The following is a 69,285-nucleotide window of genomic DNA, read 5'->3' as shown; positions in this document are numbered from 1 at the left end:
TTGAATCCTTGGCAGGGGGGGGGTTACCATCTATTGATTGGTAGAATAACCTGGGAATGATGTGTAGAAGAAATTGGCCGTGACTAAGCCATTGTTGGTGGAAGAACACAGAGTTAAGTTACTTCCCCTGTGCCTCTCTCAAGACTTGGGTGCTAAATAAGCTTTTGTTTCTCTTTCTGCTATAATTGCTAGTAAAGCTTCAAGTAAACAATGACTCTGCATGTGTCTTCTCTGAATTGCTAAAAAGTCTTGGAAGGATTCCAAAGTATGAATCTATGGAGTTTAATTTGTTTAGGTTTTCCAAATCCCTGTTACAGTGTGACATGTTCGTTAAAGATTTAGAGCAGCACTTGAACCCAGAAGGTATCAACAAAGCTGACATTGAATGCCAGGTCTCCTACTCTGAAATGGCTCATCGGTTTTCAACCTGTCAACTCAATCTCAAGATCAGTTTCCAGATTGGCTGCCACCCACAGACCAGTTGGGAGGGATTTACTCTATGAAGCCACTGTGCAGTTTGCTCAAACCCAGGATCACCCCATGAAGTAGATCCGGTTAAGAAGGCCATGCCATCTAGGTCAAGACTACAATTATTGTCACAGCTTTAGGAACAGAACATTACAGGTCTAAATGAATTTTCGGTCTTGTGTGAACTTTGGAGGGACTTGTCTGATGTTTTCCCCTGTTAGTTTCTTGGCCTGGGCTCAATCCCTGCTTATCTAACTATTGCCTTGGTAAACGGTTCTTCCTCTTGCCTTCAAAGCCTTTCCTTCCCCCCCCCCCCATTCAGTTGTGATCCTCTGTAAACTACGATTTGTAGTTTAACCTGTTTGGATACATCATAGGTGACTAAGTGAACAGATGACAGTTAAGCAAATAAGGATTAATACAAAGTCTGAAGCCAGTTGGTGAGTCCAATTCAGGCATAGCCAAGCATTTTATAGACTTCAGCGCAATGGATAGATAATAGTCCTTGTGACCCGTAAAGCTCACAAACTTGAAAGCAAGAGTTTGGTCCTACAATTATGGCCTAATGATCTGGGATTGAGTAAATTACTTCCTCTGAGATCAGTGTTTCAATTGAGAGACCATGCTGTGCACTTTTGAGGATAAATCCTTCCCAAGAGGACATATAAGAAGCGATCAATCAACCGCTGTCAACAGTTATCAAACCATGGTACCAAAATTAATAGTGAGCATTTGGCAATGCATTTAACAACACAAGGCGATAAAAATGTAACCACCAAGGATGAAACCACTTGTACGGTGAAGAATAAATGCAACTATGCCACACATACATTGACACAAGCTTCTTCTTACATATTAAAAGAACGTGTGAGAGCATGCCAGTCATATGGTTCTCTCTGAGACCCCGCCAAAGAAATGGGGGATGGATCTATATCCAACCATTCCAACCATTTTGGATGGGCAAAAATCATCTCTCTGCAGATAGATTCATGACCCTTGAGAAGCTGCAGCCAGAGGGGTCCATAGGAGGCCCTTTCCCCAAAAGGAGCTTTTGATGTATGCATCTGTTGATGAGCACCAGAAAACTGAGGGCTTCTGGGACCCAAGTCTTTCCTTTAAGTGGAGCCAACTCAAGCAAAAGTATCTGAGATTCTGCCACACCAAAAAACACAATCAAGCTATCTCCTGCTTCTCCTGGGCTGCTAGCAAAAACATCACTAAATTCATTCGTTCCTCTGTTTAGATTGGAGCAAGAATGCAGAGCTTCTGATGTGGCTGTCCAGATTAAGTGATCTTTCTTGGGGCAGAAGAACCACCATTGGAAGGAAGGAAGGAAGGAAGGAAGGAAGGAAGGAAGGAAGGAAGGAAGGAAGGAAGGAAGGAAGGAGAGAGAGAGAAGAAAGAAAGAAAGAAAGAAAGAAAGAAAGAAAGAAAGAAAGAAAGAAAGAAAGAAAGAAAGAAAGAAAGAAAGAAAGAAAGAAAGAGCCAGTGTGGTTAGGCCAGATGATTTTTCAGAAGAATTTCCCCCCCACCACCAAGTCCTCTGATGTTTACCAAAGGGCTACATTTCCATATTGGGCAGTGTCCAGCACAGTCTGGATTACACATTAAACAATGTCGGAATAGTTCCTGGGTTGCCTGAAGGTTCAAGTGTATTTCTCTGGAAATTTGAAAGAGTCAAGGGGACAGCTGCACAGAACACACATACCCCAGGATGGGCAAGGAGGAGCTCCTGCTTTGGGGAATGACTAAGGCAAACCAGGGTTTCCTCCACTCCACACCCTGAAATTGCCAAGAAAACCTTCCTTTGCTGCCAAGGAAGTCCATTTGCAATCTCAGGATCTTAAAAGGGCGGGGAAGTCCCTAGCAGGAAGGTTTAAAAAGTGAAGAGGATGCCACACTCACACAGTCCTCCTAAGAAAGAGGCAGGGCATCCTTGGGGTGACTTTACAAGCTTATTTGACTCTACACACACACACACACACACACACACACACACACACACACACACACACACGCACACACATAGAGTGGGGGGGGGAGAGTTGGGTGGCCTTGTACCCTGAGCTCATCCAGAGAGAGATGGATGAGCTCAGAGTGCAATTAGAAAGATTAAAAAGTTGTGTGGTTCTCCTCAGCAAATCTTTGCTTCTCCGCCAACCATTTCTCCGAATTGGACTAGAAGATCTCCTAGGTCCCTCCCAACCTGAGGATTTTATGGTTCAATCATGCCTGAACCAAGCCCGAATTCTGACTGGTGACAGGCAGGACCAGACCTGTTTTGTAGGGCACCAAAGGAAGGATTGCAGTGTGTCTGACGCTCCCTTCCAGCTGCTGTTGACCGGGGGGGGGGGAGTTTGGAGAACATTCCTGGTCATGACAGGCTCTTGACTTGCACCTGGAATGCTCTTCTTGGAACCACTTGGGAGTGAGGGGCTTCATTTGTACCAGGGGGCTTGCATCACGTAGAGAATTAAATATCTGCATTCAATTTTCCTTGTAGATACAATGAAAGGAATACCCTGAAGAGGTCAGAAAAGCTTCCTGGGGATGGATGGATGGATTGAAGAATGAATAGATAGATAGATAGATAGATAGATAGATAGATAGATAGATAGATAGATAGATAGATAGATAGATAGATTTCCTTGCTGGCTGGGGAATTCTGGGAGTTAAAACCCACATATCTTAAAGTTGCCAAGGTTGAGGAACACTTCTGTGGATGGATAGATGGATGGATGAATGGATGGATGGATGGATAAATAGCTCTTTCTACTCCTTTTAGAGATACAAACTAGGGCCTCCCAGAGAAGTTAAGGATCGGAAGACTGAAAGCTGATAAATGCAAGGTTGTTTTTTTTCATACCACATCTTATTAAACTGGCATTTGCTGCCACCAACTTTGGAACACCACTTAGAGAGGCAAATTTAGGGTGAGGCAATGATTGCATTTCTTGAAGGAAGTTCAGTAATACATGTATTAGAAGCAAAGATTATGCAGCAGAATTATCCACTGGCCAGAAGCCAGAGGAGAAGGCTTTCTGTCCTTCCCATCGGTTGAGGTGCATCACTTATCTCCAGCCTTCTCTTCTTCCAACCTCTCATTTTTTATGACCGAGGGCACCAAACTTCAAAGAGGAAGCCCAAAGGAAGTAGCCTGACCAGCTGCCTTTATTAAGCTCTCCTCCCTGGCTTAAAAAAAAAGGGGGGGGGGAATGATGATGACTAATGAAAGCAATTCATAAGACTACTGCACCTTGTTTGCATAGCTATGATATATGATCTGCTGATGCCCAGTTTGTTGAGATAAGGTGGGCACTCTCTCCTCCCTCGTTCTGGTCTTTCTTCCTCTTCTTTTATATCAACTCAAACAAAGTCCAGGTGCTTCACAATTTCTCACCAAGTGTAGCAGTCTGTGGCTTGCCCTGGCTCTGGGATGACATTGCTCTGGATCGAAAGGAAAACCATTTATCTAATGTTGATAGTCCAGACCAGTGGTTCTCAACCTGTGGGTCGGGACCCCATTTGGGGTCGAATGACCATTTCACGGGGGTCGCCAAACCATGCTGTCCGCCATTTTTTTTCCCTTTTCCCTAGCTGTCCTACTCCCTCTTATTGGTGGCCACACCCACTTGGGGGTCACCACAACATGGGGAACTGTATTATGGGGTCACGGCATTAGAAAGGTTGAGAATCACTGGTCCAGACACTTCAGTGGTGAAGTGGAAGAGATTCACTTTATGTGAGCCCTTTGTCTACCGGTTCCTTCGGGATTCCTTGGGCATCCCCATAAATGTTTTAGATAAATAAGTGAAGAAATTGCTTGTCCTGTTGAACTGGGCTTGCTTGCAGGTAAATTGCATCCACAGGGGAAAAGGACAAAGGTGAGTGGGTCAAACCAGAGTCCACCTGACTTCTAGGTTTAAGGGTCAAGACAAAGCTTTGGAATTTATGGACAAAAATAGACCTGGATTGAGGTTGAAAAAAATGAGGAGTGATGTTCCTTGGGAACAGAGGACACGTTTGGGTGAAGCTCTTCTTTGTCCCCAATTTTTTAAGTTAATTTAGTTTACTCAGGACTATCGGGCTAGGGCTGTGTCCCCCGGCCTTGGCCAGTTTAAGAGGGGTGGACTTCAACTCCCTTTGCTGGCTGGGCTCCAATCTGGAAGTTGAAGTCCATCCCTCTGAAAATGGGTAAAAAGGTTCGGATACATCAGGGCTATGATCTCATTTTTGAAATTCCCATTTTGAAATTCCCAATTCCCAGGACAAGAGGAAGAATAGGGCACCAACATTTGATCCTCTTTGGTCGAATAAATGCCCACTCTCTGTTCTCCATCTAGAAGCCTCAAGAGATAAGTAAAAGTGGGGCTGCAGGGTTCACAATTCTTTTACATTTTTTTAATGCATTGGAATTTGGCACGTTGCAAAACAAAGTTAACCGGTTTTCCAAAATTCAAAACATTCCATTGGTCCAAAACTGGTCCTTGACATTTGGAGAGACCAGTTCATCCCTTTCAATGAGCTACAGCTGATGCCACCAAGTTAATTTTTACCCACAGGGGTGGAGAGACGGGTGCTCTGCTGTCCCTCGTCATTTCAGCCCAGAAGGGACGCAGCCCTGATAAGAATACAGAATAACAAAGTTGGAAGGCACCTTAGGGGTCTTCTAGTCCAGCCCCTTACTCAAGCAGGAAACCCTATGCCATTTCAGTGCAACCTCTTTTTAAAAACCTCCAGTGATGGAACATCCACAACTTCTGGAGGCAGATTGTGCCACTGTAATTGTTCTCATTGTCAGGAAATTTCTCCTTGGTTAGTTTCCATCCGTTGCTTCTTGTCCTGCCTTCTGGTGCTTTGGAGAATAGCTTGACTCTCTCTTCTTTGGGGCAGCCCCTGAGATACTGGAAAACTGCTATCATGTCACGCCTCGTCCTTCTTTTCCTTAAACTAGACATACCCAATTCCAGCAACCGTTCTTTGTAGGTTTTAGCCTCCAGTCCCTTAATCATTTTGTTGCTCTTCCCTGCACTCTTTCTAGAGTCTCAACATCTTTTTTTTTACATTATTGGCAACCAAAACTGGTTGCAAAGTTGTGTTTCCCCTGGGGCTAATCTAGCTTATATTCCACCCAGAGAACAGAGGGCATCTGATACCCTCGTTCCCAACTTTAACAATAAATCTCCACTGGCTGAGTTGTTTGTTCTTCCCAGGCAAGGCTCGGCTCCATCTTTGAGGACCACAATTGTGCAGCTTAAGGAGAGACTTGGGCTGGTTCTCAGCTTGCGAACAAAAAGAGTTTGAACATCCAATCCCAGCAATTCTTCTTAAATATCCTTGTATTCACACACACACACACACAAACACACACAAACATTTAAAAATTTGTTTTCTTCCTTTTCCAAAGGTTATCGCCTTTCTAACTGCCATGGATTAGTTCTTTTTTTTTTTTTAATGTTGTGAGTCAGAAGTGCCCACAGGGTGTGGTCCAAAATGTTATATGGGGAGGCAGGGTGGTGCAATTGAAGCTGTGTCTGCTTTTTGTGTGTGTGCCTTGCCCGTGACTCAGATTGTGTACTTCTGCTTTTCCTTCTGTAATGTGAATCAAAACCAGGTAAAGTATTAGTACCACTTTATAAAGCCTTGGTAAGGCCACACCTGGAATCCCGCATCCAGTTTTGGTCACCGCATTAAAAAAAAAAAAGATGTTGAGACTTTGGAAAAAGTACAGAGAAGAGCAACTAAGACAATCAAAGGCCTGGAGACAAAAACATATGAAGAATGGCTGTAGGACTTGGGAATGGCCAGCCTAGAGAAAAGAAGCATTTGGGGGGGGGGAGGGATATGACAGCAGTGTTCCAGTATTTGAGGGCTGCCACAGAGAAGAGGGGGTCAAATTATTCTCAAAGCCCCAGAAGGCAGGACAAGAACCAACAGATGGAAACTAATCAAGGAGAGAAGCAACCTGGAATTAAGGAGAAACTTCCTAACAGAGAGAACAATTAACCATTGGGACAACTTGCCTCCAGAAGTTGTGGATGCTTCATCACTGGAGATTTTTAAGAAGCGACTGGACAGCTGCCTGTCTGGAATGGTATAGGGTCTCCTGCTTGAGCAGGGAGTTGGACTAGAAGACCTTCAAGGTCCCTTCCAATTCTATTCTAATTGATTGAATGTCTTGTTTTTCCACTGAATGGGGTGCTGGACGCCCCATTCTGAAGGCATCATTGCAAGCGAAATCCATCCTGTTAGTGGAAGCAAACTGGAGCTGCACAAATAGTCAAAGATCACCGTGCTCAGCTCAGGTTTATGGAGAAACCTCTGAAAAAGTCAAGTTGGCAAACCCCAAAGGCCAGGTAGTTTTGAATTATGACCTCAATTGAGCCCAAAATGTCCATTGCTAAGTGAGACATCTATTAACTGAATTTTGCCCCATTTTACAACTTTTCTTGCCACCGTTGTTGAATTGCTGTAGTTGTTAAATTAGCCGCACAGTTGTTAAGTGAACCTGGCTTCCCCATTGACTTTGCTTGTCAGAAGGTCGCCAAAGGGGATCACGTGACACACACACACCCCAGGATGCTGCAACTGTCATAAACGAGAGTCAGTTGCCAAGCATCTGAATTTTTATCACGGTCATAAGTGTGAAAAATGGTCATAAGAATTGCCACTAAAGGAACTGTTGCAAGGCACGGGCTGCCTTTACCCATTTCCTGTTATTTGACAAGAGGGAACCCCCTCCACCTTCAGATCAGAGCCTCTAGGGAGGGTGTGTATGAGTGTGTGTTTGTGTTTGTGTGTGTGTGTACAGATACAACTACTCAGTCAAGGCTCTACAGGCTCATCCTGTCTTTGCACAGGTGTGGGCCTACACCAGGTTTTGCGCTGCCCCTTCTGGATGGGGCTGTTGTTCACAAATTGCTGGGATGCTGATAAGGAACCACAAATGGCCTCTTAACTCGGCGTGTTAGTCCTGCCTTTCTTGAGTTCAGTCAATATTTGATCCTTTTGAAGGGTGGGTGGATGACCCCACCCTGCCCTTTCCTGGGAGCTGGGCTTTAATCGGCCCCTCAGCTCAGGAATAAAAGAGCCGACGACTCTCATTTCCCTATGCAAACTCACCTTTGGCAAAGCGAAATACTAGCTGCGCAGCCGGAGAACCAGCCAGGACTTTCCTTGTTCAATGTCTGAGCATCGTTGTTCACCAGAGGAAACTCCAATTAGTCCAGAACTGGAGATAAGCAGAGTTGGGGTGTGTGTGGAGTACATAAATGTCAGTTCTCAATGTGTAGAGCAGGGGTGTTCAACCCTGGTAAGTTTATGACTTGTGGACTTCAACGCCCAGAATTCCCCACACTGGCTGGGGAAATCTGGGTGTTGAAGTCCACAACTCTTAAAATTGCCAAGGTTGGACACTCCTAGTGAAGCCTTTCCCAAATCTGCCAACACTTACTCTTTGCAAATCCAGCAGATTGCAGGAAGAAGGTGCCCCACCTGTCCAACCAGATCCTGCATCCGGAGGTCTGTTGCCCCTCTTTGTGGTCCTTTGATGTTTCTCCAAGTCCCAACAGTGTGTGCTTTGATCTTAGAAGAGTAAGATGTTTGATCTGGGTCTTGAGCCCAAAAGGCAGTCTTGCGCCATCAGAAATATGTTTTGGATTCAAATCAGGAGAAACCGGATGGGTGACACAATAGCCGGTCCTGGCAAAGACATCAGGGGATTTGAAGCTCCAAGCACCAAGATGACCTTGCATGGTGCAGGATCAGATCTGGCTCTGGCCTAACGCAAGGACTTCTCCAGAGGAGGGGAGTCAAAAAAGTTAACGGCTGCAATCAAATCCTTGTTATTATTATTATTATTTTTACATTACATATATGTACAGGAAGTCCTCAACTTATGAACACAACTGAGCCCCAAATTTCTGTTCTTCAGTGAGACATTTGTTAAGTGAGCTTTGCCCCATTTTACAACCTTTCTTGCCACGGCTGTTAAGTGAACCACTGCAATGGATAAGTTAGTAACCCGATTGTTAAGTGGATCCAGTTTCTCCATTGGCTTTGATTGTCAGAAGGTGGCAGAAGGGGGTCACGTGACCTGGCACACAGCAACCGTCGTAAGTATGAATCAATTGCCAAATGTATGAATTTTGATCCCTTGGTTTGACTTTTTTGCCCACCAAGGAGCCCCCCCCCTTGTTTTCAGGAAACTTCACCCACATCTCTTTACCAGCCAGGATGCTTGGCAGAGTGCAGCTGCCCAAACGGGCATGGTGGCAGTGTTTGATGACACACAAATACACACTCACACAAAAACACATATAAAGAGAGAGAAAGACACCCCTTTGCATGCCCAGCCTTCCTTGGGACTGAATTCTCTTGGCTGTGAAGAGAACAAAAAGTAGCCAAATCCATTTCTCCCCGTGCCAATTTATTAAGCTTTAACAACCTTATTTTTTTTAACAACAACAACAACACAAAAAGACAAATAGCAGATGTCCCAATTATTTAGTACTGGGGCCTCTTGCACAGCCCTTAAATCAACAAAGCTCTGGCACCCTCCCACAAGTCTTATGCAGACAGTTTTACAGGTGGTGCCGGCAGCAGACAATGGCTGACTCACTCCCCTCCGGACTCAGCCCTTTGCTGCCATCTGCATGACCTCAGGGGACGCACGTCCTCCTCCTTCTCCTCCTCCTCCTCCTCCTCCTCCTCCTGGCTACATTTCAAGTGCCAGTGTTGCAAAAGGGGGTTTCTGCAAAAGAGCCCTGGGGGTGCAGGGGTTAGAATGCAGCATTGCAGACTAATTCTGCCCACTGTCAGCAGCTCAATTCTCACTGGCTCAAGGTTGACTCAGCCTTCCGAGGTTGGTAAAATGAGGATTCAGATTGTTGGGGGCAACAGGCTGACTGTGTAAACCATTTAGAGAGGGCTGTAAAGTGCTATGAAGTGGTATATAAGTCTAAGTTCTATTGCTATTCTGTGGCTCTTGAGGGCCATCTGATGGTGGTCTGGATTTCTGCACCCACATTGGGCAGACTTACAGAACGGAGCAAGCTTTCAATCCTTGCATTATTCTCTTCCCTTCATAATTTCCTGAGTAGGGAAAGTTCAGTGCAAAAAGGAGGGGTTGCCCAGCAACAGCCTTAGAGAAAGAGAAAAGGCTCTTTGCGGAATTTCCTATGAAGGATGGGTCGCTTTTCCAGGAAAAAAATTGCTGCCTCTCATCTTTTTGCTTATTTGTATCCTGCCTTTATTATTATTATAAATAATTCAAGGCAGTGAACATATCCAACACACCTTCCTCCTCCTATTTTCCCCACAACCACAACCCTGTGAGGTGGGTTGGGCTGAGAGAGAGTCACTGGCCCAAAGTAAGGCAGCCAGCTTTCACCTCTAAATATGACTAGAACTCCCAGCCTCCTGATGACTGGTCATCCAGCTGCCTTTCATGCCTAAGTCAGGATTAGAACTCACCATCTCCTGGTGATTGGCCCAAAACACATAGCTGGCTTTCATAGCTAAGGTGGGGCTAGAATTCACTGTGTTCTGGTGATTGGCCCAAAGTCACACAGCTGGCTTTCGTGGCTAAGGCGGGACCAGAACTCGCGGTCTCCTGGTGATTGGCCCAAAGTCACCCAGCCGGCTTTTGTGTCTAAACTCGCCATCTTCTGGTTTCTAGCCTGGTGCCTTCTCCCCTAGACCAAACTGGCCCCCAATAAGCAGCTAACTGCCGAGAACTGGTCCTAAAAGACCACAGACTCGTTCATTTATTTTTATTTATATCCCACCTTTCCTACAGAGGCGGAAGATGACCGAAAACCCACAGCATCCATATTCCTCAGCCAGCTTCTTTCTAGATCCTAATCCAGCTTGATCATTTTTGGCTTCCAAGATCAGAGAAGATCAGGCTCTTTCAGAACAGTTAGCCCTAATTTCCTAAGCGTGGCAAAGACCCTCTTTCATTTTCTTCCCAATTTGCTCCGCACCCCTTGTCATAGGAGCTTGCCCTTCCAACTCCAGAAAGCCCCTCAACCAAACTGTTGAGATTAAATGTTCACCCTTTCCCACGAATTATACAGTATTGGAGAGGAGATGCAGCCTTGCTCCCAAATGTGCAGAGGGTATAACATTACAGTCCTTTTGGTGAGAACCAAAATAGTGAAACCTAACCCTAGATTATCAGCCTTTGTTCCCAAGCCTTTCTGTTTGTCCAACCAAAAGGCATACACTATTTTTAGTGAATTTGAGGCTAATTTATAGGCTTGTTCCGCCTTCTCCAATAGCTGCAAGTTTGTTTAATGGTTTTGTCAACTCACAGGAATCTCAGCTACTACACCTTTGAAGAAGAGATGAAACAGGAAGAGAGTAAGAGGGATTCATTATTCCTGGAGGTGCATGGGCTTAAATGTTCAGCAAACACAATGCACCTGAATTCATGGACATTAATAACACGCCCGACATGTGGTTTAGACTCAAATGAGGGTTAGTGAGCCAAATCATCATCAAGGATGATTTTTCATTCTTGTCACCCCCACAAAATAGCCTTTCTGGCTTCAGATATATTACAAACTAGAATCTGTTTGAGTTTAATATGAAATGAGGGAGTTGGGTTTGCAAAGACAAGGGGCTAAAAAGTGACAGGCCTGTAGGTTCATGTAGTGAGCAAACTCATTATTCGTTTACGCTCCACCCTGTTGTGTGAATCTAAATAGGTAGGTCATTTCATAAACCATCCTTCCTTCAAGCTGGTCTTATCTTTGTGAACTTTTTGAAAATGTCTTTTTGACATCTGTAAAAAGTTCCTGAAAATTCTTACAACATCTCATTAAGTTGACTAGCAAATAAGGAGATATGAACAAGAAATGTTGAGGAAGTTTATAGAATGCCTGAAGAATCCTTCGCAGTGTATCTATGGAGGAGCGGGAGGGGGAGGAGAAGGAGAAGGAGAAGAAGGAATGCTTGTAAGTCAGCTTTTTTCAGTGCCATTCTAACTTTGAATGATCAGTAAACAAATGGTTGTAAGTCAAACACTACCTATAAAAAGAAAAGAGGCATCTCCTGGGGGATTATAGGCTGGAAAAGTTGTGACTGTCATTAGATGGGGGAGACAGGAGAGAGTGACTGTCACCAATAATAGTTTTGGGCTGCAAAAATTTGGAGGAGAAAGATCTGCAGACTGAAACACTAAAAATGGGGAGTAGAATTGGCAATCATAGCAAAAAATAAATAATAAAAAAAAAATCCTTCTGCTAAGTGTCCTTTCAGCTCTCCATACCGGGGGTGCTGAAACCAATTTTCATGCCCCAATAGCAAAGTAAATTTTATCATGGAAGACAAAGGCTGTGAGAGTTTGGTTAGATCATATTCCAAAACCAAGCAGCAGAAAGAGTAAGTCATAGGATAGTTTCAAGGAGTCAAGGATTGGAGGATGTGAGCCTATGCGTATTTTCCTGCTCAAATTGGCATTTTTCATTTATTTAGTTTTTGCTATTTTATTCGGAAGTGGTGTTCAACCTTTAGCCCAGTGTTTCTCAGCCTTGACAATTTTAAGGCATGTGGACTTCAACTCCCAGAATTCCACAGCCAGCAATGCTGGCTGTGGAATTCTGGGAGTTGAAGTCCACATGCCTTAAAACTGTCAAGGTTGAGAAACACTGCTTTAGCCAAAAAAAAAACCGTTTACTTAGAGTTTTTGGAGTTATAGTGCCATCTAGTGGATGAAATTACATAGGAACAGAAAAGACGATGTTTTTCAACCTTGGGCTCCTTGAGATGGGTGGACTTCAACTCCCAGAATTCCCCAGTCAGCATTGGAGAATTCTGGGGGTTGAAGTCCACCCATCTTAAAGGGGCCAAAATTTAATAATGCTGCCCTGGGTAGCCCAAAATCAGGAGGAAACTAGTAGTACCTTTGCCAATTAAAACAGTTTGTTAAAAGGTATCTGTTTTTGTGGGATACAGCTCACTGGAGAGGCTCAACAAATGCAAAATCTAGATTGGGATAAAGTGGTCAAAGGAATGGAAGGGGAAGGTAAATATTCAGATGCCGTTACCTGTGAGATTTTGCTTAATTCCTCCATTTTTATAAATCCTGAAATCATTTGGGGATCAGCTCATGAATTTTATGTGTCCAGCATCCACACACAAAAAAAAATAGCAGAGCTTCAATTGGACAATCACAGCTGCCATCTTGACCACTGTGGACACCCCACTAATCTTGGCTGATCTGCTTGGCTTTTGCTGATTTTCTGGATGGAAAATCACCTGGAAAAAGTAGAAATCCCAGGGAAATCAGTTCTGTCTTAAGCCAAGGAGATTGCACGAATGTTTCCAGCTAAGTCATCACCCAACGAAAGCAGCTTGAGAGAGTTTAACTGAGATTCAGTTGCAGAAGAAATGGTGTGGTTGTGTTGCAGTGAGCCACGTGGGGTCAGTGTTGAATCTTCAAAAAAAAAAAAACCTTCAATAACTTGGCTCTTCCTGGAAGACTTTGTGTGTAGGAGACCCTTAAATACATTTTAAAGCAGCTTGGCCTGCTAAGAAGACAAAAGAAACTCAACCTTCACGTCTCTTCCTATTTGGAAGAGCTTCTCCTGCTGAATTTCTAACAGGCTGCTGTAGAAAAGATTTGGGGTGGGGAGAAAGGAATGAAAAAAGAAGGTAATCCTCATGTGTAGTTTGAAATCCTCCATCTCATAAGAAGTTGGCCATAACTGGACCCACGTTGGACGATATGCAAAAGTTTGGAGCTGCCATATCTGGGTTACAAAATCCAGGAAATCACAAAACAACACTTGAGAAATTGTACAAAATGTAAATCCTTAATTGACTTCTCTGTATTTTTCCAGCCAACTTGATGTCCCACAAGTCCTTTATGGAGATAGATGATGTTTTTGAAATTGCTTGTGTGCTTTCCATTTTTTTCCCAAAACCATAAGGACCAGAAACATGAGGGTTTGAAGTGCCTCAGAAGCAAAACTCAGAAGAGGAAGCTCGCTCCAGTGAAATCAAGTGGCTGGCTCTCATTTTATCACCTGATGAACAATTGTTTACAATAAGTAATATTATTCTGTTTGTTAGCAACCAGAGGATGTAATTAATCTGACAGAGTTGATTTTACAACAGAGAAGTCTTATCTTTCTGGTCCAATGCCAGTTGTGTGTGACGAACACAAGAAGTCAAATTAGAAAGATCTGCAGCAGATAACAGCAGGCATGGATAAACTGATTCAGGTTAACTGGCTTACGTATTTCCACACACATACAGCTTTGTAACCATGAGGACTGGAAGCCTGGCTATTTTACAGAGTTCTTGACAAACAGATATGCACTATGAGATTCAGTGGTATTGATGCCTTCCTGAATATTGTGATGTCTTTTTCAAAAAAGAGAAAGGTATATATTTGGCAAAATGCAGCCAAAGAACCAGGTGTTAGTCAAAATAGGGTTTTAGAAAATGCCATAAAGCAGACTGCTTGTATAATGTGCCAAATGTGGTTTTGCCAATGGACTTGGGGGCCCCAGGGTGATGTGTGGACCCCACCAAGTCATTGGCTTGATTGTTGTGCCCAGCAGGGTAGGGATTTATTGGGGTTTGTATTGGGGCTTTATTTCTGTAAAGCGCCTGGACTCACCTTAAGGTGGGTGGCCAAATATTTTTTCTTAATATTAATCTTCCTCCTCCCTAGAAAGACGCTATAGGGCACTGCATGCTAAAACAACCAGGCACAGAGACAGCTTTTTCCCACCTACCATCACACTGCTGAACATCGAAAATGTACGAAGAACGTTTACAAGAATTGGGTATGTCTAGTCCAGGGATAGGCAACCTTGGCTCTTTTATGACTCGTGGACTTCAACTCCCAGAATTCCAGCATGGCTCAGCTTGGAAACCTCTCCCTTTCCTTCAGCATGGCTGACTCAGGAATTCTGGGAGTTGAAGTCCACGAGTCATAAAAGAGCCAAAGTTGCCTACCCCTGGTCTAGTCTAATGAAAAGGAGGACTAGGAGAGACATGATAGCAGTCTTCCCATATTTGAGGAGCTTCTACAAAGACGAGGGGGTCAACCTATTTTCCAAAGTAACAAAAGGCAAGAAGAGAAATGATGGAAACTAGCTTCCAACAGATGGAAGCAACCTAGAACTAAGGAGAAATTTCCTAACAGTGAGAGCAATCAACCAATGGAACAGCTTGCCTTCAGAGGTTGTGGGTGCTCCGTCACTGGAGGCTTTCAAAAAGAGACTGGACAACCTAATTCTCACAATACTGTGGAAAACGAAAATATTGGCTATTGTTCTTTTATGCAAGGTTTTGGCCCAGGTGAACTAAATCAGGCCTCATGGGCAAAGTATTGAACCAAAGTCTGTGCTATGCTTAATTTTGCAGTTTGTAATTGTACTTTACTAATATGATTTTGCTAAGCTTGCCTGTTTCAAATATATTTAGAACATAAAGTCTGGAACAGTAAGAAATAGGGAACTGAAAGTAGCTGATGGATGCGGGTTGCAATGTACAAGGGTATAGGTGGAAAGTTATGTTCAGCAGAAGATCAGCAGGTGGCCAGTAAGAAGTCAGCAAAAGTCAATAGACCATCTGACTACAGTCTTAGAACAAGAAAGGGTATAAAGAGTTGGGTCTGGACCTGATTGATTTGCCATTGGCCTATAGCTGTCCTTTGGAATTTGCTATACCAGTGGATCTCATTGCAATGGGTTATTAATGTAGGTGATGTTGTGTTATTATGCTTGCTATGTTCCAAATTATTATCAAAATAAACCTCTGAATCTTAAAGTAAAAAGTATTGTTTTCTGTTGCTGTCTTGTGTTCTTTTCATTAGGTTTTTTTCCACGACAGTACTATCTTACGTCTAAGGATATTTATCCATGTAGTATGGCTGTATCACTTTCATTCTTCTCATCTGTCCCACTACCTTCTCTTATTGATATAATTATGATGATTATATTACTTTGCTATTATGATTATTATTAGTTCGTTGTTTTGCATGTACACCGAGAGCTTATGCACTGAAGACAAATTCCTTGTATTCCAAATTCTAAATTCCAAATTCCATCACACTTGGTCAATACAGTATTCTATTCTATTAATAAATATAAAAATTGAGGTAGGTGCAAAGTATCCAGGAATCTGAACGTGCACAGGTTTTGGGGCTCCCTAGAAATGCAGAGCAATTAGGATACAAATTCCACAACTTGGTTTCACATGAACATCTCTGCTCTAGACTCACCTTGCATTGCCGTTGCAGTTCCATTGTGCTCTCTGACCCTCTCCATCAAAACAACGGGATCCAATTTCCCCTTGGCGGCTTTCATCCCCCCCAAGTGATAAAATATTTAAAAATGGAAGTCAACCTGTGTGTCTCAAAGCTCTTCAAAGACTGAACACAGTTCAGCCTCAAACTGAGGACTATGTTTGTCTTCATCTTGCTTTTCTCTGTTTTTACAGCTTGCCTGGCAGGCAATTCTCCATTGCAGAAAGAACGATGCAAAAATGGATTTAATTGCAGGAGAAGACAACAGAACTCATCTGCCTGCCCTGAAGGTACAAGGAACAATTCCAGAATGATTCCAGATATTGAGATTCCAGAAAGAGTACAGGGAAGAGCAACAAATATGATCAGGGGACTGGAAGCTAAAGTATATGAAGAACGGGGGCTAGAATTGGGTATGTCTAGTTTAATGAAGAGAAGGACAAGAGGGACATGATAGCAGTCTTCCAATATTTGAAGGGCTGCCCCAAGGAAGAGGGTGGTCAAGCTATTCTCCAAAGTGCCTGAAGGCAGGACAAGAAGCAATGGATGGAAACTAATCAAGGAGAGAAGCAACCTAGAACTAAGAAGGAATTTCCTAATAGTGAGAACAATTAATCAGTGGAACAACCTGCCTCCAGAAGTTGTGAATGCTCCAACATTGGAAGTTTTTAAGAGGAGACTGGATAGCCATTTGTCTGAAATGGTATAGGGTTTCCTGCTTGAGCAGGGGGTTGGACTAGAAGACCTCCAAGGTCCCTTCCAACTCCATTATTCTGTTTTTCAGAACAGGTTGTGCCCTCAATTTAGGGGGCTTTCAGTCTGCAGTCGTTTCCTCTGTTGGCTAAACATTGCTTTAGATTAATATTTCTCAGCTTCGGCACCTTTAAGATGGGTAGACTTCAACTCCCTCTGTAATCCACAGGGACCGATGCAAATAGATTCCATTCATAGTTTTATTTTGCTTTTCAAGGTTTCTTCTGCCCAGCTGACAGCAGCTCCCCCATCCCATGCCCAGAAGGCACTTTCCGTTCTGCGGGATTGTCTTCTTCTCTCTCTTGCCTGGCTTGTCCAGTGAATTTCTTCAGTGCTAAAGTGGGCCAGGTCGCTTGCTTGCCATGCGGCTCGGAGGCAGCGCAACCCAAAGAAGGCCAAAAGACTTGCGTGTGTCTTCGGCAAGGCCGCGTTTTTCAGGTATGGGATTTTGTTCTATCCATGTGTTCAAATTATCAGTTGACAAAGCTGCCTTTCAATGTTGGCAGACATGGGTAACTGGGGGGGGGGTCCTTGCTGTTCTTTGAGCTTGGTTGTTTTCTTGCAGACATTTCATTATCCAACTAGGTGTTAGAAGGGAGTGAGGTTTGCTCTCTGTTCACCCCATTCCCTTCTAGTACTGATTATATTCTCTAGTTGAGCAAGAAGACAACCAAGCTCAAAGAGCATCAAGGACCCCACAGTCCTCCTCCTCCTCTTTCTCCTCTTCTATACAAACCCCTCTCTCTTCTAGTACTGATGATGTTATCTAGTTGGGTAATTAAACATCTACATGAAAACCAAGTTCAGAGAACCTTAAAGACCCCATAGTCAACCCAGCTACAAATATTCTCTTCTATTGGTAAATCTGCTGATCCTAAAAGATGACCAGAAGCTCCATTGTCCTATGGCAGAACAGTCCCAATCAGAAGGTCAAGTCTCCTTACAATGGTATAAACTGGGGGGGGGGGTGTGTTTCCTCACATCATGGAGCCCCACATTCCAGAAACCACAAGCCCCCTCTCCCAACGTCTCTCTCTCTGATGGTAGAATTGTGTGGACCTTCTCAACATCTCTTTTTCCTTCCCCTTCCTGAATCTTTGAGTCGGGTCTTAATTGGGGGTGGGCATTCCAGAGGGATGGGTTTAACTTTCTTCCCTTTCCAGCCCAGTGATGCTCAGTGCCCATGTGCTCCCGGATATCGAAACCTTCAAGAAGACAGGCGGTGGGATTGCGTCAAAGAAACCTATGGTATTTGTAGGGATGATGCTGTCCGGAACCAAGATGGCCGGTGCTTAACTAAGGAGGAGTGGGCTCACTACTGTTCAGATCAGGTGAATAGAGGGTTGTGGGAGAAGCCCACTATGGTTGGGGACAGGTGCAACTGGCTTTGCAGCCTCCATTTTGGCAACTGATTTTCCAGCTTGGTAGCACTTTCCTTGATTCACTCAAAGAGTCCTAAGCAAGGACCACCACAGTCATAAGTGGTTGTAAATTGGGTCACCCATGTGACCGATGCAATTTTATGACCTTTTTTGCAGCGGTTGGTAAGCAAATATTACAGTTGTAAAGCGGACCGATGGTTCACTATGGGCCAGAAATAAATGCTGTCATGTGATTGCAGGGTAGCAATCGCAATAGCACTTAGACTTATATACCACTTCATTGTGCTTTACAGCCCCCAACAATCTGGGTCCTCATTTTACCGACCTGGGAAGGATGAAAGGCTGAGTCAACCTTGAACCGGTCAGGATCGAACTCCTGGCAGTGAGCAGAGTTAGCCTGCAGTACTGCATTCTAATCGCTGCGCCACCATGGCTATATGTGGCCTGATTGACGAGTGCCCAAATGTGCTCATGTGACCATTGGGGGTGGCAGTGGGAACTTTAAATCCCAGCCGCAAGTACCTCCAGGGAGATTGTATGTCAAGGAGCATTTGTACAGTGTAAATTTTCATCCAAGGAAACACTGATTTCCCTCTGATCTTCCCGGCTAGGTTTGTGACATCCCCCAAGACTATCAAGGTTATGACAAAGTTCTTGGACTTTGCCTTTGTCAAGCGGGCAGTCTGGACAACACATGTGGTCTCTGGTGCCGACAACGGCAGAGAGGCATCTTGAAATTCTTCTGTGAAGACAGCCGAGCCCGACTTTCCATCGTGTACAGAAATGGCAGGCAGGTAATGAAGGTGGAGAAGGAAGTTGATCTTTCCAAGCTGTTCATTTTGCCGGAAAGCCAGAGTGCTTGGGCTGAGCATCTTCCCAACGGCTAGCTGAAGTCAGTGGCTTCCCTGTTGGGAAACTGCCAGCCAGGTTGGAAAGAGGAGTCAAGTGAGGACCTAGTCTGGAATCCTTGCATAGCTACAAGGACTGGATAAGCTGGACTTCCCCTAAGATCCGTGAAGCCTTATCTAGCCATTCCCAGGAGAAGGCAAGCAGTCTGGGGAGATTCTTATAACGTAGATGGTGGGCAATAAAAGTGTCCTACTACATCTAAACCTAGATTTAGGTTCCTGAGAGAATTGCCACCTGGAGTTGAGATTCAAAACACCTTGTCAAGAATGGAACAGAACGGAACAGAACAGAACAGAATAGAATAGAATTCTTTATTGGCCAAGTGTGATTGAACACACAAGGAATTTGTCTCTGATTCATAAGCTCTCGATGTACATACAAACAACAAGTGATAAATCATAATCATAAAATACAATCATCATAAATCATAAATTCTTCCTAGGTTGATATCTTCTGGGACGAGCTAGCAGTTTCTCTGCAAAGACTCAGCTTCTATGCTCAAAATCTCTGTGCCTCAGAGACCCAGGACGCTCAGCCAGTCTACGTGGTAAAGACAAATGGTAAGGACCAAGGAAGAAAGACGGTCCATATTTATCTCTTTCAGATTTTTCCTCTGGTTTCACTGCCAGCTCTTGACCTCCAAAGCTTCAATGCAAACCAGCTGTCAAACCTCTTTGTCCTGCCCTAACAGGAAACAGGAGAGAATGTCCTGAATGGTTGTCAATCTGACTTTAATGAAGAAAATGTCATTATTGTTTGAGGGAAATTCTCCTGATTTATTTTCTAAAGTTCGCCCAAAGCCTCGGAACACCAGAAAACAAAGAGGAGGCTGGAATAAAGCACGAAACACGGGTTCAGGTTACGAGATTGTGGGGATGACTAATTCCTTCTCTGTCGTTACAGGAAGAGGGTTTATAGGTGTGAGCCATCCTGAACCAGAAGCGCTGCAACATCTCTTTGCAACACAAAGCCAGATCCCACTAGCTTCCCGAAATTTGTTGTTGGATGCAAAGTCCTGGGATATTTCATGTATGTAGGCATCACATTTGCGTCCTTGTGTGGGTTTACCTCAGAGGTGGCCACCCTTTGGTGGTGAGTGGTCAGTCGTGGCATTTTGGAGAAGGGTCAAAGTGAGGGGTTATGCACAGTGAGCAGGACCCCATCACATCCATAGCCAGGTTCCCCCTCCCTGTGTTTTGGGGGAAGTTTCAGGGAGGTTTGGGGTGTCCTTAAGAGGATTGTGCAATGCTCGAGTCTATAAGCAAATAGAGGCAGTCCTCATCTTACAACAGTTCACTTAGTGACTGTTCAAAGTTACAACAGCAGTGGAAAAAGTGACTCATGATCATTTTTCACACTTACGACTGTTGCAGCATTCCCACGGTCATGTGATCAAAATTCAGACGCTTGGCTACTGATTCGTATTTATGACAGTTGCAGTGTCCTGGGGTCACGTGACCCCCTTTTGCGACCTTCTGACAAGCAAAGTCAGTGGGAAAACCAAATTCACTTCGCAACCGTTTTACTACCTGAACACCTGCCGTGATTCACTTAACAACTGTGTCAGGAAAGGCCATAAAATGGGGGCAAGCTCACTTAGCCAGTGTGTTGCTTGGCAACGGAAATTTTGAGCTCAATTGTGCTCGTACGTCAAGGACTACTTATGCAGGAGTGCCAATGTTGCGCCTGTCTGCAGCTCCTTCAACCAAAGGCAAGTTTTACCTGGAATTATCAGGCGCTCGTCCCAAAGGAAGATACCCTTATTGGAACACATGGCCAGTGGGCTTCCATGCCCCAGCCTTTCACTCCATGGCCCTAAATTCACTGTATTACTTCTATCATCACAATGGGGTTTGTGGGTCTCCCAGCTTGGACTGGCAGCAAACCCATTGTCTGGAGAGGGAGGTCTGTAAAAAGTAGTTAGGAGACCTCACATTGCCTCTCCCTGTTCAGTGGAACATGGCCCTTGTTGCTCCTTTTTGCAAGTTGTCTGCAAGGGAAACCACAACCCCGAACACGAGTGTACAATAATAAAATGTGATTCCTCAAATTGCATCCCTCTGTGAACTAAAATGCAGCTCTATTTCACGAAGGAGGTTTTTTGTTGTTGTTGTTCATTCAGGGGCTTCTGCCAAAGGTGGATTTCAATTTTCCCAGCCAGAACCTGCCAACGCTACACCGAGGACCACATTAACCGGCATCCTTAACCCAACGGTGTGCCTCAAAAGGCATGAGTTTCTGATGTTCATTGTTTCTAAAAGCCATTATCCTGTTTATGATGTGTAAGTACAGTTGTGAACTCCCACGAGGTGTGTCTTCCTACCTCCAAATGTAGGTCATGCTGCTTTTCATTACAATGAGAAGCATGTGTGAGCACCGAGTCATTTTCCCGTGCTATTTAAAAGAAATGGTGAAAGAGATTTTTTAACCACGCTTGCTAGTTTTGATAAGAGTTGCTAAGAATTTCTAAAATAAGTCATGGTCAAATCAGTGTCAAGCTATCAGCTATCCATTTCTGGTCTTTTCAACTTCTCCAGAGCAGAAGACTCTATTGATTGATTAGATTTCAGAATCAGAATAGAATTGGAAGGGACCTTAGAGGTCTTCTAGTCCAGTCCCCTGCTCAAGCAGGAGACTTACTACCATTTCAGACAAATGGCTGTCCAGTCTCTTCTTAGAAACCTCCAGTGATGGAGCATCCACAACTTCTGGAGGCCAGTCATTCCACTAATTAATTGTTTTCACAGTTAGGAAGTTTCTCCTTAATTCCAGGTTGTTTCTCTCCTTGATTTATATGTCATCTTAGAAACGTTGCTCAACTCTTCAGCCTCCTGGATCTAAAGCCATTCTCGGTGTTTTGTTCCATTGACTGATCCTTATTCTTGGGTGAAGTTGCAGATTAAATATTGGAGGAACATCTTTTGGGGATGGAGATCTTGTACACATCTGCTCCCTTTTGTCTTGTCTTTCTTCCTAGCAATAATTTATACAATACAAACCAAGATTTTGACTGGGGCGCTTTCCGCAAACTCGCAGAGGAAATGAGATTGGCTTCCAGCTGGACCAGCTTTTTCTTCTTCCTATACCAGTTCTATGATCCTGGCACTTACGTCTTGAGGCTGAGTAGCAATCAGCACAAGAAAATGGTGGGTTTCAGGACAAAGGCAGCCCTTGGAATGAGTATGCTATCGTCCTTATGATGGGGTGGGAGATTTATCAAATGGGATAATGGTTCAGTTCTTCATTCATATCGTTTTGATCAGCACCCTTCACCACGGATCTCTTAAAGGATGTGTATAATTTTTAATTTACTTACTTTGAGACCCAAACCATTGCAAGGTAAAACTAAACATTGAGTATAAAGACAGATATAATAATTACAGAGCAGATTTTCTCAACTTTGGCAACTTTAAGATGGGTGAACTTCAACTCCCAGAATTCCTCAGCTAGGGGGAATTGAGGTCCTGACATCTTCAAGTTGCCAAGGTTGAGAAACACTGCTGTGGATGGATGGATGGATGGATGGATGGATGGATGGATGACTGACAGACAGACTGATAGATAGATTGATTGATTGATAGAAGATAAATATAGGTAGGTAGGCAGGCAGATAGGCAGACAGATAGGCAGACAGACAGATAGAACTTTCTGTCCCTTTTAGAGGCAGACGTCAGGCAGACATACAGAAAAGACAGATAGACTGATAGATTGATAGAGGATAGAGATAGATAGATAGATGATAGATAGATAGATAGATAGATAGATAGATAGATAGATAGATAGATAGGACAGAGATAGGGAGATAGAACTTTCTGCCCCTTTTAGAGGAAGAGCGTAGCTGGTTAGGGAACACTGGGAGTTGAAGTGCACCCATTTTAACGTGGCCAAGGTTGAGGAACACTATTCTAGAATATATGACAACGTCACACCTCCAGATTCTGACTTAATTTCTCCTTCCCATGTGTTCCTTTTGAAAAGTATATCCGAATCCTGCCATTTGGTGGACAATGTTACGAAGAAGGACCATTCTACCCAACATCTCCTGGTTATGTTGTTCAAGTAGGCATCGCAAAGATCCCAGATCTAGTTCTGAAGCCTGATTGGCCGGCAATCATTGGAATAATAATCACCCTCATCTTCCTCATTCTCCTCCATCTCATGCTGATTGTAAGTTCAGACAACAACATTAACAACAACAGTGTTGTTGTTAACAACAATCAAAATAAATAAAATTGTGTGCATAAGTTTTCTTAGACTTTTTTCTTGCTTCTGTAAGCCTTTTTCCTCCCCAAATGTTGCAGATTCTTTGCCAAGCTTTTGGATGGGCCAGGAAAGCAAATTCCACTCCTCAATTCCGAAAGCTGCAGTTGAAATATAATCTGGATCAATATTCCTCCAGGGAATCCAAAATGGTTCTCATCCAGAAATACCCATCTGGTGTGCAAACAAGGGGGTGTTTGGAGAAAAATCCCAACCACGTGGAAAGAAGAGAAGGTAGATATTATTTTATGCAATAAAAATAAAACGCACATCCACAAAGAATTAGCTTGAGATGAATGCTTCCACTGACTGCTGCTGAAGAAATTGCACTGTAATTATCTCCTTGCAAATAGCTCACTTTGAAATTAGCACAGACTGGGGGATATCTACTGAATGAGAAAGCTGGGGTGATCCAGTGCGCTGGCTGGGGAATTCTGGGAGTTAAAGTCCACACGTCTTAAAGTCATCAAAGTTTGGAGATCCCTGCTCTAAACCAACAATTCTCAGCCTTAGCAAATTGAAGATATGTGGACTTCAACTCCCAGAAATCTGCATAGCTGACTGGGGAATTTTGGGAGTTGAAGTCCACACAGCTTAGAGTTGCCAAGGTTGAGAAACACTTTTCTCTCAACTTTTATATTTCAACCCTGGGCTATGGGAGTAGTAATTTACTCTTCATGCTTAGGCTTTTAACTGGACAAGCAAATAAACTTGCTATTAATTAACAGTGTTAAGTTAGATTATCGGCTAACCACAAATTAACTTTCTGGCTCTCTTCTCCTCTATATCTGTAGCTTTCTGTTCTTATTACGGGAGACAGTATTGTAATACTATTTGTACTAAGTAGCATACATTTTGTGGTATACTTTATATGGCTATTACTATTTGCCCTAAGAAGTATGCATTAAGTGTCATTCTCTTCGTAGATCAGTGCAAAGTATGGGACTCCGAAGACCTCATAGACCTTGACTCATTTAACACCAATGTGTTTTTTGAAATTCTGCTTACACAGTCTCTGGCCGTGACAACCAAACTCAGCCAGTTTAAAGAAGAGGTGAGTTATCTCCATGTACAAGTCAAGGAATTGTGGATTTATTCCATGCAGAAATTAAGATGTTTTTTTTCCTCTCCTTAAAGACTAATGGGCAAGCAGCAAATTATTTGTTGTGTGTTTGTATGTGTGTGATGCAGAGAAACTTCTCTCCAGCGGAGAAGCCCTGGTCATCTTCTGTAAACTTTGGAATACATACATACATACATACATACATACATACATACATACATACATACATATAGTACATACATACATACATACATACATACATATATGTCCTTGAAAGCTGCAAAATTGCGAATCCCGGGCATATTTGTTCAATAACACAATCTTCGATCTCCAGGAGAGGTATAAACCAGTTGTTTATTGCTAAAAAGATATTTAAAAACAATAAAAACCACTATTTACAATGTTAAAAGAAACAACTTAGCTTTCGCTGGTCCCCTGCCAGCGTCCTCAGAGTGGGGCTCAGGGGGTGGGGAGATTCTTTTTATACACCTTGCTGGTCTAACTGCTTACTCATTGCCCGTGTGATAGGGCCACCCCTCCTGATTAACTGTAATTGCCTTGGTTGCCCCGCCTTCTCTTTTTTGCACTCCAATTCCACACTTTTCCCCTCTCTCATCCTTGTCAATCTCCTCCCTCCCAGCACCATGGCTGCCGGTGTGCTCTCTAACCGCTCCCTCCTACTCATTCCAGGCTGCGCATTCAGACCCAGTGTTCCAAAAGGCTTGCCATCAGCGCTCCCCTCCCTTCTGGCCCGTTGGTCTGCACGCTGTTCCTGCCTGCCGTCATCCATTCCTGTCAGTCTTTTTTTCTCCGATTTCACTCCACCCCCGGGTGTGTGCAGGCTCCATAGTGCCTCATCCTTCTGGTCCATCTGCCCACAACTGGTGGGGATGCCTATCGGCTTGCTCTTAGGCTCAGCCTTTCTCATCCTCATTAGCCTTATCTCCCCCAATTTCCTTTCATACCTGGCTGTGCGTGCGCACAATCGTGTCCCGTCTCTCTGCCCCGTCTGCTTACGGTCAGCTGGACTATCCGCTGACGCCTCTTAAAGTCCAACCTCCCCCCTCTTTTTTATCCCTTTCGCCCTCCTTCCCCCTGTTGGCTACCCCTGTCTTGTTTGGTATCCCTGTCCTACGTGTTTTGGGTTGTACGGTCAGTCCAGCATTCCCAATGCCCCCTCATTGTCATCTCCCCCCCTGCGACCCTTCACCATGCTCACTTCCTCCCTCCTTTTCACCCCATCCATCCATCCATGATTCCAATATTTCACCATCCATCCCTATCGTCCCTATTCCCTCCAAATCCTTTCTTTGCCTAGCCATGCGATGACTGCCTTGCCCGGTTCTGGTTCTGCCTCTGGTAAGCAATGGCTGACTACCAACCAGAATTTTGGGCCAGATATGTGGATGACACATTCGCCATTATCAAATGAATGAAAAAAACTGCCTTTTTGGAAAAATTGAACACAATATTCCCGGACATACAATTCATGGCGGAGGAGGAAGCCAATGGCAGTTTGGCCTTCCTGGACGAGTTGGTCACACGCCAAACCAATGGTGCCCTCCACACAACGGTATATAGAAAAGCCACTCAAACCGATAGGATGCTGCATTACACGAGTAATCACCCATAAGATCGCATGCATTAGAATGCTATTCGCACGCATAGACACGCACTGTAACACTAAAAAGGCCAAGCAACTGGAATGTGCCCGCCTCCATCAGGTGTGTAGGTGGAACGGCTACCCAACCAGCTTCACCCGAAGATATATAAGAGCCGAGGTGGCGCAGCAGTTAGAGTGCAGTACTGCAGGCCACTTTAGCTGACTGTGTTCAGCAGGTCAGCGGTTCAAATCTCACCGGCTCAAGGTTGACTCAGCCTTCCATCCTTCCGGGGTAGGTAAAATGAGGACCCAGATTGTTGGGGGCAATGTAAATATATATATACATTGCTTACTGGTGTACACCACTTAGAGAGTGCTCGCACTTAAAGCGGTATATAAGTCTCAGAAATAAATAAATAAATATAGCAAACGCCAAGAACCCCGCAGGGCACCGGATGACCTAGGGACAACATCCTGACCTAGGGACAACAATGATACCGTATGTCCAGGGAGTATCAGAGGCAACAGCGCAGATATTAGGGCCTTATAACATCAAAGTGGCTCACCGACCCGACCAAACACTTCGGATGAAAGCGATGCGTCCCAAGCAACCTCTACCAAAGGAAGAAAAGTCATCGGTCGTATACAGGGTACACTGCAAGGATTGCCAATGTAACTATACGGGGGAGACGGCCAAACGGATAAAAACCAGAATACATGAACACAGATTGGCCGTCAGAAGGCAGGAGCAGTACTCCCAAATATGGACGCATATGGTTAACAATGGGCACTCATTTGATTTCAAGGGAGCAGAAGTCATCGTCCAGGATGCCCCCAAAGGAGAACGCCTGCTGAAGGAGGCCTGGCTCTCCAACATGGATTCAATCGATCGATGCATAGAATTGCCCCCCGGCAAACCAGACATTAAAAATACACGAGGAGCAAGTCAGGATGCGGATGGCGCTTGCCAGAGGCAGAACCCGAACCGGGGAAGGCAGTCATCGCATGGCTAGGCAAAGAAAGGATGTGGAGGGAATAGGGACGATAGGGATGGATGGTGAAATATTGGAATCACGGATGGATGGATGGGGTGAAAAGGAGGGAGGAAGTGAGCATGGTGAAGGGTCGCGGGGGGGGAGGTGACAATGAGGGGGCATTGGGAATACTGGACCTGACCGTAAGACCCAAAATATGTAGGACAGGGATACCAAACAAGACAGGGTTAGCCAAGAGGGGAAGGAGGGGGAAAGAGATTAAAAAAGGGGGGGAGGTTGGACTTAAAGAGGAGCCAGTGGATAGTCCAGCTGACCGTAGGCAGACGGGGCAGAGAGACGGGACATGATCGTGCGCACGCACAGCCAGGTATGAAAGGAAATTGGGGGAGATAAGGCTAACGAGGATGAGAAAGGCTGAGCCTAAGAGCAAGCCGATAGGCATCCCCACCAGTTGTGGGCAGACGGAGCAGAAGGATGAGGCACGATGGAGCGTGCACACACCCGGGGGTGGAGGGAAATTGGAGAAAAAGAGACTGACAGGAATGGATGAGGGCAGGCAGGAACAGCGTGCAGACCAACGGGCCAGAAGGGAGGGGAGCCCTGATGGCAAGCCTTTTGGAACACTGGGTCTGAATGCGCAGCCTGGAATGAGTAGGAGGGAGCGGTTAGAGAGCACACCGGCAGCCATGGTGCTGGGAGGGAGGAGATTGACAAGGATGAGAGAGGGGAAAAGTGTGGAATTGGAGTGCAAAAAAGAGAAGGCGGGGCAACCAAGGCAATTACAGTTAATCAGGAGGGATGGCCCTATCACACGGGCAATGAGTAAGCAGTTAGACCAGCAAGGTGTATAAAAAGAATCTCCCCACCCCCTGAGCCCCAATCTGAGGACGCTGGCAAGGGACCAGCAAAAGCTAAGTTGTTTCTTTTAACATTGTAAATAGTGGTTTTTATTGTTTTTAAATATCTTTTTAGCAATAAACAACTGGTTTATACCTCTCCCGGAGATCGAATATTAAGAACATAGAAATGGTTCACTTCCACGTCTCCATGACAAAGTGACTGCGAGGGTGTAGGAGTGGAACTAAGAACCAAGAACTAGCAATAAGGAGAAATTTCCTAACAGTGAGAACAATTAACCAGTGGAAATGGCTTTGTCTTCACAAGTTGTGGGTGCTCCGTCACTGGAGGCTTTTAAGAACAGATTGGACACCCATTTGTCTGAAGTGGTAGAGTTCCTCCTAATTGATCAGGGGGTTGGACTAGAAGACCTCTAAGGTCCCTTCCAACTCTGTTATTCTGAGTAGGGAAGAAATGTGCTGTGGCCCCTTAAGCTCACTGGCCAACATTTCGCTCCCTTGGTTTCAAAATTTTTGCAGTGATTTATTTAACAACTGGGACAAGAAACAGAAGCTGACTTTGTTCCTCTTGTCTTCTCTATGCTTCATTTCTTTCCTAGCTGAAATCCATATACTTCAAACTCCTGGAGGAATTCACCTCCCTCCGAGATCTCTGGGTAACAAAAATGTGCATTTCTGATGGAGGAAAATCTTGCAGTGATGCTCTAATGGGAGATTACATGAAGGTGAAAGAAGAGGTAGAAGAATCAAAGGGACTTTTATGAGGTTTTTGGGGGGGAGTAGGGTAACCTAGTTAATCCCTGAAGCAGGATTTCTCAACCTTGGCAATGTTAAGACGTGGACTGGGGAATTCTCTGGCTGGGGAATTCTGGGAGTTGAAGTCCACACGTCCACATGATGAAGGAACCAGGAAGAGATCTCACATCCTGCAGGGACCTCAAAGCTCTCCTTCGTTCCTTCCTTCCCTTCCTTCTTTCCTTCCTTCCTTCCTTCCTTCCTTCTTTCCTTCCTTCCTTCCTTCCCTCCTCCATCCCTCCCTCCCTCCCTCCCTCTCTTCCTTCCTTCCTTCCTTCCTTCCTCCCTCCCTCCCTCCCTTCCCCTTCCCCTAGATTTAAGTCATATTTGCCATTTGAGCATACCAAAACAGAGTGCTTCAAAAGGATTGAATGTTGGCCATGACAGTCCCAGATGACATGTCCCTATTTTATGTTGCAATTTAGGCAGAGGAGGAAATTAGGTGCAGAAAGCATTGGGCAGCAGAATACGAAGAGAGTTTGGACAGACAGATCAATCTCTTGACTCAGTATCTGAAACACGAGGAGGAACACTGGGTGGCTTTCAATTCTGGTCTCCAGGAAGTTGTGAGGCAGGTGGGGATGTTGGAAGATGTGCTCTCTAGAGAAGACTTTGGTTCAAATTCTAAACCAGAGCAATGGAGGTAAGAGCAATCCTTAAAAACTTGCCTGCACCAACCCAATTCCTCCTGGTCTGCTTGACCAAATAATTTGCCGTTTCTAGCTAGTCAATAGCAACACTTGGGGGGACTCTCTCTGAAACATAATTTGTTTGGGGACGTGTTTGCTGTCCTGATGCTTTCAGGTTATTAAGCCTCATAGATGCTGCAAGCGAGAAGCTCACCAGCATGGTGGTCAAGGAGAGCCATCGGCTTATGCAGTGGGGACTTCTTGGAGAAGGAACAGGAGCTGGCCTTCTGAACCAAGAGAAGACCCTGGTGCTCACCAAGGAGAACCTTGGTAAAAGAGAACCCCTTAAAAGTTTGCTTTTAAAAAAAAGAGGGATTGGCTTTACGGATGTTGCTATCATCAGGACTTTAGCTGATAAGAATCATAATGCAAAATGTATTATCCATTTTGAATAATAAAGTGGGATACAAACATATAAATATAGCAACAGTTTATTTATTAAATTTATATGCTACCCATCTCACTATTCAGGCGACTCTGTTCAATTCTTCATCTGCATTCTTGATGGACATCTGTCCAAATTGAAGACTGGGTTTGGAATCTAATTAAGGCTGCCTTGAAATGTTTAAGGCTTGTGTCTTTTCATTGTCTTCATCGTTGTTCCCAAAACCAGGTGGCTCCTTCAAGACATGTGAAGTTCTGCATCAGGATCTTGCCACCGGACTGATAATGCCCAATGAAGACATTACTATGCTTTTAGCCAATCAGTCCATGAAGTCTGCATTTCCAGATCACTTCCTGCATCCTGGGACAGGAAAACTGCTCCCAATAGCTGGGAATGTTGGCTTTGATCCCCTCGAATCCAAGCTGATCCCCATGGTTGATTTAGTATCTGGTAAGAATACACCTTACCAAGGCATTTTAAGGAATATTACTGTTGTGCTAATTCTGTTTATTTCATATCTTCTATTTAGAAGCTTCAATTTTAATTCTTCATCACTCTTGGTCAGATCTAATTGCTTTTGACTGTCCATCACTTTAATCATTCTTGCTGTAGGGCTAGACTTTTCCTGGTCTTGGTCTCTGTAGGTGCATGCATTTGGAGGGAACAAGCTGGGGACAACAACTGTGGGTTGTTTTAACACCAACATAATGCCGTTCAATGCTTGATCCTTGTATGCTTCCCTTATATGTTCTGTTTCCCTTTTGGGGTTTCTGCTTAGGAGAGATTCAATATCACTCGGACCTCCCAACCTTCTCCTTTGTCCCATATCCTGTTTGTCCCGAAACTGGCCTTCCAGGAAGAATTAACTTACCTGTTCTGCAACCTGAGAAAGTATTTAAGTTTGGAGGCCTGATGCAAGATCCAGTTACTGGAATGGAAGTACCAATCCTTGCCATCACTGCTCATCCCCAAACTGGCCAATGGTTGACCTTGGGTGGGACATACCTGAATCCCCTCACAGGGATGGTGACCCCGCTTGAAATCGGAGGGCCCATGAAAGTACAAGAGAGTGGAAAAATCGTTCCTATCCTTGGAGTCGGTTTGGATAATAACACAGGTAGAGAAAAGACTTGATTGTTGACCTAGTTTTGTTCAAGAGAGAGGTGGGAGGAGGGTTCATGTCTTGGTGGAAAGGTGTGATCACTGAAAAAGGGAGCAGCTTCACTTTTAGAATTACCAGCAGATTGATATATGCTAAATAAGATATCCATGTCCAATAAAGTTAAAACTACCCCTTCCATTTTTTTGTGGGAAAGACGAAAAGTAACTCACCTGTGTGTCTATGGTTGGTCACTTACCTGGGAGCGAGATGACAATTTCAAGAGTTTGTGTTCCTGCTAAGGGGTCCTTATCTTTAAACTGGGTGGACTGGACTATCTGTCCAGGGGAGGATACCTACAATCAGAGCTGGGCATCCATGTAGTTAGATGACCATAAAGTAGGACATCCCTTTCCTGCACATGACACACAAGGAAGGCACTCTGTCTGTTCCTTGATGCCTCCAAAGGTTCACTAGCATGGGATTGGAAGTTCTACCATCCACCTGGATGGTACCACAATCCTGGAGGTTTCGTTGCTAGTCTTAGAACCATAGGATGGAAGAATTGGAAGGAACCATGAAAATCTTTTGGTCCAACCTGCTGCCCAAAGATCAATCTTCCAGGAATTCTGAATTGTTTTTCATGAGCTACAGTAGTTCTCATCTCCAGATGTTTTGCACTGAGGATCCCAGTTTTTTAACATTTTAAGTTCTTCCGTAATTACTCCTTTGAGCTTTGTGATTTGGTAATAGTTGACAAGCAAGGACAAGGGGAAGCAAATGGCCCTTTTCCAGGGAATGGTGGTTATTCTAGTCCCCCAGTTTTGACGAGAAGCCCAGGTGGTTAAGAAGTAGACCTTTACCTGGACTACAGCCTACACGCAAGCCCATAGAGAAAAGCCATGGATTGTTCAAAATACTATTTCAGAAGCTAAAGAAAAAATCAATACAGTTTCCTGCTTTGTCAAATACAGAGGCAGAATGAATATATATTGACAATAGAGAGATTACTTGGAAGAAAGCAATGAAAAGTAATGAAAAGACTCTATTCATTAAGTCAGCTGCCCAAGCTGCTTTGACTTTCTCAAAAAGTAGTTTAGCCAATCAATAAATATAATAAACAAGGCATTAAAAATAGGTTTGCTTTGGTCTTCTCAGCTTAGGAGCTTAGAAAACATTTCCCATTCTGTCCAGCATTGTACCATTGATTTTTAATAATGAAAGCTAACCTATTTATGATTTTCTGAAAATTCAGTCAGTTCTATGATACTGATTAAATGGGGGCACCGCAAAATCTAGTGGGTCTTGCTTTGCTCCACATCCAGATGAATTTCAAAGAAAACAAACTGAGGTCTATTTCAGAAAAAAGAACAGTCCACATTAGCTGACTCCCTGTTGTGGCTTCTATATAAGGGAAGAAATAGAGCTTAAAAATCATCTATCATCAGTTGAGGTCCCATTCAGGATGAGCTGAGATGGACTAATGTTCTCTTGCTGTTCTCCAAACACAGGAATCGTTGTTCCACTAGGAGGACTACAAGGTCCTTCTGGAGACCTTCTGCTTCCTGGAGATCCTTTTGTGGAGCCCTTGAGTGGCAAGATGGCTCGCCTGCAGGGCCTCTCCCTTCGGCAGGACAAAATAGTACCTCATGCAGGCAGTTACCAGGTGCTCTTGGAAGCCAATGTCCTCATCGCCCAGATCCTTGTGGTGAAAGTCCTGCAGGAATATAAAGACTCAATTAGCAAGGATCTATGCCCAATGGTCAGGTTGACAAAAATTCTCAATGGGCCAGAGGAAGCCATGGAAACGGCACTGGCCCACAAGCTTGGTTATTTGATGTACTACCTACAGAACCTGGAGAAGCAACGAGGTGGTGCTTCCAGTGTCGAGAGAACTGGTGGAAAGCTGGGTGGGTGTTGGCATGGATTAAGTTGTTGATGGGAGGAGCTACAGAGCTTGGGATGGATTTGATGGTCAGTGCAGTTGGGTAGCAGGAAGGACTCTGCACTCTCTCCCCAGTTGAGTGCCCAAGTCTTTGCTATTGTTTCTTCTTTCATAATTGAATAGTTGTTATTTTGCCTTTTTGGAGCCATCTAAAATTGATTGTGTATCATGAAGTCATCGTTGACTCCTAGCAGCCATCTAGATAGATGATTTTCCATGATGATCTATGCCTAACTTGCTCTTTCCGGTCTTCCAAGGTTGCCCTGATCTATTCATCAGCTTCAAATATAGCTGTTAAATACAATCTGTGCTTTGCCTGTTATTCATAAGGGGAGGGGAGGGGAGGGGAAAGAAAGAAAGAAAGAAAGAAAGAAAGAAAGAAAGAAAGAAAGAAAGAAAGAAAGAAAGAAAGGAAGGAAGGAAGGAAGGAAGGGAAAGAGAAAGAAAGAGAAAGAAAGAAAGAAAGAAAGAAAGAAAGAAAGAAAGAAAGAAAGAAAGAAAGAAAGAAAGAAAGAAAGAAAGAAAAAGAAAGAAAGAAACTAGCCATAAATATATATCTCAGCTAGGTTCTCAAAACCTTGGTCATTCATTGGCCGTCTAGTTCTGATTTTAGTGATATGTTTTGTCCTTGTTATAAATAAATCAGGAATGATCAAGTATCTCAGCACAGAACTTTGGATCCCTGCTGTGTTTGGGATGAAAATTCCAGACCCCGGAAGTTCCGAATTGATGGTTCCCATCCTTGGCGTGGAATGTGATTGGAAAACAGGGCAGCCAGTACCGCTTGCTGGGGTGACAGAAGATGCTAATGGGAAAGGTAAATCTTTCAACTTCAATTAGGATTTTTGTTTTGTTTTTTATAACTGCTAGGGAAACGTCTAAATCTTCCATCATAAAAACACACAGCTCAAGATTTACTTTCTTTGCATGCCTTCTAGGCTTGGTGCCCATCACAATAGGCTCCAGAGCCATCGATCCCATCACAGGGGAGACGGGACCGGTCATTGGCGCACAGACCAACCCTTGGACCAAGGCTGTCCTTCCTGTCGTCCAGCCGCAAGGATGCTTGCCGCGAGAAAAAATAGATCCCGATTTGGTAATGCTCTTCTACCACCTTCGAAGGGCTTTCTCATCCGGATTCTCCCGAACTCTTTCTCACACATGTCATACTTACAGCTGACTGCCTTGGCCAAGGAGCTGATGGCCAGGAGGGTTTACTGGCACTCCCAACGAGAGAAAGAGCAGGAGGTATTTAAAGAGGTGGATCACCTGTTGCATGATATCCTCGATGCTGCCAAAGAAGGAAAAATGGGAAAGGTGAGGCTGGGATGTTCTTGTGGTGTTGATTGCTAGGAAGACTTAAGATACCGCCTGGACCAGCTATTGCTCAGCAGATACCCCTCCAGATGCCCAGGGTTACAACCCTTCACATCCCAGACTGGCTAGAGAGGATAGATGGAACAGGTCAGTGCAATTATTCATTAGGGTATTTTCTGTAAAGATAGCTCTTGACTTACAACCATCATTTGGGGGCCATTCAAAGATGCAACAGCATTGAGAAAAATGATTTATGACCACTGACCTACGACAGTCACAGCATCCCTGCAATCACACGGTCCAAATTTGGGCATTTGGCAACCAGCATGTCTTTAGAGCAGTTGCGCTGTCCTGGGCTCATGTGGTCACCATTTACAACCTTCCCAGCCGGCTTCCAACCAACCAAGTCAGTGGAGGAAGCCAGATTTGCTTAATGACCACATGATTCACTTAATAACCGTGGCAAAAAAAGGTGGTAAAATTGGGCAGGACAACCACCTTGCTTAGCAACAGAGGTTCTGTTTGCAGCTGTGGTTCTATGTCAAGGACTATCTATAGGAAAATGGTTTTGTCCAGCCAGAAGACACACAAAGAATCCAGAAGGATAAAATCCAGGATAAAAAAGACCCTTGTGATAAAATACATGGAGTGACAAAAGTCCTGTTTTTAGATGAAGACTTTTTTTGATTTCACCTGCAGATGTTGGTGCCCAAGCAATTTTAGTCTTTCAGGAGAGGCCTGGCCTTGGAACGCTAACTCTTCTGCACCATCTACTCTTGCATGTCTCAGCCGCCATTTTCTCTTTGTTTTCCTCTTCTGCAAGTTCAAGTTCAGGGACAGATTAAAAGCTGCTGACAAAATTTGCCACTTCCTGGAATCATCTTCGGCCCAAGAAAGTCAAAGGCAGGTCGGCCGAGACTTGACAGCATTGGGGAACCCTGAACGATCTTTATGGTCAAGAGGTAAGGAAGGAATTCTGGATAAATGAGATAAAATATTTGCAGGTCCTTGAACTGTTCAAAGCATCTTTATAAAGGCTGCCTGCTGTGGAGAAAGAGAGAAAGAGAGAAAGAAAGAAAAAGAAAGAAAGAAGGAAGGAAGGAAGGAAGGAAGGAAGGAAGGAAGGAAGGAAGGAAGGAAGGAAGGAAGGAAGGATGGATGGATTTCAGGATTTGTCTGCATGCATTGTGCAAACCTGAAGTAAAATTGGAGGTGATTTGATTGTAAACTGAGTTCATTTATTTATTAAATTTATTTGCCACCCATCTCGCCATAAGGGAGTTGCATGATTAGATCAGAATAAGCCTGAAACCCAGGGCGTGAAGAGAGATGATCAAATGATGGTTTGATTTCCATGCTAGTTAAAGCTAGGTGGGTTGGTGGGGGCTGCTTATTTTGCATATTCTGGGATTCGTGGAATTAATGTCTAGCTTTGACCCCCGAGATGGACAGATTTCCATGGTTTTAAAGAGATAGACATTTCCATGGGGGGGGGGCGTATGTCGGAAGGTGGATTCATACTCACACTCTTCCCGATCTGGGTTTGGTGGCTCTAGTGGACAAGGACGAGAAAGAGCAGGAGGCCAAAGTCCAGCTTTTGCTCAGGAAGACTTTGGAAAAACTGGTGCAATTAATTTGGACAACACAGCTGGAAGATCAGCGGATCCAGATGCAACTGAAGGAAGCCGAGCGACATTGGAGCAGGAGCCTCCGCACCCAGGAAGTCATCAAAGAGAAATTCAGAAAGGTGATCCGCAACCTTGATCTACTAGGATCTTGGTTTAATGCCTATTTTAAAAGAAAGTATGTCTTTTTATAAAGGGCTTCTCTACAATTTTGAATGTTTGATCACACGACTGTGGGGATGCTGCAACAGCGCAAAGACCTACGACCTTAACCACTGCAGCCTCCCCCAGGTCACATGATCAAAATTCAGACAGTTGACAACTGACTCACAATTATGAATGTTATAGTGTCCCGGGATCATGTGATCCCCTTTTGCAAACTTCTGACAAGCAAAGTCAATGGGGGAAAGCCAGATTCCCTTCACAATTGGGTTACTAATTTAACAATTGCAGTGATTCACTTAACAACTGTGGCAAAAAAGATCGCAAAACAGAGCAAAACTCTATCAATGTCTCGCTTAGCAGCATATATTTTGGGCTCCATTGTGGTCGTAAGTTGAGGACAACCTGTAGTCACTTACTTACTATAAACAATCAGGAAATGCATCATCCAGACAGATCCTTTGTCTAATTTAAGTGCATGGATGAAAAATGTAGACATGCCTATCATAAATGAGAGAAAAATACACTAAATTTCTTTCCAGACCAAACTGCATCTCTTGGCAGAATTCCAGGACCACATTGCAAGACAGCAGACCAGAGTGGAGACTGAATATTGCAGACTGGAATATCTGCGACTCTTGTCAGACATTGTGGCCTTCCAAACAAAGGTATGACTCCAAGATGACAACTTGGAGTCAGCCTCTCGCCAGGGATAGTAAGATGTTCATCCAGGATGAACCATCCCTTGTGTAAATTGGTGTCTCTCCAAACCAAAGCTCATTCATAAAAAGAGAATATTTGCAGCTCAGGATTGAACTGTGGGCTCCTTGGTGCTGTCTGAGCTTGGTTGTTTTCTTGCAAATGTTTCATTAACCAATTAGGTTACATTATCAATGATATTATCTGGTTGGGTAATGAAATGTCTACAGAAACACAACCAAGTACGGATGTCCCAAAGACGCTTTTTCAATAGGCAAGTGGACTTTCTTTGGTTTGCTTGAAGACATTTCTCTTCTCATCCCAAAAGTGAAGAAGCGTCTTGAATGAGAAGTGAAACATCTTCAAGGAAAACACAAAGAAAGTCCAGTTGCCTTTTGAAAAAGCACCTTTGGGACAACCATGACCTGGATGACTGAGAACCTCCATAGACATACACCAAGCACAGAGAGCACCAAGGACCTCTTTCACCAGACTCTCTTTCTCCTTGTGAGCTTATTCCCACTTGTAATTTTCTAGCACTCCATAAGGATAGCATAAAAAGGGCCATATTTTGCAGAATCATAACCTCTTTTCTCTATCTCAGGACTGTCTCTCTGGATCTTCTCAATGCTTCATGAACTACCCTGCTGCAAGATTTTACAGCATGGCTGCTACTCCCTGTGGAAGTTGGGAGGTCATCAATAAAAAATTGATCCCCTTGCTGAAATCGGTGCTCCAGACCCTGGAAGAGAACAAAAAAGGTTCTTCATCTCCTGAGGAAGGTCAGGGATCAGGAGATGCCACTGACCATGTTGTGCTGGCCATGTTGATGGGTGCGGTCAGAAGATGTCTCCAGTTTACTAATCAAACTGATTAGCAATCTTACTTTTAGGCCAAGGTTGAGCATGCCCTGAGACCTCTGAGGTCCCCAACCCTTTTTTGATAGTTCCCAGAATCCCCCAAAATTCCACCACAAAAATAAGTTGATGTGATGGAATGTAGTCTGGATTCCTGGGAGGGAGGGGCTGCGTTCCAGAGGACCAAGATACAGTGAAATTTGGATTAGTTGGTTGGGAGGAAGAGAGTTAAGCCGGCTCCCCCCTAGCAGTTCCCGAGTGTATCTTTAATGATGCAAACAGCCTGCTTCAGTTTAGCAAGATTGGCATCAGGTTCCCAAAAAGCCAAGAAAGGCACATTGAGGTTCTTCTAAGAAATTTCCTTTATTGTTCCTCATCTATAGACAGAAATCTTGCCAAACCTCTTAAATTGTAGGATTTCAGGAGAGAGTTGAATTTGCTAAGTGCTAATATATTATATAAGTGCTCCAGAATTTTTATAATGGAACAGAAATAAATTCTCAACTGCTTTCATTTTCTGGCAGATACTGACAATTCTTTCCAGGATATAATGGATGTTCAAATGATCCCTAAGTCCAGAGAACTTGTCCCTGTGCTTGTTTCAAGTCTTTCTGCGAGGGAATTTGTAACCTACCAGTATGGCGTTGTCACTTTGCAATTTCTCCGACCTTATATTGGTGTAAGTGTTCAAAAAGTGGAAGCATCTTTAGGAAACAGTTTCCATTCTGCATAGGGTCTAAAAAAAATCAGAGAAATCAGTTCCTCATCAAAACATACATCGGCTCTGATCAATAGATCAGCCTGATAACCATTCTATGGTCCTTCTTGTTGTTCTCCCCTCCCTTCCAAAGCTAGTGGAAACAAAAATTGGGGTAATTACTATTTTGAAAAGAAAAAAAATATTTTTTCACTATTATTGTCCATCCAATTTTCCTCTCTTTATGCACCAGGAACCCTCTTCATTTTCCCTTGGGTTTCAGCCCTTATATATGAAAGGAACTGTACATTCTACCAATCCAGATGTTCTCTCGTGAATGCTGAACAAATAAAATGGGAAATAGATAGTTCAAATTTTATTCAAAAGAAACAATAAAAAAGATAAGAAGGAAACAAAAAGAACAGAACACATCCTCTCCAGGAGCCAATGCCCAGATAAGCAGGGGTTAACTCCAAACAAATAGCCAAACAGAAAACAATACCCTAATCAAGAAGCTCCAAGGAGAAAACCACACACCCCTATAAACACTAGGAGGGCAAACTATATAAACAGGGAGAAACCCCCATGCACATCACACTGATGATGTTACCTAGTTGGGTAATGCGATGTTTGTAAGCAAACAATCAAGCCCAGAGAGCATCAAGGAGTCCACAGTACAACCCTGAGCTACAAATATTATCTTCTATTGGAATTTCATTTCTTCAGTGAAAAGTCCAAATGAACTTGGATGTTATGAACTGTGTTTGGAATTTCCATGTTATTATCCTGGATTGGAAAAGGCATCATAGCCACCATTTCCACTTACTTTTAGGCTCCAGAGGTGGAATTGTGCCTTGCCTCCAGAATTCCTTCTAGCAATGCCCCTGGGAATGCTTTCAGAAACACCTTTTATTACCAGGTAAGCTATCCTGAGTGGGGGGAAAATGTAACAGTACTGGTCTAGTTCACACATTGCACTGTATTATTGGCTTTGGGAATAGTTTGCTTTTGGCACAAGCCCTGTTGTGGCTGAAAAACTAGGATGAAGCATCTTTAGCTGGGTTTCCCCAACCATTTGTAGCTTATTCCATACATCAGGAGTAAGTACACGATGGTTTAATTACAATGGGTTAACCCACTCAAAGAGTGGAAGAAAAGTTCAGGAAAAATCTGTGCATCTGCCCAATGGTGTGTCAGCCCATGGATCCAATTGTGTTTGTGGTTTGGTCTTCAGAGGCAATGCCCAGGCTCTTTGTGATGAGTTATTACCTGTTGCAATCTCATTCCATCCTCCATCCAGGCCCAAAAACCTGGAGAAGAAAATTAGGTCATTATAGCACGGCTGAAAAGACAATATTGGAAAGAGTGAACCAAGGAGAGTGCTTAAAAAGGAAGGTGTGATGGAGAACTTCCTAAGTATTAGAAACTTGAAGGTCGTGGATGTCAAAGCCTCAGACTCTTGCTGGTCTCCATCTTCCTTTTTCTGCAATCGTCTTTAAAGGGGTTTTGCTTCGCTTTTTCTTCAGATCCCTGGCAATCGACTGTTTGTCTTAAGAGAGTCTCTGGCCTGTGCCGGGAGCTTTGTCCTACTTCTTGTCCACTGCCTGGCCCACATAACCGCCAAAGACTTCAGCCAAGATTCCAAGCCAGCTTTTCGAAGGCTGTTTTACCAGGTAAAGAATAACGGCCAACTTAAACTGGGGAGTTCTCTCTGTGTCCTTTCCTGGTTTGCAAAGGCTGCTTTGCCGTGGATCTCTTTGGTCTCTACTGTAGCATTTCTCAACCTTGCCAAGTTTAAGACAGGTGGACTTCAACTCCCAGAATTCCAGCTGAACATGCCACAGTATTTATAACTTCCCTCCTATAAGCAGAGTGCTTAATACTTAAAGATTAAATATTTGTTTGAATATGATTAAAAAGAACAGAAAATTTTTTGGACATACAGTAAATGTATCTTAGCTTAAGAGGGACATGTTTTTCAAGTAATATATTATTTCCTTCTTTTTTTTCTTCTCTCTCTTTCTCTCTTTTTTTAAGATATGAGAATGTAAAACTGTTGAGATAGCTTGTATGAGGAAAAATACTTAAAAATACACTTAAATACTTAAGTGTACTTAACTCTAAGAAAATCTTAACAGGTAAAAATGGTTTTTTAACATTGGGAAAAATAAATTTAAGTAAGAACTTTAAAAACAGGATCTATGATAAGGTGAATAAGATGATTAATTAGAAAAGAAGCTTTACATCGACTCTCTCCAGATAAGATGCTCTGGAATTTTCTGAAAGGTCCCAATTTTCTTTGCCTCTCAGGCGCTTAAAGTCTGCCTGGGGGAAATGTTCTCACTGAGGCTCCAGGCGTCCACATTTTCAGAAGAAAGTAAGTCTGCCGCCACTGTGATCAAGCAGGTTTTGCAGAAGAGCGAGGAGGCATCTGCTGAGCTTCTCTCACAGCCTCTGTATGCCAAGGCAAAGGGCTGCAGAGATTCCCAAAAGGTAAATGCTTCAGGTACTCTCTGCTTCCTGTAAAGATGTCCATGTTGGAGAGGTTTGTTCCCACAATTATCCTTTGTGTGAGTGCATGTTCATGTCTGAGCGTCTTTGTGTGTACAAGTCTTAGAACTAATTTGGTAGAAACTGAACAACTCAAGCTAAGAACAAGTATTCCACAGATCAATCAGAACTGTTATATCTACCTTTCTCCATCATGCTCTCCCACTCAAGCTTTCTAAGCCCATGTAGCTCCTCCAGAACTTCTTATGCTTTGTCTCTCCTGCTTTAGGATATCAGCAGAGCAATGGAGAAAGAGCAGCTACCAGTTGACCAAATGGAGGTCCTGTCCCTGGAAGACCCATGGCTGAGCCAGGAAATAGACAGGCTTCCGAGGAAGCTTCAGAAGGAAAAGTGGCCTGAGTGAATTTTGGAAGCTCTGGTAGAGATCACCAAGGCAGAACAATGAAAGGACCGTGGAAGTGAGCCAAGATGACCATCTTTGGCCATTTTTCTGCACTAGCTGAGCATAACCTTGGAGAATAAATGGTCAGGAGGAACCTAAAGGCAGAAGGAAGATTGGAGTTATCTAGCATATATCTGAGGACAGGAAGACCTGGAGGAACGTTGTCCATGGGGTCACAATGGGTCGGACACGACTTCGCAATTAACAACAACAAGCATATATCTGAATTATTGATCCATGCCGAACTGTGCATCATGTTCACAAACATGATGAACACATGTTAGGGCTGTGTGAACTTTGAAAGGCAGCGTTATAACCAGAGTCTCAGGTCTCTCTGGAAGATTAAAACTTGCAGCTTTGCAGGGTGTGTGTGTGTGTTCTTTTTGTAAAACCCATTGGAGATTCCTGCTGGGATGTGGTTATGTGTTACCTTTGCTCTTGTATTATCTAATTTAATTTAATCAAATTAATCAAGGAGAGAATCAACCTGGAACTAAGGAGAAATTTCCTGACAGTTGGGACAATTAACCAGTGGAACAACCTGCCTCCAGAAGTTGTGGGTGCTCCATCACTCAAGGTTTTAGAAAAGAGATTAGACATCTATTTGTCCAGAATGGTATAGGGTCTCCTGCTTGAGTAGAGGGTTGGACTAGAAGACCTCCAAGGTTCCTTCCAATTCTGTTATTCTGTTACTTAGTGTGACAAATGATTCAGTCTATATATTCCTTTCAAGTGATGTAACAATTTAGAAGCAGGCAGATAATCAGAAGGGCGCTCCTTAAGAAGACCATATCTCTGAGATAGTATGGCTAGCATGCTAATCTCGCAGAAAGGGATAAGTAACGTCACGTAGATGCATTTATCGAAAACATTTCAGCATTGTTCTGTAGTTTCCACGTGTCTTCCATTTTCTTTGCCTTGTTTTGCACGGTCAAAGATATGCAATCTTGGTTTTGTTTTGGTTCATGGCTGTTCAGCAAAGGGCCAGAGCTTTGCTGGGAATTGTGTGCATGCTAATAAAATGATATTGTATCATCAAAGGGTCTGGGTTGCTTCAGGTGACCACATCACCATTCAGCTTGAAAATAAAATGTATATATTCCAGATAAACTAGTGGATGTATCACCAAATGATTCAATCACAGTTGTCTGGATTTGCAAGAGACAATTGGCCAGAGACTAGAGCAATTAGGTTCACCCAAAGCTCTAAGCTCCAACTAAACCAACCACTTTGCAATTTACTAGAGGGAGGGAGGAAGGGAGAGAGGGAGGGGGAAGGAAGGAAGGAAGGAAGGAAGGAAGGAAGGAAGGAAGGAAGGAAGGAAGGAAGGAAGGAAGGAAGGAAGGAAGGAAAAAGGGAGGGATGTTAGTTTGCAATAGGAAACTAAAATGCAATAAAAACTTTATAACATTCATTGCCCTCAGTAGAGGACAAGGCCGTGAAAAATCACTCCACAAACCAATTCAGCAATAACTGGAGAACATAATCCACCCAAAAAGTGTTTGTATGATTGTAACAATGCAGCCCTTTGGAGTCTATAGCAATGGATGATTCTGTCCCTTAAATAATAGCCTAGTTTTGCAAAGCCCAGCCAGACTAGTTTACCAAAATCCACTCAAAATATCTTGGCGATGGCTCTCCCAGGCATCCAGCAGAGGTTTTGGCAGACTTTGTCACTAAATGCTGCAAATATCAAACACGTGTTGCTCATTCATGAATTAATAAGGTACCTCTGAACCTTCTGTCTTTAGCTCAAGAATAGGATGCCTTTAAAACCTTTGCATGCTCATAGCTGCAAAGCAATCATTACAAACTTGATGATTTGCCATCCCTTGATGGATCCAGCATGGTATAAAGTACAGCCAGGAGTCAGAAAATAGTTGGAAATGGATCCATTATATGGGTTGCCTCCTTCATCTGTTCCCTTGCCAGGTTAACAAAGCTTATTTTGGCAGCTGGCTCAAACCACAGCCTTGGGGAACCGAAGGAGATCACTTTCTCTTGATGCTTAGAGAGGTCTAAGCTGCTTTCATGCTCTCACAGACTGCTAGGGAGAGCAGTGGCTTTTAATTGTTTTGTTTCCAAACAAAACTGGGACTGGATCATGACTGAATGTCCATGTGGGACTAGGCAACTTTTAAAGGACTGATAGAAGAGGATCTTTGGAGCTTAGGGTTGAACTGCGGGGTCCATGGTTCTCTCTAAGTGTGTTTTCTTGCAAACATTGAATGACCCAACTAGGTAACATCTTCAGGGAGGAGGAGGAGTGTGAGATCCTTGATGCTCTGTGTTTGTTTTCTTGCAAACATTTAATGACCCAACTAGATAACTTCATCAGTGCTGGAAGGGAATGGGATTTGCACAGTGGAGGAGGAAGATGACGACTGTGAGGTCATTGGTGCTCTCTGACTTTGCTTGCTTTCTCACAGACATTTCATGACTCAACTGGGTAACATCATCTGTGCTAGAAGGAAGTGAGATTTGCTCTCATTTTATATACTAGTGGCTTGCTCTGTCAGCGTTGGTGGGAGTGCTTTTAAAGGACTTTCCACTTTGCACTGGACAAATTGTCCCCTATCCAGGATAGCATAATATGTATTAAGACTGAATGGGAAGGGGGCATTTCATTGGATCAACATCCTTCCCCAAGAAAAATTGTTCAGTCTGCAATGGAGAAAAACTCAAATTTGATTCAGGGATGACCACATGGACCCAGCCTTTTTTTAACATGCTGGGTGTAGAACAAGGGAGGCTTCAATCACAGGACTATGGCTATCATCTTGATTGTTTTCATTCACCCATGAACATGTCTGATGAATTCATGGACATATCAAGAAAAGTTTCTTTGAAAATGGTATGGAAGAGATTTTTCCCTTCCCTCAAGTTCCTAATGTAATCCAGAGTATTAATCTTTCCCCTATAATTTCCCATCCTGTTTAGCTTTCGTAAGATCAGTAGATTGTCAAGGTCTACTTAGGTGAGTTTTCTATCTGAAAATTTATCTTGGAAACACAAAGAAAGAGGCCTTCACACAAGGTGATAACTAATTTAGAAGGTTGCCCAGATAGAAAATCTAGTTTTCACAATGCAGATATGAAATGAACCAATTTTCTGTGAAAAAATTAAGGGAATTTCCCTACAGCACTGCCTGGTCATGAGATTTTAGGAAACAAGGTTTGTTTATTGAGCTGGCCCACTTCGCCTGGAGATACAAACACACACACCCCAATATCTACATTCCTCTCCCTCCTTCTTCTTCACAGAGTAACTAGTTCTTTAAAAAGCAACCAAGAAAACATTCCATTTTATTAATAAGAGAATTTCCTTTTCACATTTTTCCACAAGCGCAGTCTCGGAGTTCATTTTTCATTTGTCGCCATTTTAAAAACAGTATTAAAAATGTCTTAAAAGAGACCGCCCCTTGTAAGCATGCATTAAAAAAAAGCTTACAAAGCACATAATTTTTTAAAACTCCACACACACGAGAGAGAGAGAACGAGAGAGTGAGTTGGGGACAAGGATTGTCCTAAAGTGTTCCAAAACTTTTTGGGTTTTCTCCTGGGGAAGCCACCAGCTGCCGTCCGACGTTTCGGCTGCCAGCTTATTCAGGGCTCTGGCCTGAGTGTAAATCAGAGCTTTATCGACTGGAGCTGACCCAGTGGTACCTGTCCACTCGGGGACAACTGAAGGGCAATGAGGGGCGGCAGGCTTTGTACCCCTTGTAGTGGAGATAGTAAGCAGCGGCAGGATTCGGCTGGATGCCATCCGGAACAAAGCATCTTCTACGAGAATATTGGGTCCAGAGGGGGAACGGCTCACTGCACTGAAAGCAGATGGAGATCATGGGGGGGGGGTGAAAGTTCAGGAGGGGACAGTACTGGAAAGTCCCTGACTTATAACCACAATGGAGCCCAACATTTCTGTTGCTAAGCGAGACCGTTGTTAAGTGTGTTTTACCCCATTTTGCAACCTTTCTTGTTAAGAAAAACCCCTGCAGATGCTAAATTGGTAACAGGACAGTTGAGTGAGTCTGGCTTCCCCATGGAATTTCCTTTTCAGAAAGTCGCAAAAAGGGGACCACGTGGCCCCGGGACGCTGCGACCGTCATAAATATGAAGCAATTGCCCGGCATCTGGATTTTGATCACATGGGGATGCTACAATGGACATGAGCGTGAAAAACGGTCATCGGTCACTTTTGAGAGTGCCACTGTAACTTCAGATAGTTACTAAATAAATAGTTGTAAGGTGAGGACTATCTGTAGAAGCCTTCTGCCAGCTTCCCGGTGCTCCGCTCGGTTCTTTCATCTCCCCTCGTTCCGACTGAGCTGCTCTTGGCAGAACTTTGGACAGTTTCTAAGAACCTCCGTTCATTTTCCTCCTTCCTCCCCATTTCTCTTTCTTTTACGGTGAAGCACTCAAGGCCCTCCCCATCGTTCCTGACTCCCCAGGCACATCACAGGGGACATACTTTGGGGAACAAAAGGCCGGTGCTGCTTCCCAGCCCAGGTGGACCCAGCCCTGCTTCGATAAATTAAGGGGCTCTTTCTCAATTTCTTGGGATGGACCCCTGTGAAGCGAGATGTTGTGGTTTTCTGGTGGGTGGATGGATGGATGGATGGATGGATGGATGGATGGATGGATGGATGGATGAGAGGGAGGGAGGGAGGGAGGGAGGGAGGGAGGGAGGGAGGGAGGGACGTGGGTGTATCTCAACCTTGGCAAGATTAAAATGGACTTTAACTCCCAATATTCCTCATTGGCTGGGAAATTCTGGAGTCCACCCACCTTAAAGGGGCCACGTTTGAAAAGTCCTGGCGTCAAAGCCACCCGCAGCCCCTTCCTCTCACCTGATAGATGCTGTTGGGATTGCTAACCGTTGGGATGCTTTTGGGTTCCCTGGTGGTGCTGTCCTCGTCAGAAGAAGTGCAGGAGTGATAATCGGAAGAGGAAGACGAGGAGGAGGCAGCCTTCTCCACTGCCTGCCGGATGCCCTGAGACACATCGTGGTCGTTCTCTTGGCCTGTGAAGTGAGCCACGGTGAACGCTGGATTTTTCTCGCCGTATCTAAAGGGAGGATTGGGTTAAGCAGGGCAGCAAACAGAGCCTCAGGCAAGGAACAACTCGGTTCTTAGAGCAAAGTTTCCCAAACCTCTTCCTTCCTTGCCCCAAACCATTTATTATATTTTTAATTTACTATCTGTTCCTCCCTCTTCCTATCCTCCCTTCCTCTCTTCCTTCTCTCTACCATTCCTATCTTGCCAATTCATTTTCCTTCCTTCCTTCCCTCTCTCCCATCTCTCTGCCACCCATCTGACATATATGACTCTGGGGAACACACAATAGAATGACAACACATATTTTATACATACTATCACATAAAAACATTCCTACAGCACCAGGTTTAACGAATTGCAATTGCTTGGTTGTCTCAACACGCTAAACCCAAAACGAGCAGAATGTTTGGATCTGGGCAGAGTCAGCTGAAGGAGGACACTGCATCTGCTCTTGGGCTGTGCTCATTTATCAGGCTAATGTTTGGCTTAATTTGTCATATCACTGTAGTTTGTTCAGCAAACCTGGGCTAACCCAACTATGGCTTGGCCTGGATGCCAACCCAATCACAGGGGGCAGAGAAAGAGGTCCCTTCCAGCATGGTAGCCTCACCTGCAGCAGACATCAAAGGGGTCAACCCAGATGGTCATCTCTTTGGGCAAACCCAGGCTGTGAAAGTCCACGTTGCTCGCACTGCATGCTTGGTCCAAGAGCGGATCTTTTGCCTGCAAGTGGTTTAGCCTGATGCACCTGAAAAGAGCTGGGCAGATTAAAATGCTCCCCCACCAGTACGAACAGGAAGGCCATCAAGATATGTTCCTCTGTGTTAACCCCAGTTGAGAGGGGGAGGCCAAGCAAAGGTGCCCGAGAACCCGTGAAAGGCATCTGGGACAATGGAGCCCTGAGCAAAGATCCAGACTGACTCAGTTCCCGTCCACATTCAGACAGACAGACAGCAGCAGGAGCAGCAGCAAACAGGCAGCTCCATCCCCACCAAAGGCTAAGTTTTGCTCATCTGAACCCCTATGCATACTTTTCAGGGCTTACGGGTTGTGTGAATGCAGCCTATGTTAGTTTATGAGTCGATATAGCCCAGAAAGGGTTATTCCAGGAACTCAGTTACATTCCTTATATCCGTGGTGGCGAACCTATGGCACGCATGCCAGAGGCGGCACGCAAAGCCATCTCTGGTGGCATGCAAGCCGTTGTTGGGGCGAGCTGCTCCCTCCTCCTCTCTGGGCATGCACAGCATTCCACAGAGCTGCACATGCGCAGCTCTCCGTACATGCGCAATCTGGGAATAGGCAAGAGGCTATAAAGGGAGCAACTTTTGGTGGAAGCAGGCACGGAAAAGGAGGCAGCAGCCCTATGTGCGTCCCCATGCGTGAGCATGCCCCTGCCCTAACAGGCAAGCAGAGCCGCAGCATCTTTGGCAGAAGAGCGCAGGCAGGCAGCAGAAGGCACGAGGAGCCCCACTCCCAGCACAGACCCTCCTCCCCTCCTTGGAAGAGCTGCAGGGTTCAAGAGCCTCCCCCCATGCCCCCCACCCGCTGAGCAAGATACCCTCCTGCCCACTGCCCCACCCGCCAAAGCAATATCGAGTTGGGCATGCCCACCATGGCCACGCCCACCCAGTCTACCATTTCCACCATAGCCATGCCCACTCGGCACCCAGTGATATGTAAGTGGGTTTGGGGTTGCAGTTTGGGCACTCGGTCTCTAAAAGGTTCGCCACCACTGCCTTATGTTAAATCCAGTCAGAATTATACCAAGGCAGCAAAACCAGATAGAAACTCAGCTGCTCGGTTTGCCAATGCTCAAAGTCCCAACCCTGTGTGTGTGTGTGTGTGCGTGCGCGCGCATATAGCCCCACAATCTCTGGCTTCGGTTGCAAAGCCATCTTCTCATCAAGTCCAGGAAGCAGCTGTCCAGGTTGGGTTGACCCAAGAAATCCAAGGTGCTTATGAAGAGGTCCTGGCCATAGGACCTTTTGCTCCATGTGATACAAATCTAGCCAGGGAAGCTGAAAAATGGGGCGGGGCAGATTAGGGGATCAGGAAGACCCCAAACCATCTTCTAACCAGGGAAAGTGGGGTCGCACTGCTTCTCACCAGCAAGTACTTAATCAGGTGGCCCAACGGTAGCCTCTGGGGGTGACTTCAAGCAGCTCTCTTCATTGGCTCCCATATTTTGGGGAGGAAAAATACAGATTGTGATTGGCTGAGAATTTTGCTGGGGTGGATGGGGAGACATGAGGTGGGGCTGCTTTAGGGAGGGGCACGCCCCCATTTTGCAGAACTAGACCAAGAGCAGCTCCCCTAGGGGCCTCTTACCGGAAGCCTTGTCCTTTTGTGGGGTTGTCGAGATACCAGTGGTTTTTATACCTCTCGAAGAGAAGGGTGGTCAACGTGGATGCAAACATCTCCATTTGTTGCTTGTTCAGCTTGTTGTGTCTTTTGACCAGGCGGGTGATGAAGAAGACTGTGGCTGCTATTTCATCCTTCATGCCGTCCCTTCTGCAAGAGGACCCCCACTGCTGGAACACAACTGGGGGGGGGATTGGAGCAGAGGACTCGCAGTCATCCCTGTTCCTGTAACCAGCAGGAGTTGTCATGTCTCACAACTACCTCAGCTTGCTGTGCCAAAGGCTTTGGATGTCACCTTTTGTGCATTCATATCACACATCAAGCTATAGTTTTCTAATAAAGGAGAATATTTGTAGGTCAGAGTTGAAATGAGGGGTCCTTGGTGCTCTCTGAGCTTGGTTGTTTTCTTGCGAAATGTCACATTACCCAACTAGGTAACATCATCAGTACTAGTAGTACTGATAATGTTACCTAGTTTGGGTAATGAAACTTCTGCAAGAAAACAACCAAGCTCAGAGAGCACCAAAGACCCCTCAAACTATAGTTTGCTTATTCAGTTGGGGAAAAAAGCCACAATTGCTTAGACTCACAGATCAAGCCATAAATGATGGCTGTTACCATTAAGGAGAAGATCTTAAACAATCTGAGCCAAGCGCAATTTGCTTACACTTAGTGTGAAATGTGATGCTTCTTTGGTTAAAAGCACACAAACCAAGAATTGGAGTTATTTTTTTAAATGAGATATCCAGTCCTTCCTATCATTGGCTGTGCTGCCATGTTCAGACTCTCGCAGCCATGTATCTGCCACAAGCTTTGGATGTGGACAGTTTTATTGTTCCCTACTTCTGATATTCAAAGGAAGCCAACATTATTCCCAACCCGTTGCTCTCCAGATACTATTATTAAAACTTAGCTAGCTAGAATAACAACTCCCATCCTCCCGAGCCAATACAATCATGGGGTATATTGACCAGGGAATGCAGACATTGCATGCAAGATACTTAACCACTGGCCAAGGAGAATGAGAACGTTAGTACCACTTCCATGTTTGGCTTGGACCAGGCTTTCTCAGCCTGGCTGTGGAATTCTGGGAGTTGAAGTCCACATGCCTTAAAATTGTCAAGTTTGGGAAACACTGATCTATAATATACAAGACCACTCTCAAATACTCAGTATTACAAGGCTACCTGGAACATTTAACCATTGTTGATGGTTAATTGACAACAACTGGCTCTAACCCAGGAAGTTAAATTAATGTGGATTAGTGGGAAGGAAGTAAAACATCCTTACACTAATCCACATTAAAGCTGATACCTAAGAACCTAGTCATGGGGACAAAACAATATTACCTAGGCACACCCCTGAAATAATCTAGAATTACCTTCAGAAAAAGATCACAGGTGAGCTGGTCAAATATGCACAGATTGGCTGAGAATCCAGGGGTCCTAGCCAAAAAACAGATAAACCAGCTTGCTTGAGATTATTCAGCTACCACTCACAGGTGTTTTTCCCTCTCAAACTCGGCAACACTCCTTCTGCTAGCCAAATAGCTTTCTTGCTCACCTTTCGGGCTTATATAAGGAGAGGTGGAGCTTTTACAGCTGTAACAGGTGTGTGCCATAGAGGTGAGTGAGCATCTAAATCAAGGAAGCCCCCAAATTAGATTTCTTTTCCCTGCAGCCCTCAGGCTGGGTCTAAAATCAGCAGGATTTCCATCACTGGAGGTTTAAAGAAAAGATTGGACAAATTTCTGTCTCAAATAGTCTAGGGCAGGGGTCCCCAACCTTGGCAACTATAAGACTTGTGGACTTCAACTCCTAGAATTCGTCAGCCAGCTTTGCTGACTGAGGAATTCTGGGAGCTGAAGTCCACAAGTCTTAAAGTTGTCAGGGTTGCAGACCCCTGAGCTAGAGAACAAGAAAAGGTGTCCCTTGTTTAATTATTAATAGTTTTACAGGTAGTCCTTGACTTACAGCCATTCAGTAGTGACTGAAATTACAACAGCACTGGAAAAAATCACGTACACTTACTCACAATGATTGCCAACCATCCCAGATGGTTGTCCATTTGCAACTGTCCCAGCCAGCTTCTGATAAGCGAAGCTGAAGGGGAAAGCCGGATTTGCTTAACAACCATGTGATACATTTAATGGCAGTGATTTGCTTAACAACCACAACAAAAAAGGTGACTCGCTTTAACAACTGCCACACGTAGCAGTGGAAATTGTGGCCCCAGTTGGGATCATAAATTGAGGACTATCTGCCATGAGGCTGCCCAGTCCAGTGATGTGACTTCTTTGGGCCTTGATTGTCCATGAAATCGTCAAGAGGTGGCACCAGAGTGGCTTCTCCTTGACCTCTTGAAATGGACCTTCTTTCTTCTCTCCAAGAAAACCTCAGCCCTTTCTTCACCCTGAGGGGCAGGTCATATTCTTTGAAAATTATGAGGTCATTTAAAGAAGAAGAAGAGGAAGGAAGGAAATAAATTAGGGATAAAGGAAGGAAGGAAGGAAGGAAGGAAGGAAGGAAGGAAGGAAGGAAGGAAGGAAGGAAGGAAGGAAATGAAAGGGAAGGGAAGGGAAGGGAAGGAAAGGAAAGGAAAGGAAAGGAAAGGAAAGGAAAGGAAACTCTTTGTCTTTTCCAGATTTTTGGATGGAGTACCAATTTCAGTCCAAGCATTCCTTAATAGATTAAATTCTGGGTCTCCCTCTTCTGCAGGCAAGTCCAGACAGGACTGTAAGCCAAGCCCTGCATCTGTTCTCTAGCAACAGCAGGCTTGGCTTGGAGCAAACATTGGCCTCCTGAATGCAGGAAGATGGTGGATGGGACTTTCTTTGGACTTTCCTGCACCAAGAGAAAGTCTAAGGTCCTACCAGACTCTGCTTCCTAAAATGTTCATCTTCAGCAGCATGGCATGGAGGTTTCCAGAGATGGAAAATGAGTGGAATGGGCCAGAAGAAAACTTTCTTGGGGTTGGGAAGGAAGATGGGGGAAGAGCAGAAGAGAAGATGGTCCTTTCTGACAGGTAAAATGGGCAACAGGATAAGAGGTGCCTGGGAGGAGCCTGGCATGGTTTGGCTGAAATCTTCAACCTGGTCCTGGTGGGATCCAGGAAGTATAATATGTAAGTAAATGGTTCTTATCATCTTCTATGCAGTTAATAAATAGGCATCTTCTAAATATATTTTTTTATTTTTACACTGACCAACCTCTCTCTGTAAGGGGAGATGGACAGTTCCTAAATTTGATAAATAGCTTTGTTCAGGGACAACTTTTGGTGCTGGCATTGGAGCATTAATGCTAGACCATATCCATCCGTTGACTAATGTTTTACAACTTTACTAATCTCCTTTCCCAAGTAATAAACTATTGGTTCTTAAAACAATTGTCTGGATTCCAGGCGTTCAAAACCTGCTTCCTTTTCAATGGTCAACCCTAATGGAAACTACGTTTAGAAATGGTTTCCGTATTTAAACGCTAGTTGGTTGTGTGTCAAATTTTAAGACGTTTATTCTTAGCAAATACTGGATATGCTCCTGATCTGCTCTTCAGAGTTTTCCTATCTTAGAAACATTTCATTTGACCTACCAAGGAATGTATGCAACATTTCAGTTTTAGTAATGCTACTATTCCAAATATATTTACACACTGATCAGATGGATTATACATCCAGGTCGATATCTATCTTGTTTGTTTGTTTGTTTGTTTGTTTAGATTAATAGAGCCGGCCATCTCACTTGTGTAACAAGCTGAAGATGCACCTAGTTGTGAAGTCCTGACACTTGGATATTCTGTAAAACTGCACTGAATTGGTCAACCTAATTTATTCTACCTCAGTGTTGCTCGACCTCTGTCACTTTAAGATGTGTGGACTTTTACTTCCCAGAATTCCCCAGCCCCAGTGTGCTTTAGGATGGATAGGCTTTTCAATTCCCAGAATTCCCCAGTCAGCAGTAACTGGCTGGAGAATTCTGGGAGTTGAAGTCCACACCTCTTAAAATGGCGGAGGTTGAGAAACACTGTTCTACCTCATCTCCCTTCACTAAATCTCCCCCTGGCTCTTTGCCTCATGCGGTGTGAAATATACGTGAACCAGACTCTTAAAGCAAATTAAGGGAGGCTCAGAATCAGGGCCTTCCGCTCTTTGAAGAAAAGCTAGGCTGTAAATGCAATTCCATCCATCAGTCTGAATTCCCAACGCTAAATCCTTGGCTTTCGGCACTGCCAAACCATCACGCTTCATTTCATGATGGTCTAGGCAGTAGTCTAAGTGGAGGGCCCCCAAGAAGGACGTTCAGCCTCTTCTCTGCTGGCCTCATAGCTTCACTTTGCTAACACCTGTCCTCGACTTACAATCACAACGGGGGACCAGAATTTCCATGGCTAAGCAAGGCCATTGTTAAGCGAGTCACAGACAATTTTGCAGCCTTTTTTTTTTTTTTTTGCCAGAGTTGTTCAGCAAATCACCTTGGTTAAGTGAATTACTTGGTCGTTAAGTCACCCCACCTTCCCCCACAGACTTGGCTTGTCAGAAGCCAACTGGGAAGGTCGCAAATGACGTTCGCAGGACCTTGGGATGCTGCCACCATGACAAATACATGTCGGCTGCCGAGTGCTTGTATCGTGAACACATGACCGTGGGGATGCTGCAACCGTTGGAAGTAAGAGGGCTGGTGAGAAGTCACTTATTTCAGGGCCGTTTTTATTTTTCAAACCGTCACTAAACGAATAGTTGGAAGGCAAGGCCTTACCTCTAAGAGCGTCAGGTTGATTTCAAAAGTCCTGAAATTCCACTTCCTGCTCCTGGTGTGTTTGGGAGGTCCATGGAAACGTTGCATCCTTCAGTCACCACAGGGAGAAGCCAACCTGCCCCCTTTCAGAGGGCTGAGCTGGGCTTGATTTGTAAGCCACACCTGACCATCCATGGTTACAGAGTTGCATACAAATCCTAGGATTGGATCTTTGGGGCCAACCTCAAGACCAGACAGGCAGCAGTTGAGACGGGTTGGATCTGCCTGTAATTTTGAGTTCTTTCTCTTACCAGGTTTAGAATTCATAGCTGAAGTTGGTCAAGAATGCTGGTTTAGAGATCCATCCTAGAAGTCCCTCTTAGAAGTCCTGGGATGTCTCTTCTGCTTTCAGAAGCCAAGATGATGCAAAGATTATCCCTTTGAGAAGAAAATTGAAGAGCGCCATTGATTTTTCTTTTACTCCTTCCCAGCTCAAGGTTTGAAACCGTGCCAGCCTTTCACATTGAATTACCCAGGTGGCTGATACCACCAGAATTATATCAAGGTAAGCTTCTCATGGACATATTCTAAACTTCCTTTTTTATGGTCTTGTTCCAGAAGCTTGTGTTGAAGGAATCACCTCAATCTGTAAACCAGAAGTCTATGAGGAACACACAATATTTTTTTTTTTGAGCTCTGTTCTAAACGCTAGTGCTGTTTTCTGTTGCTTCAGAAGCATTTGACTAAAGGGTTCAGTGAAGGTGGCCTGGCACAGGAGACCAAGCTTGGGAGAGGGGAGATGGTGAAGGTCTTGGAATCCCACATTCCCAGTGTTGAAAGGCACAAGGTGGTATGAAGAGCAGTTGTGGCCTTCAAGGTCCTACAGAAATGAAAAACAGATCCCATGCCAACAAAAAGCCCTTCCCAGGTCTGCTTGGAAGATAAGCTGAGTTTAAATTCAGGGTGAAGCTTAGCAGGGCGAAAATGGCTGAGTGATAGAGCAACTGCAGAAAATTAACTAACCCTGCCAGCTTGAAGGGAGGACTTGCTTACTGCAGATCTGAGGTGCAATAAATTGTTTAACTTTCTGTAGAAAAACACTGTAATTTTTACAGGTGAAGTTGCTTCCCTCTTTCTTAAGTCTATACTTAGTCCCTGGCACTGTTCATTTATAGAGGGCAAAATATAAGCAAATTAATTCAAGCATAGCACCAGATTGGGGTTAGATTGGTCTTTGATTCCAGGGATCCCAGGTACAGCAGAATCTTAGAGAGAGGTTTTATGTATCATGCACAGTAAAACTAGCATGCTTGATTAGTGGATATTCCAGATTAAACATACATATTTATAATGACTGTTACAGAACTGAGTAAAGAGTTGGGGTATTCAGCCATCTCCCACTTAGACTCACAAGATAAGCCCTGCAGACTTTCCAAGTCTATTTCCGGCAATCTTAATGTCTAGAAACTTCAAAATAGAAAAAATGAAGGAACTCAGCAGGCCAGGTTCTTGTTACAGGCTGCTGTTTCTTAGATCATGATCCAAGAAATTTGGACTTGATATTTTTACTATCATGAATTGCAAAGGAACAACTGTTGATCCCTCGGTGTGTGCTTGTGTGTATTTTTCAGGTTGGATCCTGCAGATAATCACGTTTGGTTTGTAGGCAGTGTAATTAGTTGATTGTGTATTCCTCTAGCAATCACTAGCTTCACTGTCATCAAAACAATGTGCAGAATTCTCCAGGTTGCTTCCCAGAAGCCAGTTCCCAGCTGGAAACCTAAGGAGTTGCCATTGTTCAGATCTCCTATTCAAATTATTATTTTATTATTCAGATCCTCTGTTCCATGTTAGAGGTTACCAACTCAACAGCAAGGAAGACAACCAGTCATGAGGAAATGCTGGCACAAAGAAATAGTGAAGACACTCCCAACTTCTGCATAGCTTTGTGATGACTACACAGTGAGGACAATGAGCAAATTTCAGGGTTCTCTTGTGGCAGATTTCTGGCAGGATTAACGGGATGTTCTGGTTGACATTCATGATATTCAAGAGCTATAAAGCAAGGCTGGTATGAAGAGCAGCTGTAGCCTTCATGGTCCTACCAGAAATGAAAAACATCCCATGCCAACAAAAAGCCCAGGGGTGGGTCTTCTGCCCTGGTGAATTGGGTGATGGTGCTGCTAATGGTACCAGATGGTGAAGTTCTTAAACCAGTGATCTTTGCTCGGTCTCTGGTCTTCTACTCATTGGATTACAATTTGCATTTCATCCTGGTAGAACAAACTGGGGATCTTAAGAGAATCCAGATTTAATCTCTTTGGAAACCACTGGTGGAACCTGGATGGTCTCTAAAGACAAAGGAAGAAGAGGAGGAATTAGGCCATTGGACCCAAGCCTGAACATCAGCCTGGTCACCAGGCAGTGTAGTTAGCTGATTGACCAAACCAACAGTCGCTAACAACACAGCCAAGTGAAAAGGCGGCCTCTCCCTTCAGTTCCGCAATCGGCTGAATGGACTAAGCGACTTCTACAGGTTGAAGAGCAGAAGATACCCTGCGTAGGAGATACCATTTGTGCTCAGGATGGTCACTACTATGAAGTGGTGTTCCTCAACCATGGTGACTTTAAGATGGGTGGATGTCAACTCCTAGAATTCTGGGAATTAAAGTCTCTAAAGTTGAGAAACATTGTAAAATGTAAATCTGCTGATCCCATCTTGATGTTCTCCAGAGCTGTTGAAGCTGCTCTTCTCAACATTACCTAACCAACATAGCTACAGGAGGGCCCCAGGTTAGGGAAAGCTGGAGGAAAGATTTGAGGGATGAATTCTTGAGAGTAAGTTGTATCTCAGTCCTCATTAACAGTCATTTCACTTAATAGGAAGCCCTGTTCTGATTTATTAACTTTCTATTCATTTAGACTGCAGTTCCCTGTCCAGATGGATGGTAATTAAATTTCTGGTTGATCAATGTGGGTCATTTACGGGCAGTGTTGTGGCTTAACAAGAGTGCTGACAGCTCATAATATTTGACTGACGGTCAGTTCCTAGGGGAGCTTGATATGAATCCAAAAGACAGAAGGAGACTAATGAACAAAATGACTAATTCTGCTTCCCTTCCCTTTTAGCCAGCAAAGCAGAAAGAATTAAGACTTGTGTGTATGGAAAGAACAAAGAGTAAAAAAATAATATTTTGGAAAAGGGTCTTGTTAAAAAGTTTTGGTATGTACCTTAAGAAGTCTTCTCTTCAACATCTATTGTTCCTTTGAGATATCTCTCCAATAGGTGAATTTTAATGTTGGAAATAGTATTAGAGTAAAAACAGTATATGCACTAAATAATATGAGAATATTTGTATGATCACCATGCTTAGATGGAATTCCGGTCGGGTCTTATAAAAAATATGAGTGTTACTACAATGAATAATGTTGAATTCCTAGTAAGTAGTAGAGTATGAAAGAAGGAAAATGTAAATAATGGGGCAATAAAGACAAATATTTCGAAGAAGAAAGAGGGGGGAAATGTAAAGAATAGAAGAGTACTATTACAAACTGCTGTTAACAAAAAAGGATATATTACGTTTGTATGTGTGTAATGTTGCTGTGTTTTGTTTTGTTTTGTTGGTCTAAAATAATAATAAAAAAGAAAAAAAGAAAAAAAAGAGATATCTCTCCAATAAACGCCAACATTAAAAAATCTTTGCTGACCTCCTTTCTAAGAAACTATTGTCATACTGTTTCCCAGGTAAAGTAAGGACAGGTAAAACAACGTTGTACAGAGAGTCCGCAATTTATGATTGCTCACTTAGCAACTATCTGAAGGTAGGATGGACCCCCCCAAAAAAGGAACCTGCAACCTGTATTCAAGGTTCTGATGGCCACCCCCCTCCCCCAACCCACAGTCACATGATTGCATTTTGGGTGATCAGCAATTTATGGCCACTTGGAGCATCCCAAAGTCACGTGATTGCAATTTATGACATGTTTTCTCAAAACCAGATGGTTTCTGCCCCCCCAAAAAACAAAAAAACCCGATAGTTTCTGGCTCGCTGCTGCGTTCACTTAACAACCGCTGCCAAAAAAAAATTGTAAAATCGGGCAGGATCGTGTGATGACCTACATAATGACTGGCAGAATTGACGACCATAATTCTTGATTACAGTTGTCAGTTGAGGACTATTTACAGTCCCAAGTCCCCAATGGGACGTTCTCTTGTCATTGCTCCTGCTTGAATGGGGGGGGGGTCTGGAATTCTGCCTTAGACCTGCACACAGCAGCCTTTTGTTCTCAAGGAACAAATAGCCCTTATCACATTATGCTGGATTACTGGAGTTTTACGTCAAGTGCTTCTCAGTCCAGGACATGACCAAAAGCACACCCTGGAAATACAAGAGGACATGATCATTCAGCAATGGCACAGACACTGTTATAAGAAGCATAAGTACACCAACTTTCATTAAGCAGATATCTGGATCTTGATTTTCCAAATGGCTTCTGCAGGACTCTAGCATTTCATAAAGACTTCAATGGCTTCTGCAGGATGGGGGGGGGGAAGAGGGGGTGAATAACCTGCAAGGTGCTAAGCCTTAAACTCCCTCCAAAGTACTTAGGAAAAAATAATAATAAAGCCTGGGCTACTCACTCTCTATTGTTATGGAGGCAATAAACTAGAGTGATATTTCTCAACTCTAGCAATTTGAACATGGGTGGACTTCAATTCCCAGAATTCCCCAGCTGGCAGTGTTTCTCCACCTTGGCAGCTTCCATGCTGGCTGGGGAATTCTGGGAGTTGAAGTCCAGCAGGCTTAGTTGCCAAGCCTGCAAAAGACTCACCTAGGCTGCTTAGTTGACGGGTGGGAGAAGGCTGCCAATCTTGGCCGTGGGGTATAAGGAATCGTGGACAAACCGCACCAGGCAAAAGCCCACAATATAAAAAAGCTATTGAGACTCTAGAAAGAATGCAGAGAAGAGCAACGAAGATGATCAGGGGACTGGAGGCTAAAACATACGAAGCTTGAGGGATTGGGCAGTCTAATGAAAAGGACTAGGGGAGACATGATAGCATCTTCCAGTATTTGAGTCTTGTAGAAAAACGTAAGAGACTTTTACGAATTCCAAAGGGTGTAGCAGAGAGATTTATTTTGCGCAAGGTTCAGAAGCAATTAACAACCAGCAATTCTGAACAAAGAGGCTGGGTTCAAACTACAGTTTCATACTTTCCATTTCTCAGGAACGAAGAACCATACATAAACCTACATTGTATTTCCTTCGGTTTGTTTCTCACAGGCATACAATGAAGAGAGTTTTGCTTCATACAATGTTTCTAAATGCCCTGCACATTTGGTTAGTCACAGATTGCTTATACAGTTTTATTGCAGTAACTATGCAGACACATCATTTTTCTTTTAGTGATTTTTCATTATCATTATTATTATTCCACTTTATTCTACTTTATTCTTCATTATTCTTTATTATTCCACTTTATTAGGGGCTGCCCCAAAGAGGGCCCCCCCTATTTTCCAAAGCAACTGAAGGCAGGACAAGAAGCCACGGATGAAAACTATCCGAGGAGAGAAGCAACCTGGAACTAAGGAGAAATTAGTGATAACGAGAACAATTAGCCGGTGGAACTCCTTGCCTCCAGAAGTTGTGGGTGCTCCAACCCTGGAGGTTTTTCAGAAGAGACTAGACAGCCATTTGTCTGAAATGGTAGTGAGTCTCCTGCTTGAGCAGGGGGTTGGACTAGAAGACCTCCGAGGTCCCTTTCCAACGCTGCAACCGAATAACAGAATAGCAGAGTTGGAAGGGTCCTGGGTCCTCGGAGGTCTTCTAGTCCAACCCCTTGCTCAGACAGAAAATCTTAGACCGTTCTGGACAAATGATTATAAGTCCAGTCTCTTCTTGAAAACCTCTCTGACGGTGATTCTTTTATTCTGTTTCCCCGCCTCGGAGCCTCCGGTCCAGCAGCCCCCCCGCCCCAGGGGACGCCCGTCGGGGGAAGCAGGCGCGGCAGAAGCGGCGCCCGCGGGCGTCGACCGAATGCTGCCCCCCCCCCCGAGCCAACGGCAGGGCCGGCCAGCCGGAGCGGCGCGCGGAGCCATGGAGACCGAGCGGCCACCCGCGCCCGCGCCCTCGGCCATGGCCACCGCGCCGCCCGCGCCCTCGCCCTCGCCCGCCGGCTCCGCCGCCGCCGCCCCGCTGGCCTTCGCGGGCTCCAGCGATCAGGACGTGGCGCTGGCCAAGTCCTTCTGGAACTCGGTCACCCTCCAGCCGCCGCTCGAGTCCCGGCTGGGCGCGCGGTGCGGCTCGCTCTGCGACGGCGCCTCCTCCCAGCGGCGGAGCTCGACCGGTACCCGCGGCGGACCTGGAGGGAGGGAGGGAGGGAAGGAGGGAGGGAGCCGCCGGGCGGCGGGAGATCCGGCCCGGGAAGGCTGCGTGGCTTCCGCGGCTCGGCTTGAGGTCAGCCGGGGAGGAGGCGCAGAAGGGGGGGCGAGGGCCGAGATGCCCCGCTTGGGGGAGGGGAGCGATAGCCGCAACGCTGGGCATCAGGGCGGCTTAACAGAGTTGGAGGGGACTTCGGAGGTCTTCTAGTCCAACCCCCTGCTCAAGCAGGAGACCCTATGCCATTCCAGACAAGTGGCTGTCCAGGCTCTTAAAAGCCTCCCGGGAGGGAGGAAGGAAGGAAGGAAGGAAGGAAGGAAGGAAGGAAGGAAGGAAGGAAGGAAGGAAGGAAGGAAGGAAGGAAGGATAGCAAAGTAACAGAATAACAGAGCTGGAAGGGACCTTGGAGGTCTTCTAGTCCAACCCCCTGCTCAGGCAAGAGACTGTATGGCAGTGTTTCTCAACCTTGGCCATTTTAAGGCATGTGGACTTCAACTCCCAGAATTCCACAGCCAGCATTGCTGGCTGTGGAATTCTGGGAGTTGAAGTCCACATGCCTTAAAATGGTCAAGGTTGAGAAACACTGCTCTATACCATTCCAGAAAGTGGCTGTCCAGGCTCTTAAAAGCCTCCAGGGAGGGAGGGAGGGAGGGAGGGAGGAAGGAAGGAAGGAAGGAAGGAAGGAAGGAAGGAAGGAAGGAAGGAAGGAAGGAAGGAAGGTAACAGAATAACAGAGCTGGAAGGGACCTTGGAGGTCTTCTAGTCCAACCCCCTGCTCAGGCAAGAGACTCTATGCCAGGGGTAGGCAACCTCGGCTCTTTTATGACTCATGGACTTCAACTCCCAGGGTTGCCTACCCCTGCTCTATGCCATTTCAGACAGGGGGCTGACTAATCTTCCTCCGCCTGGTGTTGCAGTGCTTCTTCTGCTTGGCTTCTGTTCTCTTTGCACCGCATTGCCCCTTCTCCTTCGGAGGAGTTCCTTTTCCTTGGTCACTCCCAAACCTGCCCGGAATTTCCCCCTAGGAATTGGCCTGCATGGCAAGGGGGGAGGGTTAGGAAGAGAGGCTGCAGTTTTACATTATCTATGGAGCGGGTCAGTTAATGCGGATCCTGCGGGAATCATTTCTGAAATTATCTGCAAAGCTGTTTTCACATCGGTCTATCCATGTTGTGAAATGCCCATCCTGGAAGGTGGGAAAAATAATCCCACAAATGTTCAATGGAGAATCTTAATTGGTGATTTCAATCTGTTGCAATTTTTTTTTTTAAGGGAAAACCAGCCATTTGTCTATTGCATCCTTAGTGAGTGACAGTGAGTATGTGGTTTTACCGAAAGTTTGGATATTTATCGTAATAGAATCTGAAGCCAAACCATTAACACCTCGAACTCCTTGTAAGAGGCACGCCCTGATGCCAATCAAGTGATGCCAATCACACCCAATGCCAATCAATTGATTCAGTCCAATGCTTGACCTGGTAGGTGATCTTGCCCCAGGCAGCAGATGGAAAGGACAGCATTTTTAATTGGCATTATTTGAAAAAACAAATAAACTTATTTTTATTGCAAGAACATGGATCAGGAAGACACATCTCTGGTATCTTTCTGCAGCTGACTTTCCTATACTTCTGTAATTTGGGTGAACAACTATGGCCCCTTTAGGACCTGTGGATTTCAACTCCCAGAATTCCTGAACCAGCACAGCAGGCTCGGGAATTCTGGGAGTTGAAGTCCACGGATCCTAAAGGGGCCATAGTTGCCCACCACCCCTGCTCTAACCCAAAATGCAATTTGTTGTTTTTGACTAAGCTTGATATGTAAATGCAGAATATGGGCACTTTATTCAACCAGCCGTACATAAGCCATGATTTATATGATGTGTAAACCCAGTCAGGAAACTTTCAAACACAACTGTGAATTGTCTGTTGTTTAAACTAATGGTTGCAGGTCACTTTGTTGGCTTAAAACATTTTTCTTTTGCTTTTTTTTTTTTTAAGAGGATTTGAGGATGAGATCAAGGGGATCAAAAATGGAAAACTTAACTTTCTGCAGGACTTTTAGCAGAAACCCTGTTCTTCCTTTTAGCTGCCCTTCTTGTTCTTCCTTTGGGCTAACTTGTGCATCCACTGTTATTAAATATCTTTGTTACTGTCGTTTTTCCTGGCAAAAATAATTGTTACTCCAGAAAATTCCAAGAGCAGAAAATCAAGAGTTTGGTAGACTCTTTTCGGACTAAGCAACAACTCACAAAAACTGATGCCTTTTTATAAAACCCTTCTCATTTTGGGCTGCCGTAAACTCTCCTGCTTACAAATCCCATATCCAGGGTTGGAGACATTCTACTTGAAAAATAATGAAAGATGATTTAATTTAGACTGAATTTAAAATGATTTCTTTGGAAATGATTCTTTAGAAAGAGAGGAAGACAAACACTCGGAAACTGAGAAGGATGTCTGGAAAGAACATTGTCTGGAAAAGGTGAGTGGATTCTGCTGCTTCTCAGAACTAGCTCCATTCTAAACTTTATTGTTGGTATTATAGATAGTCCTCGACATAAAACCGCTTGCTTAGTGACCATTTGAAGTTACAGCGGCATTGAAAAAAGTGACTTCGACTGTTTATCACACTTAGAACCGTTGCAGCCTCCCCATACTCAACGTGATCAAAATTCGGACATTTTGGCAACTGACTCATATTTATGACGATTGCAACATCTTAGGAGGTCATGTGATCCCCTTTTGCGACCTTCTGATGAGCAAAATCAATGGGCAAGCCAGATTCACTTAACAACCAGGTTACTAACTCAAGAGCTGCAGAGATTCACTTAAGAACGACGGCAAGAAAGGTCATAAAATGGGGCAAAACTCACTTAACAGCTGTTCCACTCAGCAACAGGAAATTGTGTGCTCCCTTGTGGCCGTAAGCTGAGGACTACCTGTATCCCTTTCAGCTTCTGGGGAAGAGGGTTAGAATTCAGAGCTGTTGCATGCAAGTCGGTGTTTCCCCTGGGGGGGGAGGGGAGAAGGCTGCCCAAGGTGATTCCCGTGCTCTGAAAATCAGCCCCCTCCCTCCAGCCTTGTGGAACAGAGCAGCCGGCCGATGACCCCTTTGGAAAGTTGCTGAGATGATTGGACTGCCTTGCAAATCCGAGAGGAAGGAAGAACTGGACCAGAAACAGAAAGGGCGGAAGTATTCCCGCCGCTTCCACGGGGCTGGGGCAGCACCGTCTGCGAGAACAAGAAGAAAATGTTTTGACATGGCTGGATCATAGGCTGGTAGTCCTCAGCTTACGAGCACAGCTTAGCCCAAAATGTCTGTTGCTGTTTGTTAAGTGGGTTTTGCCCCGTTTTACGACCTTTCTGGCCACAGTTTTTAAGGGAATCACTGCAGTTGACCAGTTAGCAACCGGGTTGTTAAGCAAATCTGGGCTCCCCCTGGATTTTGCTCGTCAGGAAGTCGCAAAAGGGGATCACATGATCCCGGGGCCCCACAACGGTCATAAATGTGAGTCAGTTGCCAAGCGTCTGAATTTTAACCAGGTGATCAGGGGGGGGAGGCTGCAACCGTCGTAAGTGCGAAAAATGGTCAATGATGTTGTAGCTTTTTTTTTTAAAGAAAATTTTATTGATTTTCTAGTTTTACATTTAAGTATTTAAAAAGCAACGTGGCGGCTGAGTTAATCGATAATTCAATGACATGCAAGTATCTTTAGTACAAGTCTCAAACTACCACATTAAATATTTCCTCTCTTTTCCCCTTAGTATTTACTGTCTCATATTTAAACTAATACAATTCTTATTATATTGATTAAATAAAAATAACTTTCTTACATTTATCAATAATTTTTAGCTTATACATATCCTGGTTATTTTAACATTCAGTCTTTATAGACAATCAATGTCCTAATTAGTTTTTCCCAATTTTTAGTTTCCCATTAATATTTAGATTTAACATTTAATATTTATAATTTCCAAATTTTAAATAACCACAGTTATCGCAAAATCTAATGTTCAGGATATATGTCTTATCTATTTGAATATATTCTATGTCTCACCATCTTACATCAACTAATTAATAATACAGTATAACATTCTTATTTTCTGTTAATTTCCAAATGTCTTAAATTTAATAACTAACATTTCAACATTTAGTACTTCCTCTCTTTTTCTCTTGATAATGATGTTGTAAGTTTAAACGGTCACTAAATGAACTAAATGTGAGTCGAGGATTACCTGTATTGCAAAGCACCAGCCTGCTGGCATGTATTGATCCAATGTCCCGGGATCACATGATCCCCTTTTGCGACCTTCTGAAAAGCAAAATCAACCAGGGAGCCAGATCCACAACAACTGTGTGATTAGCTTAACAACGGTGGCAAAAAACCCCACCATAAAAGCAGGTGTGACTCGCCTAACAAATGTCTCACTTAACAACGATTGCAAGAGAGGTTGTAAAATGGGGTAAAACTCACTTTGCCACCCCCTTGCTTAGCAACAGAAATTCTGTCCCAATTGTCATCCGTAACTCGAGGACTCTGTTTCTGGTTTCTCTTTCCTTCAGTGGTGATTCCAAATAGGCCCCCAAGGAATGTGAGGAATCAAGGTTAGCGTCTCTCCCAGAAACAGCCCTTGTGTCAGTTCTAGACTTGCTGGACCCACATCCTTGATAAAGGATGCTGCAGACATAACGGGAAATCAACCCCGGTCTGTGGAGCCCCACGGAGAAACGCATTTGCTCTTTGTTAATTAACTCCTGAAGTCCAGTGTGGAACCCAACTTCTTTGGCCCGTTGGCTCACCACTGCGTAAATAAATCATTAAGCTGATCAATAGGAATAAATAGTGTGATTCACCAGCTAATCCACATTGTATTACAGCAGTCTGCAAAAGTTAAGAGCTACATTAATACAATCTTAAAGGATCCTCCTCCCCCCCCCCTTGTTAAAAAAGGAAAAGCTTTGCAGAGTAAGCATGGGAACTGAGCCAGAGGCAGCCAGTCCCTGGGAGAAGCTGAAATGTGCTGAGCTTTGCAGTTGCTGCCAGCAAACCAGTATTCATATTCGTGGCGATTAATAACCCTCTAATGGATTTGGTCCAGGGGCGTCCATTAGACCTGGCTCAGAGAAATGGGATTATCAGGAGAAGTGGGTCTACTCCCCAAACTCTGCTGTGATTCTCTTAAATAATTCTGCTCAAAGAAATGAGTGCAAGACGGTCAGTTTCATCATCAGTTTAAAAGTAAAGATTACTAGCTTGCAGCCCTGGGCGTTTGTGCTGGTCACCCCACCTTATTCTTAAACCTGTCCGTTTCCTAGGACCCAAAGCCTAATCAGCTTGTGCAGATGTCATCTCTCCTAAATTGAGTTTAATATGAATCCAGATCATTATCCTGGAGCCTTTATAACCGTCTGATAAAGTCACAATCTACAGGAGATTATTCACCTTCGAAGGAAGGACATGGATCCCCTTTGGAGTCTGATGGGGTAAACCCCACACGCTGGTTATCCTGGGATACAAGATCTCAGCTATGCCTCTCAGCCTTGGCCACCTGAAGATGCGTGGACTTCAAATCCCAGAATTCCCCAGCCAGCCACTCTTCTTGGGGCTCTAGAGCAGGGGTTCTCAACCTTGGCAACTTTAAGACTTGTGGACTTCAACTCCCAGAATTCCTCAGCCAGCCACCACACATCTTCAGGCAGCCAAGGCTGGGAAAATACTGAGTCTCAGGAATTAACCCATTCCACTTCCCTCCTTCTAATCACTGCAAACATCTTTCTTCCCAGGCCAAAAAAAGAGAAGACATCATTGCATTACTGAAAAAGCAAAGGGAAGAGAGGATATCGGTAAGATGGCTTTTTAGATTTCCGAATCTCCCTCTCTTGAGGACCAAGCATTGTCCCTTGCTTAGCTTTCTTTCCTCGTTTCCCTACTGCCAGCTGCAGCATGCAACGCAAAACAAGGAATGAGCCAGGGATGCTATTGAATTTGACTGGTTTAATACCCCTGCTGTAATTCAGACTTCTGGAAAGGATGCCAAAGCCTGGCATGAGTTTAGATGGTTCTGCTCCTCAGACAGTTTTGCGGAAACAGAGGACTGGATAGAGTTATTTAAAGGGGATGATTGGTGGGGAGAAGCTGCGTTGATTACATGGAACAGGAAAGAAGATGTTTAGTACATATTTAGCTCAATTGACTTGAACCTATCAAGGACCATTTCGTCCCATTTCTCATTCTTCCAGGTTTGAATCTGTTTCATCAGGTTTCTCTCTGTGTTTCTGATTTTTCTTTATTTATTTTAGTTCACAGGACAATTCTTCAGCATTTTTCTGAATGCTTTCCTTCACGTGTTCTTGTTTTCTAACCAGTTAATGGTATCATGTATTCAACAGTTAATCCTATTGCAAAATTCAAATCCACGGGAACATCTATGACGGAATATTAGTAGCTCAGGGCTGAACTGTGGGGTGCTTGGTGCTCTCTGACCTCAGTGGTTTTCTGGCAGATGGTTCATTACCCAACTAGGTAACATCATCAGTGCTAGAAGGGAATGGGGTTTGTGTCAAGGACCCCAAAGAACACCCCTAAATTTTGCAGTGTTCCCTCCCATTCTGCAAAAGAACAGTTTAAAATGGGTGAAGTTTTCAACAGCTACCTTTTTTCTTTCTTAGAAAGAGTCCTTATCTTATCCACATAAGCCAAAAAGCAGAGCACCACAAAGGTAATATAAACAAGACAAGTTTCTCCTCCTACCTGTTTTAGTTTTTGGTGATCCTTATTGTAAATAAATGCTTTCATGGTTTTAAGGGTATAACTTCTTCCCTCTTCTGTTGATCTCTTTCTTATTTTAGGGACCAGGAAGATGAGAGGTAAATCTCCTGTCTGCTTTGGAGTTATTTCATGCAAACGAGAGAAAGAACGAGAATTCCTGGAATTCAAGATGAGCCCATTTGTCCAGGTTTTTTGCCAAGATATCAACCTGGGGTCTCCCTATATTCTCCAAAGGTTCAAAGGAGACTTTGCCTTTTCACTTTTAAAATGACCTCTCTGAAAAAGCTGATTTGGCCCCTTATACCTCTCAGCAGTTTCTGCCTTTAATTTGTTAATGGCTAGCATTTTTCTCAAGGATGACATGGGAAAATGCCATTTAAGACCCATTTTTACAGTAGTTAAGGTCCTTATTCAAACCTGGGCATTTCTCTGGACTCCAATTATTTCCCTGAGTTCCTGGTGACAACCCTGATCTATTCAGTCAGTTAGACCCACAAATAAGTAAGTTAGTCTTGTTGAAATCACTTGCTTAGGCATGATTTGCCAGCTGACAGATCACATCTCAAGAGCCAGTGAGTTCCACCCACCCTGCAGGGTTTTCCAATCGATTCCTGTTGAACCGAAAAATCCTGTGAAGACCTCGGATTTTTTTTTTTTTAAAAAAAAAAATGCCAGAGTATTTTACAGAGTAAAAAAGTAATTCTACTTACTACATGAAAGAATCTCACTCTATAAGAAACCCCTTTTCCCTGGTCCTTCTTGGTGTCAAACTAGCAGGATAAAGTGCAAAAAAAGCTGTACTTCTGTGTCTTAAAACCGGCTGCCTTTCGGATGGGGATGGTTCCCTAAACAAGGAGGGGGGGGGGTTGTACCCCTAACTCTCTAATCGGTTCATCTTCTATCTAGGCCAGTGTTTCCCAAACTTGACAATTTTAAGGCATGTGGACTTCAACTCCCAAAATTCCACAGCCAGCGTTGCTGGCTGTGGAATTCTGGGAGTTGAAGTCCTCATGCCTTAAAATTGTCAAGTTTGGGAAACACTGATCTAGGCCATCAGGACCTTTTTTTTTTAAAAAAAAAAGCAGGTTTTGAACTTTTCCAAGCTACTGATAGAAGAGAATATTTGTAGCTTGGGGTTAAAGTGTGGGGTCCTTGGTGCTCTCTGAGCTTGGTTGTTTTCTTGCAGACGTTTCATGACCCAACTGGGTAACATCAAGAGTGCTAGAAGGGAGTGGATTTACTTTCTGTTTATATACAGTAGCTTGCCTTGACAGTGTTGGAGGGAGTATTCAACCCCCTAATAAGCAGAGCATACCAAGACCAGCACTCAAGCAGCAAACAATAGCCCAATCAAGAAATTACCAACCCAGACAAACAATCAAACAGTAAATCAAGGAACCACCAAGAACATTCCCACCTATACTGACCGGGCAAGCCACTAGTGCAGTGGTGTGGAACCTCTCTGTGGGCACATGTGCCGTTGCCCCAGCCTTGCCTCCCCCTGCAACCCCTCCTCACCAGCAGCCTTCCTGGAGGAGACTCGCCCCTGAGCGTAGCCCACATGGAGCAACGCAGCCAAGGACATGACAGCCAGGCAGCATAGACAAGACTCTGCCCTCCCGCCCCATCGTGCACAGTTGATGCTGCAGGGCACGGGCAGAGGGTGTGGCCATGGCACTGCTGGGCTGCCTGGGCGATCTGCATTGGGCCCTGGAGGTAGTGAGTGGCCCTGCAGGCAGATGGGGTGGAGCGGGGGCGGGGCAGGAGGCGGGGCCAGTTTTGGGGCACTTGGTCTCTAAAAGGTTCGCCATCACTGCACTAGTGTATAAAAATAAGAGCAAACTCTACTCTCATCTAACACTGATGATGTTACCTAGTTGGGTCAGGAAACGTCTTCAAGAAAACAACCAAGCTCAGAGAACAACGGGGACTCCCAGTTTTCCAAGCTGCAAGATGCTTTGAGATTGGAGATTTTCATGTTGCTGTTGGGGAGGAGGAGATGGGAAGCGTTCCTAATGACTTCCGTGTGTTCTTAATTCCTTTTCTTTAGTTCCAAAAGGGAGAAGGAAGAACTGTCTGAGGATGAAGGCAGTGTAAAGGCATTACCTTGAGGATTTTGATCAGGGTCGCCAACGGAGAATTGAAAGGCCTGTTTGTGCTTTCAACCAGCCTGTCCTTGGTGTCTGACATTAGTTGTGGCTCATTGTTGATGTAGTCCGGCCCCACCCCCTCCCCTTCCACTTCTCTGCATGTTTGACAGGCTAGCTCTCTGCAGGACTGGGATGACCTTTCTGGCCCCCACTGCCCGTGGGACTTACTCCTGTGCAAGAAGGGATATTCAATGCGCTAAACAAGTTTTGACCCAGCAGCCTGCAAGCTGAGATGTGAACGGTTTTGCTTTTAATGGTGATGTTTCTATCACCGTTTCTAGCAGTTGTGTTCATTTGTATTATTTATTCATTTTCTCTTTTTGACCCTTCTTGGGACTTGAATTTCCAGGATTCCCAGCCAGCCAGCAAGAGGAATTCAAGAACTACAATCCCTGGCAGGCCCCCAGGCTGAGAAAAGCTGGTTTTCATCTTAGTACACAGCACGTCACGTTTTGCCAAATAAGCCCTGTTTCTCTCTATTTATTCTGAGTAAGCGGAGCTCGGCTTGCACAGCGTGCTAAAACAACTGGCTCATTACAAATGCCCAAGATTGCCCAGTGAATTTCTGCCTGTGTTTTCTGCTTTTGCCTCCCGGTTCCCTTCCGGCCTTTTGACATAAATGGGCTGAGATGAGTTTGCCAGGGCTGAATCCCTTCCCTTGTCCTTGTCCATGCAGGAAATGGTGCCTTCGGTCGCCAGAAAAGGGGTTTTGTTTTTTTCCTCCTCCTCTTCCAACTTTCCAAAATTGGCCTTAAGAGTTTTTTGGCACTTCAGAGTTGTGGGGAGGGAACACGACAGGGGCTGAAAACCCCACTCAGCCCTCGGTGTGTCAATAAAAGGAATTGCTTCTGTCATTTGGTGTGTTTTGACTGGGGTGTTCAACCCAAGTTCAGAGCTCTCGGTTAACCAAATGCCTGGTCCGCAAGCCAGGAGTTTCTGGCTGGGGATGCATTATCCTGGGATGGCCAATAGATGCAACCTTCTGACAAGCAAAGTCAATGGGATGCCCATAACAACCCTGTTACTAGCATAACAGCCGCAGTGAATCAGTTAAAAAC

General features: G+C 44.3%; 3 protein-coding genes and 1 long non-coding RNA gene across 7 annotated transcripts; 3 read left to right on the top strand and 1 right to left on the bottom strand.

Annotated features, from left to right (window-relative positions):
• Positions 1–23,911: 23,911 nt before the first annotated feature.
• LOC120311295 lies at positions 23,912–41,296 on the top strand. Its single transcript, XM_039350637.1, has 19 exons — positions 23,912–24,094; positions 28,158–28,295; positions 28,779–28,996; positions 29,158–29,312; positions 29,656–29,877; positions 30,206–30,544; positions 32,038–32,436; positions 33,118–33,288; positions 33,410–33,567; positions 33,648–33,788; positions 34,612–34,750; positions 35,345–35,535; positions 36,118–36,243; positions 36,879–37,056; positions 37,656–37,810; positions 38,661–38,747; positions 39,355–39,501; positions 40,139–40,321; positions 40,608–41,296. The coding sequence occupies exons 1-19, from the start codon at positions 23,912–23,914 to the stop codon at positions 40,740–40,742; spliced, it is 3,465 nt and encodes a 1,154-aa protein (XP_039206571.1). The 3' UTR covers positions 40,743–41,296.
• A 2,716-nt stretch (positions 41,297–44,012) lies between these two features.
• BTG4 (BTG anti-proliferation factor 4) lies at positions 44,013–53,065 on the bottom strand. Of its 3 annotated transcripts, none has more exons than XM_039350590.1 (6): positions 52,952–53,065; positions 49,583–49,646; positions 48,169–48,426; positions 46,448–46,585; positions 45,631–45,847; positions 44,013–44,604 (listed from the first exon to the last, which is right to left on the bottom strand). In XM_039350590.1, the coding sequence occupies exons 3-6, from the start codon at positions 48,339–48,341 to the stop codon at positions 44,419–44,421; spliced, it is 714 nt and encodes a 237-aa protein (XP_039206524.1). In that variant the 5' UTR covers positions 48,342–48,426; positions 49,583–49,646; positions 52,952–53,065; the 3' UTR covers positions 44,013–44,418. The 3 variants fall into 3 exon arrangements, with proteins under 3 accessions (XP_039206524.1, XP_039206523.1, XP_039206525.1); XM_039350589.1 differs by having other exon boundaries at positions 48,169–48,382; XM_039350591.1 differs by lacking the exon at positions 49,583–49,646 and having other exon boundaries at positions 48,169–48,382; positions 52,952–53,061.
• A 290-nt stretch (positions 53,066–53,355) lies between these two features.
• On the top strand, positions 53,356–56,099 carry LOC120311275. Its single transcript, XR_005557569.1, has 2 exons — positions 53,356–53,495; positions 54,766–56,099. It is a non-coding gene; the product is annotated as an uncharacterized LOC120311275 (long non-coding RNA).
• Positions 56,100–58,977: 2,878 nt separating this feature from the next.
• On the top strand, positions 58,978–69,081 carry HOATZ (HOATZ cilia and flagella associated protein). 2 transcript variants are annotated; one of them, XM_039350587.1, is made up of 7 exons: positions 58,978–59,279; positions 60,584–60,625; positions 61,725–61,789; positions 65,093–65,152; positions 65,978–66,027; positions 66,158–66,175; positions 68,128–69,081. In XM_039350587.1, exons 1-7 carry the CDS (start codon positions 59,030–59,032, stop codon positions 68,186–68,188), a joined length of 546 nt encoding a protein of 181 aa, XP_039206521.1. In that variant the 5' UTR covers positions 58,978–59,029; the 3' UTR covers positions 68,189–69,081. The 2 variants fall into 2 exon arrangements, with proteins under 2 accessions (XP_039206521.1, XP_039206522.1); XM_039350588.1 differs by lacking the exon at positions 60,584–60,625 and having other exon boundaries at positions 58,980–59,279.
• Positions 69,082–69,285: the final 204 nt, after the last annotated feature.

The sequence above is a fragment of the Crotalus tigris genome, unplaced genomic scaffold (genome assembly GCF_016545835.1).
Source record: "Crotalus tigris isolate CLP2741 ecotype Arizona unplaced genomic scaffold, ASM1654583v1 scf7180000018340.3345759, whole genome shotgun sequence".
NCBI classification, from domain to species: Eukaryota; Metazoa; Chordata; class Lepidosauria; order Squamata; family Viperidae; genus Crotalus; species Crotalus tigris.
Note: the sequence above shows the minus strand (reverse complement) of the source record. Positions and strands in the feature narration are given on the sequence as shown.

Bases quoted from the DNA above. Each gene is read 5' to 3' on its own strand.
- HOATZ (XM_039350587.1), top strand. From the start codon at position 59,030: ATGGAGACCGAGCGGCCACCCGCGCCCGCGCCCTCGGCCATGGCCACC. The intron at 59,280-60,583 runs GTACCCGCGGCG...TTTTTTTTTAAG, and splicing joins CCAGCGGCGGAGCTCGACCG to GGAAAACCAGCCATTTGTCT. The intron at 60,626-61,724 runs GTGAGTATGTGG...ATGATTCTTTAG, and splicing joins TGCATCCTTAGTGAGTGACA to AAAGAGAGGAAGACAAACAC.
- LOC120311295 (XM_039350637.1), top strand. From the start codon at position 23,912: ATGGCTATTACTATTTGCCCTAAGAAGTATGCATTAAGTGTCATTCTC. The intron at 33,568-33,647 runs GTAATGCTCTTC...TCATACTTACAG, and splicing joins AAAAAATAGATCCCGATTTG to CTGACTGCCTTGGCCAAGGA. The intron at 37,811-38,660 runs GTAAGTGTTCAA...ACTTACTTTTAG, and splicing joins TTCTCCGACCTTATATTGGT to GCTCCAGAGGTGGAATTGTG.
- BTG4 (XM_039350590.1), bottom strand. From the start codon at position 48,341: ATGAAGGATGAAATAGCAGCCACAGTCTTCTTCATCACCCGCCTGGTC. The intron at 46,586-48,168 runs GTAAGAGGCCCC...AGCTCTTTTCAG, and splicing joins ACAAAAGGACAAGGCTTCCG to GTGCATCAGGCTAAACCACT. The intron at 44,605-45,630 runs GTGAGAGGAAGG...ATCTGCTTTCAG, and splicing joins ATCCCAACAGCATCTATCAG to TGCAGTGAGCCGTTCCCCCT.